At 34.0% G+C, this 72,089-nt stretch overlaps 2 protein-coding genes and 1 long non-coding RNA gene across 3 annotated transcripts; all 3 read right to left on the bottom strand.

Annotated features, from left to right (window-relative positions):
• Positions 1-17,601: 17,601 nt before the first annotated feature.
• Positions 17,602-37,496, bottom strand: LOC108737723. The gene is made up of 3 exons (XR_001937892.1): positions 37,217-37,496; positions 19,689-19,771; positions 17,602-19,514 (listed from the first exon to the last, which is right to left on the bottom strand). It is a non-coding gene; the product is annotated as an uncharacterized LOC108737723 (long non-coding RNA).
• LOC108737719 (CAAX prenyl protease 1 homolog) lies at positions 26,617-31,025 on the bottom strand. Its single transcript, XM_018470792.1, has 2 exons — positions 30,152-31,025; positions 26,617-30,087 (listed from the first exon to the last, which is right to left on the bottom strand). Exons 1-2 carry the CDS (start codon positions 30,224-30,226, stop codon positions 28,840-28,842), a joined length of 1,323 nt encoding a protein of 440 aa, XP_018326294.1. The 5' UTR covers positions 30,227-31,025; the 3' UTR covers positions 26,617-28,839.
• Positions 37,497-60,874: 23,378 nt separating the features above from the next.
• LOC108737729 (DNA-binding protein inhibitor ID-2) lies at positions 60,875-63,027 on the bottom strand. The gene is made up of 2 exons (XM_018470811.2): positions 62,545-63,027; positions 60,875-61,404 (listed from the first exon to the last, which is right to left on the bottom strand). Exons 1-2 carry the CDS (start codon positions 62,908-62,910, stop codon positions 61,354-61,356), a joined length of 417 nt encoding a protein of 138 aa, XP_018326313.1. The 5' UTR covers positions 62,911-63,027; the 3' UTR covers positions 60,875-61,353.
• Between the last annotated feature and the right edge of the window lie 9,062 nt (positions 63,028-72,089).

The following is a 72,089-nucleotide window of genomic DNA, read 5'->3' as shown; positions in this document are numbered from 1 at the left end:
ATATGGCTGCGACCGGGATCAATAAGTCAAGTCCTTGGAGAGTTTTCGCGACACGCATACAGGTATTTCCACAGAGAAAAAAGATGTAACAATATATTCAAAGCAGCGAACAGTAACATAGTGGAACAAGTAGAAGAAAAATCACTCAAGTACAAATCTTGAGTTGGCTAAATTGATAAATTCCGATTTTGAAGTCAATTTACGTATTCGTTGCATTCAACATTGTCCAAATAATTAACTTTTAATAAATCCCTGCACTAAATGGCGAAACGTCGATGTTGGTTTGCCAAATAAACTGTCTTTTGTCCCAACTTATATGTTGTTATCTTAAAATAAGAAGTAAATTAATTCTATTGTTTTATATCACATGGTAAAAATTGTGTTTAAACTATATATAAGAAATTGAAACATTGTATTAGAAAATAATAAACAATTTGCCTTTAAAACTTTAAATAAACTAGAAGAACGGCGTACATGGTCAAAGCTAAAAAGACATTTAATTACGGCATCCTTTCTACATCCTTTAAGTGTTTTTTTGCTCGTCTGTTGCATATAATGGACATATTGTCACAAAGTTCTATTTATACTTTATAAATAAGTCAAAGAAGTATTAAAAAGTTTACATTTTGAAAAGTAGAAATCTTTGTTAACAACTTTTCTATATAGAGTTGTTATAAAAAATATTAGATCGTATTTGAACAGCATAAAAAACAGAACGATGAATCAAAGCAATAAAAATATAAATAAGTTATTACTTTTGGCCAGTAAACCTTTTTTAAATCAATCAGGGTATTGAAAATGCAGAACATATTCCTGAATTATTCAAAGGATATTTCATCCCTTATCGAAGAGAAACCACCGTGAAATTGAGAAACATTTATTCGCAATTGGTTTTTGTTAGTCTCTCTGGACTTGGTTCCTACTACCCCAAATGCTTAGCTTAATACTTTTATAAATTAGCCAATTCCTAAGCATACGCACATAAACATAAACTATTTTTATTATTTCATCTGGTTATTAAAAACAGTTGCTATTAGTTATGGCTGTAACGTCATCAGAATGTATTTGTTAACGGAAATGTCTTGTATACAATTCCTAGGAAATGTATATAATTCCTAAAATCGCCCGGAAATGGGTGAAATGAATTATATTAGACACATTTCCTAGGAAATCTATACATTTCCTAAATAGCAATCGGAAATGTATTACATTCAAGATGTCAATGATGCCAATGTCACAAATATCTCTGATTCTCAGTTTACTAACGTGTTTTCTTCATTTTATTTATTTCAGAGGGCATTAGTTTTATACATTTGCTAGTACAATATCGGAATTTCATACAATTCCTAGGAAATGTACCTATACATTTCCCAGGATATGTGTGTATTAAAAAGTCTTTGAAACAATATTTTATAGCGTTCGTAAATAGCCTCGGAATTGTATACACTTCCTAGTAACTGTCTACAATTCCTAGATATCATACATTTCCTGTAACATATTCAACCAACTACACATTATATTTAGACCCACTGGCCCTTTCATAAATACGTCAAAATTAGTGATTTTTAATTAGATTATGATTAAAGGATAATATCCTGGTTATTCAAAAGGAAGAAGGTCTAAATAACCTTTTATCCATGTGATATTTAACTGCTGTAATCGTCACGTCAGTTTGTTCCACAATGTTTTACTATCAGCTGTATTAGGCTTTAGCTGCTGCCTTTAGTCATTTTGATAATAATCGTCGTTTATTTTTATCGAACAATACATTGCAGCTTACATGTTATAACTAGAAGAAGCTTCAAAACTAGCTTTGTTTTCTGTTATAGTGACTAACTTGATATTACATTCCGTTTTTCCAAGAAAATTTCAAAGGAAACGTGGAAGGCACATTAGGATAGTTTATAGTCGGGGCAAATTTTCTAAAAATAACGTAATTTACTACACATTGCAAAAAAAAAGGTCTTTAAGCACTACCCGTGTTTATAGTTGGGTTAACCTTTGATAGAGTATTTAATTCGCGAAGTGAATGTCAGCTGCGAGCTTTTCATTTCCGTTAGTGTCAGATTTAAAGCCATTATTTTATGGTTTGTCTTTATTACTGTGCTCAGCTGTCTCCGAAATTAACACATCTCCGTGTCCCATAATCGCAATCTGTCACTAAGGAGCAAAAGACTATCATTTATATATATGTTTAACCAGGGTCTGTCTGACTCTGGCCCGGACTCTAATAAAAGCACATCGCGTGTACAATAAAACCATATAAAAACGGATCAATCACCCCCTCGGTCGTTACGCAACCTCCCTCGATCTTTTCCTCACGAGGGAAACTGCTACCCTACACTCCAATGAATACATCTACTCATTACACTTGCCGCGAAGTCACATTTAACACAAACAACCCCCGTCGGTTTTCCGATTGGAGGAAAACTCGTAGAAGAACTTTTCCAAGAACGGATGCAGTTACAGGATGATCCGTGAGTCTAATATTAAAAAATTGGTCTGAGCACAGTTTGGTCGGTGCTAATACGACTAACTTCCCATTAGATAATACAGTTATTGTAAAGTACATTCGTTTCTAAAGTTTGAAAAAAACGCGGCACAATAATAAATAACAAACAATGTTTGAGAGTTCGTCATTTTATAAACCCATAAGAAACAGTATTTCGTCTGAGAAAACCGAATTGATAGAGTACTTGCATCAGTCAGTTGGTAAATACTATTTTTTATTGTTTATCGATTGTTTATAACAATTCATTTTGTTATAAACAAATTTTTATTATAATATGTTATTATAATATGTTATTCCCTGTCTTGAATAATGATATTTCGTTATTATTGATTCCGTAACTTCATTGTTGTGATTAGATTAGAACGTATTTTAATTAAATTGTTTGTAATTAATTCGTTTTTTTTTTTATAAAAAAAAAACGGCTTGACCGATTTCGTTCAAATTTCTTTCAGATCTTCATTATGATAATATCTTTCGAAAAAATTTTGGTTGAGGGCGATATCTCAATCCGTTCTTGAGATATCGAAAACGAAAAAAATGCTGACATACGAACGTACGTACATACGTACGTACGTACGTACGTACGTACGTACGTACATACACACATCATCAAAAAAATTGGCTAGCATGCTACTAATATGTTAAAACGTGGAAATATAATGAAAATTCCGATTTCACTTTTCGACCCAATTACAATAACTTCCTAATGGGAAGTTAAATATTGGAGCAAACAAATGTAATAGCCAAGCCTAACAATAAACAATGTGTAAGTTGAATCTCTACTTCAACTAAAATTCAATCTTGACACTTCATCATAGCGATGAGCAAAATTGTTCTTAGTTGATCGACGTTTTGCCTTTTGTCTTAGAACAAATTAAATTAATAATTTGGAGATTGCCTGGTACATACTACAATTCGACGTATAAAGAAATATGACTCTAATATTTCATGCACAATTATTTATTTCTCAATAATAGTTTCTGGATTTTGTCATAATAACAAATTAGAAGTCTAGCAGTCACAGTATTCAATACCCAGAAATAAAATAGCAAAACTGTCAGTACTATTTCGTGACTTGTCAATATTTTTTGGAAATAGCATGTGTAGCGATGGTATGTATATAAGTACACCAGGATATCATGGAATGTGCCTCAACCCTTTAATTTTTTGTGGCAAAAATTTGAAGCTAGGATTTATATATAAAAGGATTTTGCTACTTCTGGTTTCACCGGAAATAATATCCACTTTGGTCTTTCAAATGTATCAAAAAAATACTTTTCTAATGTCTAAAAATATAAATTTAGAAGCGGCTACTAACGGTATTGTGTTATCATTACCTACAATAATTGACACATGCTTACTGGAATTGGTTTTTTCACACGATTTTTAAAAGCATTGGAATAGATAAAACTATTCCGTGTGAAGAAATACTTCGTTTAAGTGTAATTATACTTATGTGATTTTTTATTGGAGTATTTTTAAGATTGTTTAGCTGCTCGTGCGCTTGTATGTCATTATTTCGTCGGTGGTTTATTGATCGTTGTTACGTAGTCCTTCCCTAATGCATTAAAAACCCACTGGAAACCTTAGAAATACACAACACAAAATTCACAAAATCCTAATCGTTAGAGCGAATATATGCAGATTATAATATCGACAGACGTATTACGTATAGGTACTAGAATAGAAAAGGGCAGCCATATAAAAACATACCTATTAGAAATTTTAAAATTATTAATAACCTAGCAAATTATCGCTTCAGGGTTCCTTTAAATAGATGTCACTTTTGCATTTAAAATTAAAAAGACATATTTTATGTATAGCACTTAATAGCCTATTAACGATTATAAATCATTCGATAATATTTTAATGTTTTAAGTTTCTTAATAGCTATCAGCTATTGTTCCAAACACACAAATCTAATAGGAATTATAATAATAATAATAATAATTAATAACATGCCTACTACATTTTTAAACCTATACGGCATTGTACGTTTTTTTTTTTTATAGATACGATTAAGGTTGGCATACAAACATGCTTAATACAATTATATTTTCCCACTTGGAATAGCATTAAAAATTAATTTTGTTATCAGAATAACAGTTGGCGTTGATCAGAGCACATCTGCGAGTGTTACGTGTTGTATAGTCATCATTGTGTGCGTTTAATTGAACAACAGTATGTAAAGGGCTTACGCGGTAGATGGACTTGTGTCATGTTTACTTACACTATAATACACAAATGCTACCGAATGTTCGCTAATTCTTGTTAAATTGATAATTAATCTAATGATTAATATTTGATCTAATGAGGAAGCCATAGAAAAACTTGGATAAGGGCAGCGGACCCGAGGTGACCTATCGAATGCTAAATAGCAAAAAAAAGACATAAGATGGGAATGACTTTTCAATACAAAATTCTGTAGTTTTTCGCGCTTTTCTGGGCAATTATGGAGTTAAAAGGCAGAATAATTAGAGTTTCATCAATCCAGAAAGTGGAATTCTAATGGTTCTTCATATCTGTGATTTCATCATAAATATTTTTTATTATAGTACGTAGGGTATAGTTACAAAACTAGTCGCAAAAGCACCTCTAACCGTAAGTTCCTCATTTAAACTTAATAAATTGCATTGATTGTATGACAAAACAGTATTGTATAAAAATAAATAAAAGTAAACCAAAAATGTAAGGGAAGAAAAAGTAGAAAGAGCGAATATAAAGGTAGGAGACCAAGATCAGAAGAAGTGACTGATTTTAGGTATCTAGGGAGTCAGATAAGTCAGGACCTGAAGGAGTAGTAGGGATATACATCAGAGGATATCGTAGGGTCGAGTCGCCTTCAATAAAAGGAAGTCACTTCTATGTTCGCAAACGGTTAATTTAGAAATTCGAAAAAGATTGTTAAAGTTGTATGTTTGGAGCGCGGGGCTGTATGGATGCAAAACATGGACAGTGGGCGCGGCGGAAAAGGAAAAACTAGAAGCGTTCAAAATGTGGTGTTACAGGCGAATGATGAGGATATCGTGGATAGAAAAGGTTAGAAATGAAGAGGTATGAGAAAGAGTAAGAGAATAGAGGAATCTATGGAAGTTAATAAGAAATAGACGAGATAGATTGGTAGAACACCTTCTCAGGCATGAAGGTCCAGTCAGAGACATATTAGAGCCAAAAACGGGAGTTAGAAGGAATAGAAGTAGACCTAGATTAGATTACTGTTAGCAGATAGTTAAAGATGTACGATATTCTAGCTTAAGGGAAATGCGAAAATTAGCTCAAAATAGGAAAGATTGGGGGTGCGTGTCCAGTCTTAGGACTGACGACCATATGACGATGATGATCTTCTATATATATGTCGGTGACACCCAAGATATTAAAAAAACATCGTCTCAGTAACGCATCTAACTTCATTCCATTGATTGTTAAAACAACTTCAATTGCAAAGCAAAATTAATCGATAAAGTAGCAAAAAGTTCATAATTATAAAAGTTATTCCCCATGCTACTCATTGTTTAATCTTCATATTCGTGCAACTAAACATATGTCATTAAAAGTGTCATTATTTGTCCGCTTGTGAGAAGACCCGATCCGCATGTGTTTTCATTTATTACGACTCTGCTTTTAATCAAGAATTACAACAATGCTCTCTCTAAGTAGTACAAGGCACAGAAGTGTTATTCATAGCGGTATCATCATCGTAGACGGCGACAAATGTTGCTGCACACGCGACAACGGAAGTGAAATAACTAATTGACAAGGGATGGGTGGATAATGAACTTCTATTGTAAAAATTGTGGCGATTTCTGTCAGCAAATAACTATTTATATATTGTAAGCACTGATGTGTTCGTCTTTAGTGACACATCCTTGTTAATTGTTAAATTATTATCACGATTAATTTTACTGAAATTATTCAGGTCATAAATCAATCAGAAAATAAGAACCGTTTAACCAATGACAACAAGAGTAATTATTTGTTCTTCATTTTTGGAAAAGAAAAAAATCAAATTTGCCTGTGGGGGTCGTAATTAATAAGAAAAAGGAAATATTAAAACGCAGGCTGTATTGAAGCCTGTGGCGGGATCCTAGTAAATCTAAAACAAAAGTTGGCAGCATTGTGAAAGTTTCACATATTGCAGCGTCAACTTCTGTGAGTCAACTTCAGACTTGCGTTGAATATGTTCAAAATCTAGGTGGTTGAAACACGTATCCACGTTTTTTGAAAGTGTTGTGGTAATTGGGGTATGCCCTCTTGGTTTAATTACCCTTTCTGATGTTGGCTGATCGTAAGCTATATAACTTTTCACAATGCTGCCAACCTTCTAGCTTGGAATAATTTGAACTTCACCGCTACACTGAGTTGCTATCCTGGACTTCTTTTTTTACTAATTGCTTTTTCGTTTTTAGTGTTATGAATCTCTGGTAGGTTCGATTATGGTTGGTATTGCTATATTCCATGCCAACCGTACAGAAGGTGACATAAACTAAACTGTTACCAAGTTTTCAACAAAAATATGATTTAAGAATTTCATTTTTTGTTGGCGAGGCTGCCAACTGATTAATATCAAAAATAATTGCAGGTTTTGATTCCATTACTATCTAATATTAATTTAGGGGAATCACTTATCGTTTCTTTATAAAGATGTGACATTTTATTGTATTTTCTTTATTTTAACAGTGCAACACAGAAAAACAATTTCAACTGCATTGCTTTGTGGAAACGAATGAAATTTCGGTAAAAGGATTTCAAGGAAATTGTTTCAATCAATATTCATACATACACATAACATTCGTTTCCTGCATTTAATATGTAAATAGTATTTAATTCGTTAATAGATCGACAGCTGCGTAACCGGTAGCAAGTCGGATAGATAGACAATGTGCGTGGTTCGCGTTTCGGGTCTTCAATCAATTTCCCCCAGAGTTGAGCTGGCTGCGTCCTCGGCGCGGCGGCGGAGAAAATGAAATGCTGTTCTTGTAAAACGCGGCTTCCATTAGCGTGATTAGGTTAGTCGAAGGGCGCAGATGACTCATGGACGACAATCTCGACCAACATCAAAGATACACTTAGTTAGTCGAAGAAAGTGGGGTGCCAAGTGGAGTGCTAGAGTCAATACCTCTGAGGTTCAGCCCCTAAACATTCAGGAAGTAACGGAAACAAGGAAATGGAAAAAGATTGAAAAATTCAGCAAGTTGCTGTGGAGATATAAACCAATATTGGTATTTTCTATTTTCGTTGGTAGAGGCTCCAGGAGATAGCGATCATAAATTAGTAGGTATATAACAGGTCAATTGAAAAGTCACCGGCCTAAAATAGTAAAACACATTTTTTTTGCAAAATTCGTTTTTTTTTATTCAACATAATTCCCTTCAAGGGTGATACACTGATTATAGCGATCCTCCAACTTTTCGATACCATTTTTGTAGTACGATTTGTCCTTTGCTTCAAAATAGGCTTCAGTTTCGGTGATCACCTCTTCATTCGACGAAAATTTTTTCCCAACGAGCATTCTTTTGAGATCTGAGAACAGGAAGTAGTCGCTGGGGGCCAGATCTGGAGAATACGGTGGATGCGGAAGCAATTCGAAGCCCAATTCATGAATTTTTGCCATCGTTTTCACTGACTTGTGAGACGGTGCATTGTCTTGGTGAAGCAGGACTTTCTTTTTCTGCAAATGCGGTCGTTTCTCGGCGATTTCGTCCTTCAAACGGTCCAATAACGCTATGTAATAGTCGCTGTTGATGGTCCTTCCTTTTTCAAGGTAGTCAATGAAAATTATTCCACGCGCATCCCAAAATACAGACGCCATAACCTTGCCAGCCGACTGTTGCGTTTTTGCACGCTTTGGAGCGGGTTCATCGTGTGCAGTCCACTCCGATGACTGTCGATTGGACTTCGGAGTGAAATGATGGAGCCATGTTTCATCCATTGTCACATATCGACGCAAAAACTCGGGTTTATTACGCGTGATCATCTTCAAACACTGCTCTGAATCATCAACTCGTCGTTGTTTTTGGTCAAAAGTGAGCTCGCGCGGCACCCACTTTGCACAGAGCTTTCTCATACCCAAATATTCGTGAATGATGTGATGTATACGTTCCGTTGATATCTGTAGAGTGTCTGCTATTTCATTCAATTTCAATTTACGGTCATTCAAAATCATTTTGTGGATTCTTTTAATGTTTTCGTCCGTAACAGCCTCTTTTGGGCGTCCACTGCGTTCACCGTCTTTGGTGCTCATTTCACCACGTCTAAACTTAGCCTACCAATCCTTGATGGTTGATTTTCCTGGGGCAGTGTCCGGAAATTCGTTATCAAGCCAAGTTTTTGCTTCAACTGTATTTTTTCCCTTCAAAAGGCAATATTTTATCAACACGCGAAATTCCTTTTTATCCATTTTTTTCACAATAACAAAAGTTGCTTCACTAAAAATGTAAAAATCTAAAACATGCAGGACAAGAGGTTAGAGATCGTATGTTTAAGCTAATTAGTCATATTAACGCGACTGGGAAAGTCCAAGAGGATTATAAACGGAACGTGTTAGTAACCATACCTAAAAAGAGAGGCGCGGATAGGTGCGAGATATTTAGAACAATTAGCTTAATTTCCCATGCGTCAAAAATCTTAACTAGAGTTGTACAGAGGAGTATGGAAAAAAGGACGAAAGAACTATTAGGGGAAGATCAATTTGGGTTTAGAAGAAATAGATGCGAAGATTAGCTCAGGATAGGAAAGAGTGGCGGTGCGTGTCCAACCAGTCTTAGGACTGACGACCTTATGGTGATGATGGGGCACTTGTCGTCATTATCTAGTACCCGATCAGCTACTGAAGAACCGATATCCTTATGATTAGAAAAAAATATCGTCGAACATTAGATATTGAATTCCATCATGGTTTTTAAACGCTTTTTGTCCTTATTCAGCAAACTCAGTTTAATGGCAGTGGGTGAGTTGGTCTGGGTTCTATTGGAACGGCTTACGTCTACGGCGTGCTAATGAGGCCCAGTTATATGGAAATTGTTTCTACAGGATACTGAACGCCAAGAACTTTTTGTTTCGTAGATGCTACTGAAAATGGTTTTTACAACAATATCGTACTGACAGACAGCAATTCCAGAAATTGTCAGATTTGCTCTCAAATGTAAATTTAAAAAATCGTATAAATTTAAATTAATTCAATTAAAATATTTAAGGAATGCAACTGTTTCACCTAAAGCGATTTTGTAATAAAAATATGTTTTAACATTTAACAAGCAATAAACTAGATACTCACTCCTAAAGTAAGTGTAAAAAGGAACAACGGGAATTTGTAAACACCGCACACTAACTGTTAGTCGTAAATTGTAAAGGCAATAACTTTAAATGCATTTGCTAATAGTATAATTATAGATTATCTGCATATTCGAGTAATGTATAATATTTAATGGAGGCTAATTTACAATGTTAATTAAATGTTGCCACGTACATAATTATTATATTTAACTATTCTGTTGTTGGGTCTGATCGTGAGGTAAAATATAATAATGAGAAGATGCAATAGAAGGTTGAAAAGTTAAAGTTCAAGATAAACTATAAAACAGTTTAATTGCTTAGTTTTCACTAAACAAAGGTTCAAGTTAATCAGTTTTTATAGTTATAATTTTAAATTATGATTAGGTACTTGAAACATAAAATATCAGAAATTAATAAATGTAGAAATACTAATCAATAAATAATTTAATCAACGAATAATTGAAATTATTATGTAAATAATGCATCAGTGCTACTAACTCCCTTCTATATCCCCACTCCCAAATACTAATGCTAAATATAATTTACTTTTAATGTCGATTAGTGTTTCTGGTACTTCAACATGTCACCTGTTTTATTTTTGGAGTAATAATTATCACATTATAACATGCACAACAACTTTTACAAATTTAGAAACTGTTATCATTAATATGTAATTAAATATCTTTTGTTATAATTCATTAAATAATGGTAGCATCTTCATAATGAATAAGAGATAACATGTTGATCTTTACATTCATGAAAATTATATTATTTTTTTCTAGAAAACCGTACTTCTATAAAAGGAGTATAGTCTATCTAGTAAAAATGTAAATTATTTAAAACTAAATTGCTATATAAATGAGAATTTGGTATTTTTCAATTAATATGATAATTTCTCTACCAAAATAAGTTAGTTACCCAACCTACCAAAAATGTACACTACATAGAGATAAATAACCTGTAAATTGTAAACAACATTGGATTCTTTATTTTATAGTCATAAAGTTAACAAAATTCCTTTTGGGTAATTTAGAATATATTTATTTGATTTTAGTTTAGATAACGTTAATAATTTTGGAAAGAAACATAATCATGAAGAGTATTCTAAGCATTTTTAGTGACCAAGGATCCGTGTGATTGCTAACTCCGACGGTGGTTTAATATGAAATTATTAGGATTGATTTAACTTTCTCATGGATAATTAAAAATTTTTGAGACTTTTTGAATTCACCATGAAAAGGAGCTCACGATCCTTATTATAGAAAATCAACTCCGACCAAAGTTGCTGCAATGGAGTGAGTGGTATTCCTTATGACTTTTTGATCAAAAGTTCGCAAGTCCGCGAGACCAAAGAATAATAAGTTTCTGGCCTACGGATTAAAGCAGATTGTCTCTTCAGGTACTTTCCAAACTTCAAGATCATTTTAAAATCAAGTACTAAAGAGACAATCGATTGCTACCAGTTATTTTTACTATGTATTAGACAGATTAAAAATCGTGCGCTAATACTTTGATACGCAGCTCAAAAAACTTTTTTTTTTTGACTTCGTACCCATGGGAACTTTTGATCAGAAAGTCATAAAGACCATCAAACTCCAATTGCAACCAATTGTTCGGAGTCGATTTTCCATAATAAGGATTCTGCAGGTTCTTGGTTAGAAATTGGCTATTTATACTTAGACTAGTGTAAGCTTACATTATAATACATACATATATTATCTACTTCTATTGCAGTTTTGGATAATTCCGTGTTTTCTTTTGAATAAATTCTGATAAATAACGGAATGAATTAGCCAAAGAAACCTAAAGCATTTGGGACACAAAATCAATTAGGAACAGTTCTTTCATAGTGTAAACAGTAAAGTAGTTCTCACTTTGAATTTGTATATTCATAGCATACAAAGAATTGAGTCGAGTATTATGTTTAGAAAGAAATACATAAAATGATAAGAAGTCAGAATAATCTTTAAAATTCAGTCGACACAGATGTTGTCCAGATTCAAACAATCATCATGTCTTCACTACCAGCAAGCAGGTTGAAATCTTTAAAACCTTCTTAGATTGAGGTATGTCTGAACGGAACATGAGAGAGAAATTTAGAAAATCTATAAATGTGAAAAGTCAACAGTACAAGGTATGGTATTTTTCATTTAAAAAGTTTTTCGTTGTTACATATCTCATATAGCAATTTGAAGATGTAATCAGAAATTAAGTTATACGTGATCGTCGAGGTTCTTTATGAAAGAATTGAAAGGTGTAAAGAATGGGTTCTTGCCTTCATTATTACATAATAATAGTATAAGACACACGTGGTACTCTATTCGTAGGTACTAGAACTTGTGTTGAACGTGCGTACCTATTGGATTTAACTTAATTATAACTTCAACATGTTTTAGATATAAAGACTCTGTTGTAACTATTGCTGTACCATTCAAATGTATCCTATAAGCCAGATGCTAAATCCTACCCACTTGGATAGTTGTAAATAATGTTTACATTTCATCAAAAACTAAAACCTATGGAAGCCATATGGTATCTAGTTATGTTGTTGCTCTCCGAAGGTATGCAACAAAGTGTCTTTTCAAAGTGTTGTTTAATTGGAATTATTTCGACATTAGGAAAATCTAACAGATGACATTCGGCTTTAAGACTGTACGTAATAAGAATGGCAGTTAATCACATGAAACAAAATCAATGTGAATATTCGTTGTATTTTATGATAGGCCGATCCGAGCGATGGGAGTTTCTGTGATTTGTACCACTCTTTAATTATCGCTTGATTGTTATTAACGTTGTAATGGCAAAAGTGACCTGTTTCGCGGAAATAACTGTTCAGATATGTATTTTAATTTTCTCACGATGAGGGAATCAATAATCACCTTTTAATTTATTGAATATGAGTTCAAACATTTGCAATTTGAGCTTTAGGTACTGAACATAAATTAGTCAAACATTAACTACAATATGTTTTCATTAAATTAAGGAAAACAGGTTGTCGTTTTTATCTAAGCCAAGCCTGGGTATGGAAAAATTCAATCTCTTAGTCTTTCCATTGAATATAGAACAAAATCAGAGGTAAGAAGTGTTATTAAACCTTTTTTTTGATTTCCGTATCATAGACAATGATGTCGTTCATATTTTGACTATTTAATGACACTGCTTCCGGAAGAGCGGCAGAGTTTCCTTGTTCAACTTAAGAATAATAGTAATTGAATTTTTTGCTGTAATAAAGGCTTTAAAATATTATTATAGAGATTGCAAGATTTTGATTCACCATCATATCGGACGGAACTTACGTATGGCAATAAAAATCAATGTGGTGGAATTTATACAGAAGTGTTGACACGGGTCGGAATTTACGTTTTCCGATTTTTCCAAATTATCTTTTTTAGGTAACAGTATACCTGAAGAGGGTTCCATGTGCGGGTTTGATGTTCAGTCTTAGTAAAACCACAACCTCCCTTAGAATCGTTTTACCTTTTTCCCTTGGAATTAAAACTTTTAAAATTTTTATTAATTTTGCTTTTTATACCAAATATGTACACATATAAAAATTATTATTCCTTATTCCTTTGTTTCTCTCTAGACAATAGTATAGAACCCCAGCAAAATCTTTCATTTTTGGGAAGGACTACGAACTCGTATTTTGCAATTAAATTGGTTAATTAATGAGCATCAATTTATTGATGCTTTAAAGATTTGCTCATTTTTTTGATTTAGATGATGTTATTTAACACTTCCTTACGTTATTTATTTATTCAAAAACACAATTTACTTCATATTGTGTTTATAACCTTTAAATCAAGTGTTACTTAAAACATAATTTGAAGTATCATTTCTTTTCTTCACCACATTAACTTATAGTGTGCTAGTGTACATTTCCCTGCACCGCGCACGCGCGATTTCACAACAAGCGATTGCATCAAATATCGTCTTACTTTTAGCAGGTTTGAGGTATTCTAACGGGTCGGAGTACGAATTTATCGGTCAATTTTAATTAAGTAAGTGATTATTATTAATTGTCGGTAGTGTCATTAATTTATTTAATACAATGTTGACTGTAATTTTGCTTGAATATCTTGCATCGTTTGTTCGTAATCGTTGTCGAAAAATCCTGCTTGTTAGTCGTGGTTGGAGAAAAGTAACCGGCGAGCCGGCCATGTTGAAATGGAAAAGGTAAGTTGTTGATTCCTTTTTTAGGACTAATTACAGATTACTATAAAAAAAATGTATACATATTCAAAGGACGAATAATTCGATGATGCCCAGCAGTAGTACATTCGATTCGACCTTTCTGATTTACATTATAGGTTTGACAAAAAGACAACAAAGGCAACTAGCTGGAGGTGGTTTGCTTTAATTGAGCATACTAAGGGCAGTGATAGGGATCGAATTTATGGTTCCCATAATAATAATGATAATAGTAGTAGCATTTATTAAACAAAAACTATACAAAAACAGGATATACTATAAACCATAAACGCATATCATAATAATCAAGAAAAAAGTTCTTATTTCTTGAAACTTTTAACTTTCAATTTTGTATTATGAAACAAAATTATACTCTTCACCCCCCATCACGATGATATACTCTTATTTTCTCTTTCTTCCTCTTTCAATCAATGTTTCTCCACATTGCAGTCGTTCTTCATTCTATATCATGCTATCATTGTCATATCACTGTTTCCTTTTAAATACTTTGGTAGTGTATCTCTCTGCCAGTCTTCCCACAATCATCACTTCATCCCTTCCGCATATTTAGACCTTTGTATTCTTCTCAAGTCTTTTCCTTTTGTCACATCATAACACCTTTTCCTTATCATATTACGTATATTCATTCCCTTATTTTTCCTTTCCATCAATTACTCATTTTTATTTCATGCAAAACTTTTCTTTATTCCTCATCTAGGTATTTCTCATCCCAAAGTCACTCTTTTTCTATACCTCTCTTCTTATGTTTTTCTTCCTTCCTGCAAACACTCCAATTTTTCCGTTTAATTGTTCTTCTTCTAGTTTCTTCCACCATTTTTTCACATTTTCTTTCTCTTCTTAGCATATAGTCTGGCGTGTTTCTTTTCAATTTGGACAACCATTTAAGCACTTTTTATAAATATTCTCAATTTTATTATATATTTTCCAACTTTAAATTTCTACCCAATAGAAGATAACGCTTTTCCAATCGTTTCTGCATAACATTTTTCCCAATTATCCATTTTTTTCCCATTATTGCATTTGCCTTTCCAATTTCAAGAACCACTTTAAGCACTTTTTATGAATATTCTCAACTTCATTATATATTCGCCAACCTTAGATTTCCACCCAGTAGAAGAGAATGCTTTTCCAATTGTTTCTGCATAATTTTTTTTCCAATTCTCTATATTTTTCCCATTATTACATTTGCCTTTCCAATTTGAACAACCATTTTAAGTACTTTTTATAATATTTAGCAATTTTATTATATATTTTATTTAAATAAAATACAATTTGTTCAATAANGCACTTTTTATAAATATTCTCAATTTTATTATATATTTTACAACCTTAGATTTCCACCCCACAGAAAATAACGCTTTTCCAATAGTTTCTGCATAATTTTTGTCCAATTAACCATATTTTTCGCATTATTGCATTTGCCTTTGCTTATAGAATAAAACTAGGATAGGTATGTTTAGAAAATAAAGTAAATTTATTATAACCAGTAGATATTCGAACAAAATATGATCAGTTTGGCGTGGCAAGAGTCAAGCAATTCGTTTGAAATAGTAACACTGGTTTATTAATTATAAAATTCACCGATCTTGAAGAAGCGCCGCTAATGTTTTGTCAGATGCAAATATGACCAATAAAATTATACCTGTAGGTTTTAGCTTTTCCAAAGGGTTGCCCAAAGAAATGTGATTATGACACCATAACGCCTTATTATTCTTGGTCTTAATACCTAATACTTCAAGTGTGAATTTGACTTTGCGTTTTTGACAGTGTTAAGAACGAAATTGATTTTTTAGAACATTTTTACGATTTGGTTTTCCATCAAAATATCTGCACGAAAATGTACCTAATAAATATGATTTAGACGTCCTCTCAGTCTTTCTCCGAAAATAGCCGAAGAACAATCATAATAAGAAGTCGACATTTATTCAAATCAAAATCATTTGCACGTGTGGGCTTCGGGCTTTTATTGCTTCTTGGATTTCATGCGTGTGCATGCATTGCTATTGCGTAATCAAGAGAGTTATTTTCTGACGAGGAAAACAACTTTTGCAGGTGTGTGTGAAAGCAGCGACCGATGCTGTTAGAAAAGTAGTAGTGAAATGCATTAGGTCATTATCAGTATTTTCTGACTTAACGGACTTGGCTTTTTTACTGTTTAAAAGACAAGATAGCTATTCAAGGTGATCATTCATTATCATTCGAAAGGCACATTGATGCCCGCACTTACTCCTGTCTAATAATGTTACGTAGGTAGGTACTCGAAGAAACAAAAACGTTAATGTGGTTACGGAAACAAACATTACGCTCATTACTGTCATTCGTTGTATGCCCTTTCTCCTAATGCTATTTCAGTTTTATTTGAGTTTTTTTGTGAATATTATTATGAACGATGTGGGAAAGTTTTGTGATCTCAGCCAGTAAAGCATAATATACTTTTACAAGTCTTTATTGTAATTACAAGTCAACTAAGTGTAATATTTATATGAATAAATATCAAATAGTAACTGCTAGATAAGTCAGGACGAAAGGAGTAGTAAGGATAGAGGAAAGCGTAGGGTCGAGTCGCCTTCAATAAAAAGAAGTAACTTCTATGCCCACCAAAGGTTAATCTAGAAATTCGAAAGATTCTTAAAGGTATTTGGAGTGTGGCGCTGTACAGATGCGTAACATGGACAGTGGGCGCGGCGAAAAAAAAAAAAGATAGAAGCGTTCAAAATGTGGTGTTACAAGTGAATGATGAGGATACCGTGGATAGAGAAGGTTAGAAATGGAGAGGCATTAGAAAGAATAGAAGAACAGAGGACTCTATGGAAGTCAATAAGAAATAGGCGAGATAGGTTGGTAGGACACCTTCTCATGCATGAAGGTCTAGTCAGGGACATGTTAGAGGCAGAAACGGGAGTTAGGAGGGGTAGAGATAGATCTAGCTTAGATTACTGTTCGCAAATAGTTAAGGATGTGGGATGTTCTAGTTTTGAGGAAATGCGAAAATAAACTCAGGAAGGGAAGGAGTGGAGGTGCGTGTCCAACCAGTCTTAGCACTGACGATTGCTAGATTGCAGGACCGACTGGTGCAGCAAAGCATTATCATCATAAGGTCGTCAGTCCTAAGACTGGTTGAACACGCACCTCCACTCTTTCCTATCCTGAGCGAATATTTGCATTTTCCTAAACCTAGAACAACCCACATCCTTAACTATTTGCGAACAGTAATCTAATCTAGGTCTACCTCTACCCCTCCTAACTCCCGTTTCTGTCACTAATATGTCTCTGATTAGACCTTCATGCCTTAGAAAGTGTCCTACTAACCTATCTCGCCTATTTTTTATTGTCTTCCATAGAGTTCTCTGTTTTCCTATTCTTTCTAATACCTCTTTATTTCTAATCTTCTCTATGTACGGTATCCTCATCATTCGCCTGTAACACCACATTTCGAACGCTTCTAACCTCTTTTTTGCCGCCGCGCACACTGTTCATGTTTCGCACCCGCATCTATATCAAACTTTTTTTCTACTTCTTTACACATCCTATCAATCCACTGTTCCTTAGCTGCCTTACACCTCCTAATTATTTCCCACTTTATAGCCTCATATCTTTTTTTGCCTTTCTTCGTCTGTCCTGTTTTTGTATTTCCGCCTTTCTTCTATTAATCCTACAATCTCATTTGTTATCCAGGGTTTCCCACTTTCGTGTATCTACACTACATTCAGCACTGATTTGCTATTGAAGAGTTAACAGTGTTCAATATTATCAACTTTATGTTGTTAACCTTGTTAAAATTAGAAAAGCCCGACTAGGTGTGAATTAAATGCCTGACGATCTCTATTCTTGTTTGCGCCATTTCGTCTCGTTTCGTTTGTTTTAAACAAAAAGACGGCAATCGCACATCGGATCAGTTCCCGTAATCATTAACTTGCTAACGTACACATAATACACGAGTTTCCATTCATACAAACAGGTAGTCAATGAAATAATTGATGTCATGAAGTGATGTACGGCAAGTGGTTCTGGCGGATACCGCTACATGCATCCGGTGGAACGGTTGTGCCGTTGATGGACGAGTAATTCCCTATTCAAATAATGACGATTCATTATGGATTTACGCGTTTACATACCTAAAGAAATCGTTGTCAAAACACTACTATTGCATTATGCACTTTGCCTACATATCAACGGAGTCTTCAGCATGCAATAATAACGTACTAGCTAAGGCATCAGCACGTTTACCTATCTTGATTAAAGGTAGAATTGTAATGGTCCTAACAGGTGAATGTTTCGATAGTAAAATTATTAAAAGATTTCGTTTACGTCATCGATATAGTCTATACAAACCAATCTAAAAAGTAATAGCAATAGCAACAGCACACTGAACCTACTAGTAATACCAGCTAACACGACTGTTCGGTCGTAATGTATTTATACTAGTAAGACCAAGACCGAAAGAACAAGACCAAGACAAAAAACAAGACCGAATATGAAAGACCAAAACTAAAGGCCTCCTCGGACACTCAAAAATAGAGTGTATAAACTCTTAAACTTCACGAATTAAGCTGCAATAGTTTTCTAAACTAATCAAAACTAATTCGTAATTAATTTCCGGAAAGGAGTTTAACAATTTTGACAAAATTGAAAAACCAGGGGCGTGTTGGGACTCATCATGGCCCTATATTTGAAATAGTGACTATACCACTTATGGCTCCAGAGCTATGATACTTAGAATTTAGTCATCTTTTAATGACACCTTATTTGAATATATTTCAGGTAAAAGTTTTGATTTTTTCAACCCTTTAGAATCCGATTTTCTGAAAACCCATTCTTTTATGCTGTCACAATTTTAATTGAAATCGATCCAATTATTTCGGTTGTATATTGAACATCAATCAGTTAGTTAGCCAGGAGTCAGGACAAGTTCCTTATATATATATATATGTAGACATTGCTACCATTGTAATTTGGTATTTCGGTATTCCAAAGGAGCTAAGTAATGAGCAACTACAATTTCTTCAAGAAATATTACAGTATCGACTTACTGGAACTATGCATATGCTTTTGAATGTTTAAAATGTTTATATCGGTAATAAAAAGTCATAAGATTATTTTCATTTTGTGATGTGGTTTCGTAAAAACGAATTCGTTTCAATCCAGTTAATTCCCTTACAATGAGCAGAATGGAAACATGAACTTCACAGTCAGTTAACGCTAGAAAACCTACCTACTTGTTTAATCTCTGAAAGCAATCTAAATTTTTATGGACTTTCTAACTCTATCGCTTTCCTGAGTGCCATAAACTGTAGCATGATACCACGCCATGCCATCACGTTTTATTTGTAAGAGTTGTCTGCCATTCCGAACGTGTGTGGCATCGTTAGTTCATGTTGATTGATATCTTTGTGGTGACTTTTTTTTTTACTATAGAAACTCATCGCGACGCCTTGGTCAGTTGTCGGGACTATTTTATTTTTCACCAGTGAAAGAATTAGCAGTTATATATGTATGGATGGTCGATAATAACGGCTGCCTGTAATAATAAAAAAAATTGAAAACAAGTAAATGAAATTCAAAAATTTTATTTGAAAGGTGATCAGTCTATAATTATGATTATCAATTAGAAAGTTAGAACATGATTTTAAAAGTTAATAAAGGTATATAAAGGTAGTTAAGGTATCTGATGTAAATAAAAAAAATATCAAACCAAAATGTGTTATCAGAACTTTGCGTATGGGAAGAGAATTCTTTAAAATGACCCCATCTTTCGGAAAATTCGTTTTTGTGTTCCTGCAACGTAAAAATAAAAGCCTGGTGCACATTAAAATTATTCCTTTTTTGAATTACAGAATTTTATTGAGAAATGGTTTGTATCTTAATAATATACACGGCAGCCAATATTTTTAAGGGTGGTTTGCCCGGGGCGGCCTTAACTGTAGAGACGGTCCAGCTCCTAAATATAACTACATAGTTAAATTCCAGTTAGAAAAAATTCGGGTTAAGGGCTAAAAAATATTTCTGCTTTATCAGTCAGGTTCATCAGTCCTAAGACTGGTTGGACACGAACCTCCACTTTTTCTTACATTGACGTAATATCCCACTTCTTTAACTATTTGTGAACAGTCATCTAATTTAGGTCGACCTCTACTTCTCTTAAATCCTGTTTCTGTTTCTTATATGTCTCTAACTAGTCCTTCATGCCTGACTAGTGTTGCCCAAATTCAGTCTTGGTCTTGCAGTCTTGGTCTTGTTCTTGCGTTTTTGCAAGACCAAGACCAAGAACAAGACCGCGTATTTTTAGCAAGACCAAGACCAAGACTGACCGTGCAAGACTTGAGCAAGAACAAGACATAGCCTGCAAGACTCTTGCGTCTTGCAGCTAGGACTTAGCGCTATTTCACTGAGTAGTTAGGTGTAACAGTTCGGTGTATAGGTAGGTACGCTTAGGAATTCTATGAGACGCAAAAAACTGTATCAAAGAATATGAAAAACTGGACCTATGCGCATTACGACTAATACCATAAACATAGCGAATAAAAAAATTATTAAAATCAAACTGAGTGCATGCATAGTTATGTTTTAACCATCGGCACTTTGATAATGCGGCATCAAAGGTTTTGTACTTACTTCTCAAAGAAATTTGCCGCTTTTCGGAAGTACATGGTTATGATACACGCGCCGGCGGCTTCTTTTGAAATCTAAAACAATCGTTGCCGCCACGCCGAAATCATAACATTTGACACTATTTGATTGCCGCCATAGGGTGTAGGTATACTCATGCAAAATAATTTCGAATTTTTTTACACGCTTTATATTATTGTTTGATTTGCGGCGGCATCCTTATCATAGAGCCGGCACGTGGCGAGGCGGCGCGGTAGAAAGCAAGGATCATAAATGTTTATTAAGAAACAGTTACTTCCATGGAAAACGACATATAGGTCAGTTGATTTTTCGAATTTCTTATCAAATCTTCAGTTATTTATTAATCTGCTTGATCTTTACTATGGCTATATTCATTCAAGCTCACAATGTTCCAATTCTAATACGTTTTTCTAGGATTTAAAGTAAACTTTAATAAATAGTAATAGACTAATAGGTAATTGCAAGACTTGCAAGACTCTTGCTGCAAGATCAAGACCAAGACCAAGACTGGGAGCGCAAGACCAAGACCAAGACCAAGACTGGGAGCGCAAGACCAAGACCAGGTGTATTGGCGCAAGACCAAGACCAAGACTGGCTAAGTCTCGTCTTGTTCTTGCGTTTGGGCAACACTATGCCTGACAAGATGTCCTACTAACCTATCTCGCCTATTTCTTATTGACTTCCATAGCGCCTTCTGTTCTCCTACTCTTTCTAACACCTCCTCATTTCTAACCTTCTCTATCCATGGTATCCTCATCAGTCGCCTGTAACACCACATTTCGAACTCTTCTTACCTCTTCTTTTCCGCCGCGCCCATCGTCCACGTTTGGCACTCGTACACAGTCATGTTACAAACATATGCATTTAAAAATCTTATTAAATCTAAATTAACCGTTTGTATTATAATCCTAAGTGTCGCAGTGACAATTTACGGCGTAGTTCCGCGTTAAACTTGAGAATTTAATTGTCACTGCGGTTCATTTTCCCAAAGAAAATTATTTGAAATTCTAATAAAAAAAAATTATGATAATCAGTAGCGTTCATTATCTATGTAATGAAAAATCGGTTTGTGTTATGCGGTTGGCCCTTTAAAAAAAAATAAAATTTTGGATATATTTAAGTAATAGGTTTACAACTTAAGGAAATATCAATCGAGAAAAAATATACTTTGTGTGTTCATCACCACTAATTACCTTCTTTTATTATATGGTAAATAACGATGAGCTTACGTACTTGTTACGCCAGGCAAATTGGCGAGAGACGGTACCGTTCACGGAAATTTCATCGGAAATGCGTAGTTTCGTTTCTAAATCCACAGAGTCGTTGTTACCGGAGCGGAAAATTCAATGCAATTCTTAGGTCGTCATGTAAACATTCCCTTGGCAGACCGGAACACGAAATTATACAGGTAACATACACCAATCTATCCATGGATAGGTAGCTACCATTGTACCTCCTACTTACTGTTGTGTACATCGCATCGTTAACTGATGCACTCGAAGATTAAAACATTGCGCACCTGCCATCCAAAGGGAATCTAAATACTCTACATAATAATGTAACAATGATTGCAAACATCGGTATGTTAATTTTTTGCGATGATTCGTTGCGGATTTGACAGACAATTTTAAAATTAACCTTCTTTTCTCATAAAAATAATGGTAGGAGCACTCTTTGTGGTTGTAACAGTGTAAAATTTTTGTAAAATGTATTCTAAATAAGATAAGAAAATAACCTTATTTAACCTAACCCCAACCTAACGTAATCTTAGGTATAGTAAAAAATTAGACTTCGCCAACGAGTCATTATTCGTATTACAAAGTATACCTACAAGCATATACATTATCGCTACTACTTTTTAATTTGTATATCGAAGATGCAATTAATATTGTTAAAGACAGAACAGGGACAAATGATTAGCATACTTAAATTTGCAAATGATAAAGCACTTTTAGTTCTAGAGTAATTACAGTTAGTTTTAGTTAAAATGAAAGCGGAATTGACAGAGGAATATGGTATAAAAATCAATAAAAGTAAATGAGTTATATGTATGAAAGTATGTGAGGGATGTTAGAGCCAAAGCAACTAGGAGAAGTTGTCAATTATCGATATAGAGACAGTCAGATAACTCACAATCAGGACTAAAAAAACCCTAGATCGCAGAGATATAGAGCAAAGGATAGTGCAAGAAAGGGTCGCTTTTAACAAAATGAATCACTTTTGGATTCGAGATTGGCTAATTTGGAAATTCAAAAACGGTATTAAGATTAAGGTAAGACACCTTCTCAGGCATGAAGGGCTAGTTAGAGATATATTAGAAGAAGAAACAAGAGTTAAGTTAAGCAAATAGTGAGAATGCAAAAATTGGCTCAATATAGAAAGAAGTTGTCCAACTAGTCTTCAGGTTGAAGACATTATGATGATGTGTAGTTAGAGAGTATGAGATTTTAACATCATCTAAGATCTGAACAAATTTTATAGTAAGTTGTTCAAATAATACAGTTGGTCACGTTTCTAGTAAGGTCAACGTCAAGTCCACGTTCATGGTCACAAATTGATTTCCCCCTCGAAAGCATACCTCTTGGGAGGTAACGAAAACCAATCAAGACATTTGAGGGTTTTTGCAATAATTTTTATCTACATTTATGACATAGTTAAAAGAAAAATAGAACGCTGTTCTTAGTGGGCTATTCGCCTGTTTCGGAACGTAACATTCCCCCGGCTCCCCCTTATTATGATCGGATTCTAATCTAACTAATTTTACAAATTCCGGATGAGTGTGAAATCTCTTCAGTTTATTAAGGTAGACATAGGCGCAGTAACAATTTTTTTTCCCAGAAGGGATCAAATTTTCAATTCTATTAACAATATATATGTAAATTATTGTAGATTTATCTTGTATTTGTACGAATAATTGATATTCTAGGGTGCTTAGGAGGATTCTAGGGTGAGCCTGAACCACCTGACCCTTCCCTTTGTTATGCCAATGATGGTAGAGTCTTTTTAAATGTACATTATTTTTTGTAAAATGCCCGAATTTAGTAATGAATTTCTCTTTGTACACTTAAATATTCTGATTATTTATTTTGTGAACGAAAACGTCGTTTACGCTGCACTTGTCCCTTGTGTAATGTAATATATTTGCCTTTAATACCAGTGAAGTATCTGAAGCAATCACAAATGCAATTCAATATTTACGCCATATGACCTTTCGTGCAAGGGAGGCTAAATTCTGTTTAGCCTGATCAAATATTAATCAGTTGTCATTCAAGCTAGGAAGCTCGGCGTGAAATGTTAGCTTACGTATTCGAAAAATTTCCGCGACCCTTCCGATGATAAATGTTCAATAAGATCGGTGATTGAAAACCAAACAGTTTCTTATTCATGGCACCTTGCATTATTTATTTAGAGGAATGGATTGACTTATACTTATATTCATAGATTAATCTTTGTCTGCGTGAAACTATTTGTAATTGTTTATAATAAATACAAGTGTCAAATTAGGAAAGAAAGTAAATGGTTTTGATATATTTTTCGAATCTGGCTCCAGGAAAGCCCGAACACATTGTGCACAATCTAAAATCCAAGAAATAAAGTAAGTATGAATGAATATGATATTGAGATTAATATATTTTGAAATCTTGGTTATATTATTTTGGAAATTGACTTTGGGGTTTCGAAATTGTGATGTATTTAGGCAATTTTGAGGTTATATCGCGCTCAGCGTCACAAACAACATTGAAAATGATACCTCTAGCCTTATTTTTTTGATCCATGTAGACAAGTGTTGTTTGATTTATCGAAATNAATATTAATCAGTTGTCATTCAAGCTAGGAAGCTCGGCGTGAAATGTTAGCTTACGTATCCGAAAAATTTCCGCGACCCTTCCGATGATAAATGTTCAATAAGATCGGTGATTGAAAACCAAACAGTTTCTTATTCATGGCACCTTGCATTATTTATTTAAAGGAATGGATTTAGTTATACTTATATTCATAGCATAATCTAACACTTGACTTTGCCTGCGTGAAACTATTTCTAGTTGTTTATAATAAATACAAGTGCCAAATTAGGAAAGAAAGTAAATATTTTCTAATCTGGCCACAGGAAAACTCGAATACATTGTGCAAACTGTAAAAACCAAGAAATCTAGTTAACATGAATCAGATATTGAGATTCATATATTTTGAAATCTTGATTGCATTGTTTTGGAAATTGACTTTGGGGTTTCGAAATTGTGATGTATTTAGGCAATTTTGAGGTTATATCGCGCTCAGCGTCACAAACAACATTGAAAATGATACCTCTAGCCTTATTTTTTTGATCCATGTAGACAAGTGTAATTAGATTTATCGAAATGTGTACATATTTTCAAATTAAATGACATCTTAGACAGAGGATGAGCAAGCGGAGTATGATGACATAGACACAGCAGCAATTACTGGTTCACAACAAGCGTCGTAATAAATCTGCAAGTCTATTAAATTAAATTGTAATAAATAGTTGCAGTTTATATTCTACTTATCTTTTTGTCAGTCGAAGCGACTATTAAGTACATACGTATTAACTAAGTAACAGAATTAGGTATCTATCACATGCTACAAATATGTATTATGATCTTAAACCAATGAGTTAGAATAAGATCCTGAATTATGAGGTATCTTTCAAACGATTGAAATTTAGTTACAAAAAAAGTTGTTTACTTTTTCCTACCACAAGTTGTAACTGATTATGAATGGATTTTAGAGTAACCACGAGTAACTGCAACCTTTTAGACTTGATCTGTCTATGTCTGACTGATCGCTGATTACTTCTAATCCCGTATCACAAAGTTAGAATTTTGTCAACTCTCGTTGTGGAAGAGGGGTGAACAGGAGGATGTTAAAATTAATTGTAACCTATACCAATTTGAAGAGTGGGATGTTGGTGGCCTTCAAATGTCGAAAGAGTTAAAAATCCCTCGACGTGAGGTCCGGACCATTCGAAAGGTAGTCGGCAAAGTCCCATTTGAATTTTTTTAACCACAAACCGCTTCCTCGGGTCCTTTCAATTGCATATTTGAATATATCGACTTTACCTAGCTAAAATTGCATTACGACAAAACGCAAATGCTTTTTGATGCCTTAAGTGCCTACTTCCATGTAGGTATGAGTGAAAATAGGTATCACATGTTACATGAACTACACATACGATATATTGGGACAGTCCCATGCGTCGTGTCCGTGTAATAAAATTTTATTTTTGGTAATGAGTGTGTAGTAGGAAAAAGCAAAACGCAAAAAATGTCCGGCCAGGTGTGACAGCTGTGCAGCGGTTATTTCTAGGGCTCCGTTGACAAACATTGAGGCACATGGCGAGAGTTTGTCAGGCGCACATGGCGGCGCACGTGTGAGCGCCGCGACGCCGTCGACGGCCGTCGCTGCCGCCACATATCACCGCCACTGTACCGCGTACTGGGCCCCAAAATACGCCCCACAGACGACGCGGCTATAACTTGTATCAGCGACCGCATAGCGCCCGCCCGGGAAGGCTATTATGACCCTTTCGATCCAGGGTCGGACCAGCTAACAGTCTCTACAAAAATTGTACTAAATTAGGCATAAATTTTGTCTTAGACATTTTAAAAAATGACTTGGCAAATTATAAATGGTGCTTGGACATATTCCAAAATGCCTATAGGTACTTACAACAATTCATAGACTTTCCATTATTTTAGAAATTTAGTTAAATAAAACTATTTTGGGTATATGCCCAGGTGATGGGTTTGTCAACTGGAGGAGGTAGAACGGGTAGGGATGACCTTATAAGGCACTATCATCATCATCATAAGGTCGTCAATCCTAAGACTGGTTGAACTCGCACCTCCACTGTTTCCTATCCTGAGCTAATCTTCGCATTTCCTTAAACTAGAACAACCCATATCCTTAACTATTTGCGAACAGTAATCTAATCTAGGTCTACCTCTACCCCTCCTAGCTTCCGTTTCTGCCTCTAATATGACTAGACCTTCATGCCTTCCTACTAACCCATCTCGCCTATTTCTTATTGACTTCCACTAAACATGCATAAAATTTTGGTCCAACGAACGACATGACCTAGAGATTCAGACCATTGCTTAGCATTCTGTGGTGTCCATGGATCACTTGAACAAATATTAGGGTAGTAATATTCCACAGATAATTATTCACTTTCTTCTGTCTTCATTCACAATTCCTAAAAGGTAGTTCAAGTGGATCTTCCGTCGTACTCTCCAACATGTTCTGGATATACTGCCCGGCCACCAGCATTAGCAGCTGGTTCAAATGAAACACCCAAAGGTTTTTTATATCTGCCCCGGGGAGGTAATTACTATTTTCGTTTCAAAACAATTAAGCAAGCCAGTAGTGTTAAATTATTTCCAATTTGCCAATACAAATTGACGGTGAATTGATGCTGTTCTGATTCGAGTGGAAGACAAAAGGATCTCTGAAGAAACTCGCCACTCGTTCTAGTGAAACGTTAGGAAGCAACTCTAACACATGACGGTCCTTGGGCCCCGAATCAGAGCAGTATCAGTTCACCTCCTGGACATGAAAGTCTTTACCAAATTAACCGTTTAAATTGCTACGAGTCGATCTTTTTTTGGGGTTAGGTTGGGTTAAGAGTGTGGTGTAAATATAGAAATATAACAGTGATGTGTCGCTGTTTTATGATTTGAAATTAAATTAAAGCAATTTTATCAACGTATAATTAAGAAAGGGGTTTTTTTTGTTAATTAAGTAGCAAGAACTACCAATCAAATTAATATTTGGAAAGTTATTATGAATAAGAATTGGTTGAAATATTCGGAAATCCGTCTCTGTTTTTTCTGAACCGCATGGACAACAGTTGTTACCGGCATCATTGAGAACAGTTATCTCGACGAAAATATTTCCTATATTTTTGAGATGTTGTGACTATTTTTCTTGTATTTTCACAACATGTTCAGAAGGCCATTATGAGCGGTGATGTGTTGTTGGCTGGCGCTGTTTGTAATTGCGGGTGTTATAAATATTACTTAGGTGCAGCGAAAGAAACTTCTGCTCTAAATAACTTTCTAAGAAATAGTTCTCGTTTACGTATTAGACAAAAAAAAATGAATAGGATGTCTTTGTCCTGTGACAACGACTTTTCATTTCTTCTTTTTTATTAAGTACTCACCAGAAAGACTACGACAGTCTGTTAGGTTTTGTTGCTTAATGAGCTAAAGGCCTGACCGTCTCAATGGCAAATGAAAGAAATTATACACACAGTTAGGAAAAAATGCACATAATAGGTTTGGAGTATTTTTATTAAAATTTTAACAAAATTCTCACTTATCCTACCAGGTAAATACGATATATTATTTTTAATACCAGACATGGAAAAAGCGTCCAACTCTACGTGGAGATCTTTTTTAAATGCCCTTTAGAGATTTTTTTAGAACAAAATAAATACTAAATAATATTGAATACTCGGCAAGTAATACGTTTTAATGGAAAATAATTTGGTAATAAGTGTTAAGGACACTTATTTGATATGTTGGGTCGTCTTGCAAATAACTTTTAATCAAGTTATCCTTCAGCGAAACTCATTATTTCCTGATTATTCGACATTATTTGGTATTTTGTCCCTGAAGTAATCTCTAGAGGTAATAAAAAAAGAAAGAGTCTCAAGTTGATGCCTCCTTGAATGTAAAATTTTGCGCTTTTTCTGAATCCAGGATCAGAAATTAGAATTTTTAAATTAAAAAATCCATTAGACTTGCAAATGACCTTAAACGTTACGATCAAGGTCACATTGTATGTAACTATCAGATGTTTTTGATTGATAACTATGACGAGATGTGTATTTTGATCTTGTAAATGACTGAAGGTCCTTTAGCCTTTCCGGGTATACGTCACTTCTACCCGATTTTTGCAAATTTTTATATAAGTGTGGTGTATGAATTTCTAAGTGTTCTCATTTTGTAGCTCATCTTTATTTAAATGTGTATTACAGTATTTTTGTTAAGTAATTATTAATTTACCATATTGTTATTAAATTAGGCGAGGATTGAATCCTTTTTTTAATTATGTGAATTAATATCATTTGCTTGATAAAGATTCATTTAGATTTCCCCAAAACACTCCATTAGTTATTTTCCAATTTTTTTAATTCAACTACCCTTATTTATACCTATTTTTTAGCATTGTTCCATATATTTTATTAATTTATATTATAATTTTTTACGATCTTCATGTGAATTTTTCAGCATATTAAGGATATTTCTAAAGAATCCTTTTTTAGTTGGCGTGTTATCCTCTTCAATCAAGTTCTTGTAACGTTCAATTATAGTTGGCTCATTATGATACCATTTATGGTAGGAATTGTTACAAACGAATTGTTCATAATTCGTCTGATTCATTCGGGCCAAAGTTTTTAGAAATTTCTTCTCGCATTTCGTTTGCTTAGTAAAATTATCGGCATCTAGCGTTTGATTTCTGTACATAAATCGCCAGATATAAGTCAACAGGACATTCAAAGGAAGTAAAATGTACCAGACCATCAAATTCAATCCGAGACAGAAAGGTTTGTGATGTTTAGAAAATCCAAATGTTACATACAACAAAGTGTTATCAAACAAGTTCGAAAACGTAGTTAATACCAATGTTAAATACATTTCTTTAAAAAAAATTTGAACAATGTTATGTTCACACATCCACCAGCCGAGTTGTTGCGCTAAAATACTCAATAATTCGTCATCTGTCAGCTTGAAAATGGCCCTTTCGTGTATATAAACTTGTTCGTATCCTAAAAATCCTGAAATACGTGCAATTGTACTCCATTCCTTTCTACTGTAAATAATGTGCAAATCGTTAGTAGGAAAATTAACTTTGCTGGCCAAATAACCAAAACCCTGCTTCAATTTTGGATCTGTTAAGAGAGTCTTTTTGAGAAATAGAATGTCATATGCGGTATCCATAAGGAGTAATATTAAACAGCCCATAATCCAGAGGACGAACAAAAAATATTGATCAGTTGATGATACGACAAGAAAAGTAGTAATATATATCAATCCGTGGAGTGTTTGATAATTGAGTAGATCTTCTATGTAAGTTTTCGTAAAATTGAAAAAAAATTGTTGTCCTGGCTGATCATGTTTTTCCTTTAGGTAAACCGTGTCAAATAAGGTTAAAGGATAATTTATGAAGGCAGTTCCAACGTTCACTATCAATAACCAAAGTAGACTTAAAAAGAGGTCTCCTCCAACAGGCACATAGTCATCAAGAAAGTACCACAACTTTGCGTAAAACCCATTTCTGATAATGACCGTTGTTATTAAAGCGTTCCCTATTATTTTGGGAAACGTTATCTGCAACTTATCTTTGTGATAATGTCTTCCTTTTTCAAACTTATCTGATGAGAGACATCGTATTATAAATTCTGAAATATCTATATCCTTGTGAAACACGACAAGATAGTACTAAAACATAGTAAAATATTTTAAATGTTAATCAGTTTACAGTATAAAATATTGCTGTAGGTACTTGTCTTAAATTTAAGTAGCATTCCCATATGCAAATGCCCCAAACGATTCCAAGAACGTAAGATTGTAAATACATTACGGAATTTTGACATTTAAACGTCACATAGTCACCTTATTACCTACTGTTTATGTGACATCATCAGTCCTACATCATTATTTTCCCAAAACGCATCATTCCATTCCGGGTAAAAATTGTACCTTCTCCTTATTAGAAAAGGATTTTACTATCATTTTAGTTTTCACCCTTATCATTTTCATTTTTCATTTCCCTGGTGTGAACCTAAGAATGTTTGGAACAGTCTTGACATTTTGCTGAGTGAACTTCAGAGATTGTGTGATATTTTTGATAAACCAATAATTTGAGGAAGAATGACAAAGTGGAAATTCCTCAACCAATACCGAAGGAACAGTCGTAAAACCCCTGGGAAACCTTCCTCTTATTATTAGTATATTTACTGAAATAACATTATTGTAGATCCTGTACTGTTTGATTTGATTCATATAATAAAAAATTTAGTGAATTGTAGTCCTTGCTGTATGAACCTAAAGCGAAATTTAATGCATTTTCGTGTTATTCTAATAAGAATCAAAAGATTGAAATCGCATCAATCTATCTGTTTGGACAAACTTTTCAACTGTTTGAATTGCTTATCTATGATTTAGGCATTTAGGTATATTTGTACACTCAGTTTTATTTCACGCAGTTGAGGAAAACTGTCCCATTATTATTGTGTGCTCAGTTTCATTTAAAATGAGCTTTACCATACACTTCGTTCATCTTCAAACTCTGTAGTGCCTCGGCCCCCGGCGGGGGTGTGACAACAGTAACAATTTTTCCCTCATTAATTTGAGGTAGCGTGTAGTGGTTAAAAAAATTCAAAAAAAATAATTTTCAGATTAATATTTCATATCAAATTTTAGTTATTTATATTCCCGACTAAATCCCTTTCGTAAGGGTTACCATTGTAATTAATACTCATATTAGGTGTTTTTATTTTACAATTTTTAACAAAGTTCACTGTCATCAAGGAGCTTCGTGAAAATGAAGAAAAAATGCATTATTTACTAGTGTTTTATATTTTTGATATATGCATACTATAAAGTAGGTAGGCATTATACATAATTATTGTTGACGATAGCTTTTTATTTTAGTAAAAATGTGTTCTTTTTTTTTCTGGTGTCCTTGTAAACACTTGTCTCGGAAACGGTGACCAAATGTTACTTTTATTGTTGTATTGTTGCGCAGATTGCGCTTTGTATGTTTTCCACGACCTTCCGTGAACACCCGAGAACACACAAAGCCAACTTTGATATTGTACAGAAATGAGCATTTTGGTGAATTGAGCCATGTGCCAGCATTACCAAGGAGCAGTCTTCTTTTACAACGGGGCAATATGGTAGACAGATTGTGGGAATTGAAAATAACTCAGGCTAAAATAGGCCGGAATCATCGCCATCGGTATAGTATCGGTAACAACATACTGCGTACAGATTTTCAGATGCAACGTTTGGGGATGTTTTATGTCGACAGTAACAACGTAGTTTCTGCATGTGAGAATCGAATTTTACAGAACACACTCCGAATATCAATAGACCAAGACGTTGTGCCAAATGTTTTCTGCTTTCGGCTTCGTGATTAACATACGAGTAACCTGCAACGGATCACATAATCCCCCTATAAACCAAACGTCGAACCGACAAAAGATCTTTAAATACTTAAATGAAAAGTTTAATCTCTACAAGACTTTTGATCGTCGAATTTGTAGCAAATTCAAGCCGATACGGAAGGTATTAAAATGAAGCAAACTGTCTGCCTCTTCTCAATATGTATTCAGCTTTCTATGCAATCGGTAGACGGTATAATGCCACAACGAGGTAAAACATAGTTTATTATATCGCCGGAAACTGTCTGCCGATAATTGAGCGCCGGATTCGTTTCCTTTTTACTTTCGTTATTTATTTCTATGCGAGATTCACAACAATAAAAATTCGAAATCCATAAATATAAAAGTATAGGTATATTCTAAGCTTCCAAAGGAAGACGGTGTTGTTTTCGTCTGGTCTATGTCGTGGTATATGAAAAATTTGGTTATGGCGGTCGCAACGTCTCCGTTTAGACGCCATCTTAAAAAAGGGTGTAATTTGTTTTTTTTTTTTTTTCCACCCTAATAAAAAGGAAGCGATATTGACAAAACAATATTATATAAATATAAATAAAAGTTAAACAAAAATGCTAGCACATAAGGGAAGGAAAAGTAGGGAAAGGGCGAATTTAAAGATAATTAACGAAAAATTAGAGGAAGTGGCGGATTTTCGGTATATAAGGAGTCAAATAACTCAGTATGGAAGAAGCAGTAGAGATATAAAACAGATAGCGCAGGGTAGAGTCGTTTTCAATAAAAAGAAGTCACTTCTGTGCTCGCGAACGATTAATTTAGAAATTCGAAAAGATTGTTAAAGGTGTATGTTTAAAGCGCGGCGCTTTACGGGTGCGAAACGTGGACGGTGGGCGCGGCAGAAAAGAAAAGGTTAGAAGCGTTCGAAATGTGGGGTTACCGGCGAATGATGAGGATACCGTGGATAGAGAAGGTTATAAATGAAAAGGTGTTAGAAGGAATAGGAGAACAAGGGACTCTAACAAACTTAATTAGAAATAGGCGAGATAAGTTGGTAGGATACCTTCTTAGGCATGAAGGGCTACTTAGAGACAAATTAGAACCAAAAACAGGAGTTAAGAGGAGTAGAGGGAGAGAGTAGACCTAGATTAGATTACTGTTCACAAATAGTTAAGGATGTGGGATGTTCTAATTTTAAGGAAATGCGAAGATTAGCAAAAAGTGAAATGTGTCCAACCGAATGATGATAAAAAAATAATTTATTTCACCTGTGAAACGAAGGAAATTGTCGTTAATATTTAATATATTTCCCACTGTGATTAAACAACTTTGAACCGGCAGAGGCTGCTAATCTCACATATGTATAAGTGAGTACAGAATACCAAGTCACCACGCAATTCAATATCTGGGGCAAACTGATAATGATAAAATCATTGTCGCCACCGTGTACTCATACATAAATTCATACATATTTATTTATACGCAACTACTACTACTACTACCACCATTACATACAAACAAATGTATGATAGATACATGCAGAACGGTAAGTACCGTTTCACACGCCCGGTTGACAGCTAGGTGCAAGTGTACTCGAATGTACTTACGATAGTCGTACATATAACAATCGTGTCCGCCTATTTAGCTGATTAGTTGGTGAGAACTTTGACGGAGACCATTGAACCACACACGAGGAAGTGGTGAAATGATATCGTGGAAAAGGCCAAAGTAATCTTCACGTTCCGTTAGGTTCCGCTTTCGCTTCCGTAAAATGCTTCGTGTTATAAAGTACTATTTAAGCGGTTTTGTTATGCGGGTAATGCACCGTTCGATTTTCTGGGCTTTTTCTTTATTTTTGCACGAACCAGGTCTGTGAGCCGCAGGATGCAGGCGATACGTCGATACTTTAAATGTACTACCTCTTCTAAAAATTATCTCGTCAATTTGCAGGACTGATTGGCGGCATAATAATAATAATAAATTATCTGTGGGAATTGACGTATCTTCTTTCTTGTTTCCACTTGGAACTGTAGTCATTTGCTGCGTTTTGGACATGCCGTGGTTAAGTTAGGAAATGCTTCGTGAGTACTGCAGACAAAGTGAAAAGAGATAACCGAAAAATAGTAAACGGTGCAGCGATTAGAGGTTGCTTAGGTACGCAAAAGATCAGAGTCAACTTTATAACTGCCTGGTTGGAACCACATCTTTAAACAAGCGTCTTTCCTTAACAAATTCCTGAGAATGTTGAACTTTCGATGCTGACAATTTCTGCCTGTCTGCATGTCTTTATGTTACACATCAATTGGTGTAATGTTATTCCTTATTCTTTATGTGACCGCTGCAATTCCTACCTGACATCTCTCTTCTATGTTTACGATATTCCTTATAACGTCTGTTGTGAGTAAAGTAGCAACCGCTTTGGTCTAGTTAGCAAATTAAAAGAAGAAAGTAAATGCGACATTTTTATTGCAGACTGTGCCAATGTTGAATGTCCCAACTACATCTAATAATTTAATTAAGCAATTTTTCAATCTTCTACAGACTAACTCAAACTCAAACAAACCATGGCTCGGGGGCCTGATGAAAAGCTCATCATTTACGTCACCTTTAGACTGGAGCTGTGGTTCTAAAAGTATGTCGTGATAGTATTTCGTCAGAGATTCATCCTAAAGTATTAGCAATTTTCCAATTATCTTCTCATTGTTCTATCAAAATGAATCGATAATCAGTTATTTGGTCATTTTACCAAAGTGAAATGTCCAAATGTTCTAGGGGTATCTTAGTAGGGTCTAAAGTTTTCTGAGTGCAATATTGAGCAAACAATATAATAGCGTTTTTATAAAAGGTATTATTTTTATCTTTAAAGTATAGGAAATCTAAATGCTACACCCCGAGCAAAGCTATTCAGCGTCTATTATCATCAAAATATGTATACTTTTGTATGATGGAAATCATTATTTAAGTATGTTTAAAAGTGTATACTTATAAAACTTTATGTTTAAATAGTAATTAAGTACCTTTAATTGCTTACCTGTTCGTTCTTCATCAATTACACTTATTACAAAATTATCGATTAATAAACAAGTAATCATTTTTTATTTTATATTGCAATGACGTCGGTGTGTTCATTAAACAGTAATTGGAAAATTAACCCAATCAATTTCAGGTTGATCCGAAGTTGACTGGTTAATCAATAGCTGTAGTATGCCGTCAATGAAGTAGGCACTTATAAATAATAATCACCCTCCTCTATATTAATCGAAAATATATAAAATTATGGCTGTAAAGATATGCTATCAAATCGTTATCAACTCCTGATGCCGGTTTTCTGATTTTAGTGATGCTATTGAATCATTTCGGTGAAAAATTTTAGGAAAAATTGAAGGATCAAAGGCAGTTTCTCGCGGATCTTTTGATTTTCTGTCTTCTTGAAAATGCAAACTACATATTCTTAATAGTTTCGGTGGTTATCAGCGTTTACCTATCCATCATCATAAGGTCGTTAATCCTAAGACTGATTGGACACGCACTTCCTGAGCTAATCTTCGCATTTCCCTAAATTAGAACAACCCACATCCTTAACTATTTGCGAACAGTAATCTAATTTAGGGCTATCTCTACCCCTTCTAACTCCCGTTTCTGCCTCTAATATGTCTCTGACTAGACCTTCATGTCTGAGAAGGTGTGCTACTAACTTATCTCGCCTGGTTCTTATTGATTTTCGTTGAGTCCTCCTATTCTTTCTAATACCTTTTCATTTCTAACCTTCTCTATCCACGGTATCCTCATCATTCCAGTCCATGTTTCGCACCCGTAAAGCGCAGCGCTCCCGTACATACACCTTTAACAGCTTTTGTTTATTGAAGGCGACACGACCTTGCGCTATCTTCTGATTTATATCCTTACTACTCCTTCCGTCCTGACTTATCTGACTTCCCAGATATCTAAAATCAGCCACTTCTTCTAATTTTTCGTCTCCTATTTTTATATTCGCTCTTTCCCTACTTTTTCCTACCCATTAAAATAAAAAACCCTGCTTGGGCACACTATTATATCCATTCCTTTCCCCGTTTCTCTATTTCATTCATCCCTGATAGACAGTTGAAAAATGAACAATAAAAATCAGCATTGGATTAAAATTTGCGAATTTTGAAGTGTTGTATTATTTTGTGTACTATCTGTAGTTCCCTGATGTCTATAATATCATCAAATGACCACTAGGTATATCAAATTATAATGTAGCAAGAAAAGCTGAGAGTTTGAAACGTAAAATAAAAGTTGGTACCCAGCGTGGGCATCTCTCGATTAAAATAATTTTTAGATTGTTATTTCGGTGCTAAGTTTATAAGTTGTTTTTCGTAACAGGTGTAAACAATTTACTATTTTCGTACCTTGGATAACTGTGTCTTGTACATCGGGAAATGATAAATGTAGAAAAGTAATAAATTTATGTCGAAACATTCAGAAAAACCACATAAAAATTGGTTCCAGCTGTGCGTGCGTTAACACTAAGAGTTAAAAATACATAAATTTTTCGAAATCTCCCACCTGAGCTATAATGTTCTCCACAAAATGTGTTAAGGCGATAAAAATAGGTAGCTTAATAGGCAATAAAATACTTTTATTTCAGCGTGCTCTTGAAGGTATTTTACTGTTTTTAAATTACTTACAATCGTTAGGCCATTTATCTCAGAGTGAATCAAAGATTCTATGAAATTTCTTTCGTACCAAATTTGGTGAATTTTAGGTCAAGAGTAAACAAGAACATGTAATAATATTTAATTATTCTATTAATTTAGAGGTTTAAGTACAAGTCGTTATCATTATATATATATTGTAAAATTTTAAGTAATTTATTATCAAAAATACGCTGGAACCACTAAATACTCCAGTGGATCAAATGGTAACTTCAACTTCGCCACTCCCAAAGCTTCTTCTAATTATGATCATGGTCTCTTACCAAATTTGAGCAAAATATCTTTTAATGGCGAAACGTGTGTTAGAGGTATCTCAAAATCTCATGGACCACGAAATGCGCCAGGGTCGGACATTTATAACATTTATATTGAAGAAACTGACGAACAATGTTTTTGTTTTTAAAAGGTGCAAATGTAGAAATCAATGATCGGGCAGAGTTTTGTCACTGCTCAACCCAAAATTATGGCCCATGACATTCTAAATTACCTCTAATAATTTTTCTTACCTTTTCGTTATTATATTTTGAATTTGGATTTATGTGCTTTTTTACAGACGACATTTAAACTTTACTAACATAACTTTCAAATTTAGACATTTTTCATTTAATTTTATTCCCAACAATAATATTCGTCACGGTTCCGTTACCGAGTCGAACTTATGTAGCGTTTGTTGTTACGAAATTAAGTTGAAATGTTAGCGATAGTGATATATGTCCCTATACGTACCATGGTGATATCAAAAAGATTACTTACATGTTACGTTGTTGGGTCCAGTCGCAGGTGAGGTTTTGTGGTACCGCAGTGTCGTGAGATCTATGAAAATTTACCTTTCTTGTACACTGGACTGCAAGAAAAGGTTAATAAAGTTCGCGTGTAACAGTGTAATACTGATTCGGAATGAAATTCAAAATGCACCAGCGATTTCCATTTCGTATAACGTACAAGTAAACAAACATTAACTGTTTGGATCCGATACGTTATTGATTTCTCAGTAGATATTATTGATTGAATTAGTGATTTTGGTTAATAAACAATGTTTATCAATTTATTGCTTTATTTACCCTTTACAATTTGTGGCTTTTTATATCATTAAAAGGAAGTAATATTATCACTCATAATAAAGATAATGAAGATTAATCAAGTCGTCAAGTTATGTAGGTACATATTTGCTAACATTCACTAGAGTATGATCAAAATCGTCATGAAAAGAATAAATAAGGGACATTCACTGATCAGCTTGGTGGTTGTTGATATATACCAGTTAAGATACGCTGTGCTTCGGTTATTAACTTTAAAATACTTACCAAGATAGGTAACAAAATGACGATAACAAAATACGATATTTTTATTTTACCTAGAATGTGGTTATTGTATCGATAAGATTATGAATGGTCTTGTCTTACTAAAGAAATTATGACCCTATATTAGGTGTGTTATGAAAATTATTGTAGAAAAATGATGTAATGATGATATTGCGCTTTCACAAAATTGAAACTAATGTTGAATTCTTTGAACAGAAAATTTGTACAGAGGACCAATGATATGTGAAATCAACTTAATTTCTTCCCACTACAGATTACCTCAAGTTAATGAAGAAAATTTTGTTGCTGTTGTCACAAATTCGTCGGGAATTGAACCCGAGCTTCTGGATTTACACAGCAGTACTCTTACCACTAAGGTACAAGAGAAAATAGCAATAAAAACGACGAAAACAGATTTGGATTTATATAAGTATTAATATTAATACATATAGAATATAAACATTCGTTTCAACAACTCTGTAAATACGTATCTACGGGGTTCGATTTCCGGCGAGGGTGTGAGAGCGGCAACAAATTTTTTTCCATGAACTTGAAGTAATCTGGAGTGGGAACAACTTAAGTCGATTTTACATAAATGTTTCATAATTATTAAAATAATTATTTTACTATTGTTTACCAGGATAACAAATTGTATGGAGTGTTCGGAAGTACAGCCTTATAGGTAAAAAAAACGGAGTTAACCATTCATACACCACCGGTGATCGGTCGGGGATTTAATTTCTAATCGGCTACGTACGTATTGAAACAAAGCCACCGGCACCGGCTTGATAAGCAGACCGATGACCGTCTGTTGGTCGTCGAAATTTTATTGTGACCGGCAACCGATCGATAGAATACCCGGACCGGTAGGTGTGTTAAATAATAATTTCTTCGGGTTTTTTTGCCGCTCGGCGAATTAGCTGTCCGTGTGCTAGGGTCCTTAAATTTATCCTTATTTTTGTAACATTATTATCTGATTCAATTTTCTTCAGATTCCTTTACTGGGGGCAGAGAATAGGGGACTTTTAGAAACATGTACCTATTTTGCAATTTCTTTATCGTTACTGACACTGTTTGCGAGTGCATTTCAGTCGCGGCGCCGTCATCACCAGTGCACAAAAGAAATGTTTGTGAAATAGTGCTAGTTTCGAAAACAATGCTCGTGCCAAACGTGACGTCCTAGTGCAGGTGGCCGAAGAGAAACTAGGTCGTTGTCGAAGCGCTAATAATTATTGCCGTTGTAGAAGAGATACTCCACTCACTCGCGCCTGTCATCGCTATCGCCCGTAAAATAGCAACAATGTACCTTACACCTTCTTCCGCAGTTTCTCTTTCTTTTTTAGTTTGCTTGCCAGTTTCTAAATTAAAAACTTGAGCCGTCCAAATATTTTCCTACAACGGTTTGAGACCATAAATCAAACTTTCAGTTCAAAAAACCAATCAAGTAGATAATGTATTAGATTCCATACTGCGCTGTCTGAAATCTAATAATACTGCTAATTTTCCAAAAACTGTAAAATTTATAGTGTTCCCGACAGTTTTCTTACAAAATTTGGGGCTATATCAATGAATCTCGGTTTTTTTCATAATACTAGTTGCTAGTAGTATATAATATGCGAAACATCGACAGTGGGCGCGGCGGAAAAGAAAAGGTTAGAAGCCTTCGAAATGTGGTGTTATAGGCGAATGATGAGGATAACATGGGTACAAAAGGTTAGAAATGAAGAGGTATTGGAAAGAATAGGAGAACAGAGGACTCTATGGAAGTCAATAAAAAATAGGCGAGATAGGTTGGTAGGACACCTTCTCAGGCATGAAGGTCTAGTCAGAGACATATTAGAGGCAGAAACAGGAGTTAGGAGGGGTAGAGGTAGACCTAGATTAGATTACTGTTCGCAAATAGTTAAGGATGTGGGTTGTTCTAGTTTTAGGGAAATGCGAAGTTTAGCTCAGGATAGGAAAGAGTGGAGGTACGTGTCCAACCAGTCTTAGGACTGACGACCTTATAATGATGATGATGATGAATACTAGTTGCTGTACTTCAAGAACTGAAGGAACAGTTTTTTTTTTAACTACATTTATGGAAATTTCTTTGAAGATGCTCTATGCTCTATGTAAAATTAAAAACTAAAATACATATTTTTAAATTTACAATAATAATGTACCTACTAATCATCCCTTTCGCTGTACATCGTTACTTAAACGAGTTGCACAATTTGACTTTCCATGAAACATGAAACATCTATTCCTAAATGTTACCATTTTACCTTGTTGTATACTTCAACTCCTATTAGCCTCGAAATTCTGAAGAATAGAAAGGTCGACTTGGATGCTTGTGCATGTAAGAATAATATAGTTAAGCAGGATGATTTTCTATAGTAAATTATTGGTTTCGTTTGCAAAAATCTACACATAATATTCCAATACTTATTCTGATGGCGTTTATTTATGAAACAATTACATATTCTGTATTCATTGAAGTAGGTGCACGTCATACATATATGATAATATGTTAATGAGTTAATGTTCTAGTGTTATGTAATATGTTTCTAATGGAAATAAGGGTAGCTGAAATAGCTGATGATAACATTTATAATTCAAACCATAACCTAACCGAAGCAATAGTACAAACTGCATATAGTTAGGACGTTCAAAATTGGCATAGTCCACAATAAAACTGTCGCATTTACTTTCTTCTTTCAACTTACTAGTTAGACTAGAGCGGTTGCTGATAGAACGCCTACTTTTACTTATGACAGACGTTACAAGGATTTTCGTAAACAGAAAAGAGATGTCAGATAGAAATTGCAGCGGACACTAATAAAAAAAAAGGAATAACATTACACCAGATAATTTATTGCAGACTTTGCCAATTTTAATCGTTCCAACTATATGTATTACAACTCAAAATAGTGGCGATAAAGTAGAACATTTTTTGAAAAGATATATCATGAAAACTTTTACGAATCATTTTCTAAAAACATATTGCAATCATTTTATTTCTAGAAATATACATCTATTATCGTTGTATAAATATAAATAAATTAGGCATTGGAATACACATATCATCGAAATTTTAGGAATTTATTGAAATGCGTTTACATGAATACACACATGCACAAATCAAAGTCCGTAGATACTTAAATAATTGTCATATTTGCTGTGATATCTATTTATCAAACAGGTACAATATGTATTCGTATTACGTACGAAAAAAAAAAACACCTGAAACCTCTTAACGAAACATTCTCATTATCATATTATCAATGGTACTAACCTCAATAGACTAATGACTACATAAGTACCTACCGCACAGGTGTTGTTAATTGTTTTGTACGTAATATTTGGTACTCTTAACAGAATTAAATATCATATCATCAAAAACAAATGATTACAGAGGCATATTTCGATGACTCGCAACTTTTATAAAAGTATGTGAAAGTACCAAAATAAGCAACATTTATACATCTACATTACGCTATTGAATATTTGCAATTGCTCTTACAATAGAAAAAAAAAAGCGCACTAGAACAATTAAAGAGACCTATGATTTGTACCTACTCTGTTAGAGGGACGGTTTTGGTTGAATCGACGGTCGACTGCCGGAGCGGTACTTAAAGGTTGTCGCACACTGATCCGTCCCGTCGTGTCAAAATACGGACGGGATTACAATGTAAATGAAGGACAATCGCTCTTTAGTCTAGCATGCCACAGCTTAGGCGAAACGGAAATTTGTAATATTTCAGAGTCAGAGCAGAGAATGTTCACCCTCTTTTTCATTAATGGGGTGGACCTACCTGCTCCGCTTTCTGTTTTTATTTTCTTCATCAGCCAATAATGCAGCCATTACTATTACTACTTCTACAAGAGAACTGCTGCTTTCAAACTTCGTGAAACTGTCAGTGCTATGTGTAAACTAAACTAAAATAAAAACGCTTTTCACGGTACAGGACGACTAGCCAGTTTCATTTTTATCGGAAAAGCGGGTGGTGAACTATCCTTTGCCGTCATCGGGTCGTCTTGTAACGGACAATTGAGCGACAACCTTAAATATTTGCCATGGATTGGAGGAGAAGCGACTAAAGTCGTATTTACCGTTCGAAGCATCGCCGTTTTCTAAACCACCTAGTCAAAGGGAGAATCTAAGGTGCTCCAAGGTTTAATTTTCTGATTAGTCATTCTTCGGGTATGAAATTATTAGAGCTTCATGTTTTTGTAACTGAAGTTTATTGCAGTGATGATTCTACTATTCAGGTGAAGACGAAGAAGTTAGGTTAGGTAAACTTTAGGTCCCTTTTCAATTTTCCGATTATTCCTTTATCCATTATTAATTTCTAATTGAGTATGGGTGTACCATAATTTGCCACGCCTATAATATGTACTTATTCTAATATAATATGACGATTTAATCTTTATTATCAGGTTGTTTACGCCTATTTTATTGCACTTACGATTAATTGTTGTTTCAAGCATACTCATATTTGTTAAGATTTTTAATTTGTTTAGCGTTATTTAGTAATCTTTCAATGGTATAAAGTAAATACAGACAGTGATAAAAAAGCAGAGGATTAATTTTCCTTATCTGCCTGAAGAAAATACGCATTAATATTCTCATAAAAACCCAAACAAGAAAATTCTTTAATAAGTCCAGAAGATGTATAATTTGGAACAAAATGAAAACTAAATTATGAGTAGAAAATTGCTTCAAAATTAATTTAACTTTTTCAGCCGTTTTGATTATAGCAGAAGGTAAAAGTTCAGTAGTGTTGTCCTGTCTATATCCTTTTGTAAACGGTTCGTTATTACTCACAGTAAAGAAAGATGCCACCTGCAACCTCAGTCAAAACCTGTGGTTTTAAGCTATATGTATAACTGTTTGCTTAACATGCAATGAATTGCAATTAGGTTGTATGAATCAACAATCACTAAAATTCAGATTTATTGTCCTGAAATACATTTTAAACTAATGACGAAAAATGTACACAGCTTTACCTTGCGTTGAATTCAGTTTTGAAAATTTGGGTAAAACATTCGAAATGTTTATTTATTGGTTTTCTTTTCTTTCAATCTCCTAAAACAATTTTTATTGGAAATTTAAATTATAAATCAATAACCACTGCTTATCCAAGCCTCTTTTTCGTAACTGTTCAAACTAAAGAATTTTGTGGATTTTTATCATGAAGAAAACTCTTTGAAAATGTGTTTAATTTCCGGTCTCCCTATGCATCCTATATGATGTTAAAATATTTTCAGATGTATTTACGTTTCAAATAGCTTGTTTAGTATTACAATAATTTTGTTATGTTGCTTTGAAGCATTGTTAGTATTTGATGTTTTAATTTTTTGCAGGTAAGATGACAATGACATTTAAAGGATAATTTGAACATTAATTGCTGTTAAGCAATTAAAAATGTTTCGGGACGAAGCTGCTTTTGAAGAAATAGGTAACGTAATATGTTCTTTTACAAATCAGTAAGTTTTTATCAATATTAAGGTAATTACTAACTTCTCTGAAGCTTAACAAAACGTTACAATTTCAACTTCAGGTAATATATTTAAATTTCTAATTTTTAAGGTTTTTCTTTTGGTATTATGATGTAGGTACCTTCGAGAATATACGGTACCTACTTTAGGTATCATTAAAGTTTAGTATTTGGGTAATGCGTAACAGTGAAAAATGTTATTCGATATCCCACTTAATGGATAAAAGTACGTATAATTTGAGCAGTCAGTTTTAAATACGAACCTATAACCTACCTATTAAATTTACAAATGAGTGAAATTTGTGTTTTGTAATTCTGCTGCTATAAATTCAAAAACTGTTAGTTTTAAAAGCGGCTAACGCAACTATTCACCGTACTACAATCCGCCTAAACGTTAGTACGCCGCCATTGAAAATAGCACGCCTAGATATAAATATTGAAAGTTATGAAGAAAACTTTTAAAAAGTATACGTAGAAACTACTTTTCCGAAGGCTCGGAAAGTCTTCAGTTCAAGATGCTCTCGGGGAAAGCTGAATTTTAGTATATAGGCCTGGGCCCCGAAGGATAGCCTTTTCAATGGGGATGGGAGTGACGAGTGCAAACAAAAAAATATTTTGAGAAAAATTACGTTTTTTAGAAGGAGGCGAGTCGTCAGTCCTGAAACTGGTTGGACACGTACCTCCACTCTTTCCTATCCTAAGTTAAACTTCGCATTTCCCTAAAACTAGAACAATCCACTTCCTTAACTATTTGCGAAGAGTAATCTAATCTATTAGGTCTACCTCTACCCCTCCTAACTACTGTTTCTGCCTCTAATATGTCTCTGACTAGACCTTCATGCCTAAGAAGGTGTCCTACCAACCTATCTCGCCTATTTTTTATTGACTTCCATAGAGTCCTCTGTTCTCCTATTGTTTCCAATACATCTTCATTTCAAACCTTTTCTACCCATGATATCCTCATCATCCGCCTATGACACCACATTTCGAACGCTTCTAACCTTTTCTTTTTCGCCGCGCCCACTGTCCATGTTTCGCACCCGTACAATGTCGTGCTCCAAACATACACCTTTAACAACCTTTTTCGAATTTCTAAATTAACCGTTCGCGAGCATAGAAGTGACTTGTTTTTATTAAAGGCGACACGACCCTGCGCTATCTTCTGATTTATATCCCTACTACTCCTTCCATCCTGACTTATCTGACTTCCCAGATATCTAAAATCAGCCACTTCTTCTAATTTTTCGTCTCCTATCTTTATATTCGCTCTTTCCCTACTTTTTCTTCCCTTGCATACCAGTATTTTAGTAGTACTTTTATTTATTTTCATACAGTACTGATCTGTCAGTAGCGCTTCCATTTTATTCTAGGTCCTCCTTGCTAGATGCTAATACTGCTACATCATCTGCAAGTCTAAGCATACTAATCTTTTGCCCTTGCACATCTATCCCTACAGTTGTACTGTCTTTAATGATGTAACATATTATATTTGTCGTCGTACTGACTGAAATCAAACTACCTACACTCAATTCCAAATCATATGATCGTCCACTCATGACTTTTAGTAGTTGTTACGATTTCGCAAAACCTCTACGTTTTTACTTGACGTCTTTAAGATTCAAAAGTTTACTGTTGGCAAATATTTACTTTTACGGCTGATTTCAATTATTATAAAAGTGGAAAGAAAAAGAAAAAACGCACACCAGCACATGGACGATACGGTGCACGCAATGGTTTAAGAATCGAGGTCGCGAAAGCATTAATAAGTGTATACTCCGCTGATTTACTTAAGGTTGTGTAAATTACTGATAAGAAGTACAAACGTACTCGGTGTATGAGCAGGTGCAAAAACTTTTCGTACCGTGAAATTGTTTCATCATTCGCGATCTTGCCACTTGTGCAAATATTTGAGAACTTTACTTGTAAGGTGTTTCGGACTAATAGGAAAAGCAATTTAATTGCGTCATATTTTAAAGTTACCCTCGCACAGGTGTGCCAGCCATCTGATTTAGTGGCTTACACAAAAACAAAGTTAATTTATACCTTATATGGCTAAAAATTTACTTTATTTTTTATCTACAACACTAAACTCACACCAGCACCTAATACGTATAGTAGGAGTATTGGATAAACCTTCTTATTATGCTTCAGCCACTTGGTACTGTAGTCATGCGTTTTGAACGTGCCCTTGCTAAGTTAGGAAATGCTTCATGAGTGATACAGATAAAGAGAAAAGAGATAACCAAATAATAGTAAGTGGTGCAGCGGTTAAGGGTTGCTGCGGTACGCATAAGATCAGGGTCGACTTTATAACTGCCTGGTTGGAATTATATTTTTAAACAAGCGCCTTTGATTTCCTAAATTCCTAAATGCTCAAATTCTGCTAGTCTGTATCTTTTTCTGTTACACATTAAACGGTGTAAAGTTATTCCCTTTTCTTTATTAGTGTCCGCTGCAATTCTTACCTGACATCTCTTTTCTATGTTTACGATATTCCCTACGTCAGTTGTGAATAAATGTAGGCGTCCTGTCAGCAATCGCTCTGGTCTAATTAGTAAATTGAAAAAAAGTAAATGCGACAGTTTTATTGCGGACTATACCAATTTTGACAGTCCCAACTATACCAGGCAAACCTCTACGGTTCATGTCGTCGTTCTGATGGGCTTTCCATTAAATACCAGCCTCACCAACGTTCCAACCACATCAAATTCGATCTGAACCAATGAAATTTAATTTTCAATAAGAAAATTGAGTTGAAATTGTTGCCTATAATGTTTATAAACACTAAAATAAGTTATCATCAATCAAAACCTGATATACCAGCAAGTGACAGAAACACAAAAATTGAAATAGTTCGTTCATACTGATGAGCAGAAGAACTATATCGAAATAGCAAATAATTTACTATAATAATCAATAAATAATACAAATTAGAACAAACGACCTATCCCAATACAATTTTAATTACGTTTCCTATTATATTTATTAAATTATTATTGGTATAGTTCTGTTTTTTCTTTTTTCTCTGGTACATTATGCGATACCTAGCCGGATCCTAAATAAGTGCAGATCCGCAGAGTACCAAATCCGAACCGGGTACCTGGCGGATCTGGATACTGGNCCAGTCTCTGAACGAGAGACTCGAATCTCTCAATAAGTGGTGTCTCGATAGACATGGTTAAAAGTTCAACATATTTCAGAGATCCCAGTCTTTCTACGAGAGACTAGAGTCTCTCAATTTTTCAGTTTTATTCATTCAGTCTCACTATGAGAGACTCGAATCTCTGAATTAACAATTTTATCGTTCGAGTCTCTCCTATAGAGACTGTGAGAGATCCATAAAAACACCTAGGCAATAACTGAGAGACTCTAAAAGACTGTGAGAGACGCTGAAAGACTCTGAGAGATTGGAGAGAGATTGAAAATTTTTGTCTAGGGTAATGTTATATGTATTGGTAGTTTCCCGCGTTTTTGTGTTGTGTAAGTCTGACAAGAGAGGATTTTTTGTTTCACCAATATAATTCATAAAGTTTCGAATTCTTTACCTTATTCTAAAATACTAAAACAGTGTGGCATATAAGGCAGTTATAATTACAAAATTAATTAACATATTACTAAAAGCTGCTTAGGAAACACGTTAAAAAACAATGTTGATAATAAACAATGCAATAAAAAATTTAACACAAAATATGACGTGTATATCAAATCATTATGTATATTTTTATTTACGTAATCGGAAAATTTTTTAATTTGATATGAAAATGTTTAGTGTCGGCATGCTGAACATAAAACGAATTAACTTTTTTTGTTGGACTATTTACATTAAAAATTAAACTGGCCTTGCGAACACCTGCATTGCATTAAAAATCTTATCGCAGACATAAAAATACCACTCTTACTTATTTCACCTAAACCGCAAAATATGGTTTATATGGTTCAATACATGCAAATAAAATTTAATTTTTACGAGTAAAATAGAGTTTGATGAATGTTCATGATTGAATTTGTTTAACTAAACTGTGAAATTATCAAAAATAATAAAGTTAAACTAGAGAATTCATAACAATCAGGTATTTTTGAATGTAATTGTAGTTCTTGTAATAAATTACGTAGTATGTAGGATAGGCAAGCAAGGCTTTTAGTGTTAGAATAAATGAACATAAAAAGATTAAAAATTAAATGCTTCTGAATCTTTAAAAATAAATAAAATACGAAACTATAACGACGACCCAGTAGATTTAAGTCGTTTCCTGTTATTAAACTTATTCAGATTTCACCCCCCCCCCGTTTAGGTGTAACCATTTTGTATATTATCTGTAAGCTACAATTTCTGTGAAACATTTCGTGTAATACACTCAGAAACTTAAAAAAGCGTACCGAAGCAATTGTAATTTCCACTAAAAATTACGTGAAAGTTTTGGTATTTAAATAAATTCAATTTGTTTACTATTTTTGGTGAATGTTAATTTCTTAACTGCTTAAAAACTATACAAAAATGCTCTGAAAGTACCTGAAAGGCGGGGGAAAAGAAGGAATGAGGTTTCTTTAGATTAGTCTAAACGCCTTTTGTATCACAAAAGATTTATGGCATTATTGTAAACGAAAAGCCGTTACCGTAATAAATTGCTACAGCATTTCACCAAATAGTCTTAGTAAACAGAAAAATAAACATGAGTTGATAAACCTAAACTATCATAAACGGCAGAACAGACCTTTACCTATTTTTTTTTTACTTTAAATTATCTGAAAATGTTCTTGACATTTGAGTAACTTACCAGCAGGTTTTATATCATTTACTGTCTTCCTCGGGAATCCGACACTGGGTGGGTGTCTTTTGAAGATTTCCCCTCTTCCACGAAAACATAAAAAAAATATCATTTACTTGCTGTAAGTGACCATAAAATAAAAAAATTCAATTTAAAACCAACGACTTCTTCTAGTTATCATCTTTTCTTTCCTTTGCCTTTATTTTTATTTACTTTCATATCATACACCTTCATTATTATTATATATCAATATTTTTCCACCGTGCAACCCTAATCTTCGATATATGGATTAAAAAGTATCCATTCTGCTTCAATACATTCATAAGTATGTATTACCAGTTCATGTGCCCTTAAATAGGAATGTACTAGGTACCTACCGTTATTTTATTATTATCAATATTATTGTTATGATTGTTATTATTTTTTTTTACCTGAATTTACTAAGAAAAATCAGTAATGATGGATTTAATACAATGAATGATAAGATAAATTAAATAATGACGAAAATGCTATTCATTCAATTTTCAGTAATGTACCACATGATCGGAGTGTTCACACCTCAATTTTACAAATACCACACTGGAGTAACCAGTAAGGTTTATCAGTAAGGTACAAATGTTATAAAAGTAATTTACGCAGTTAATATAAAAATACCTATGAATGTATATACCTACATATATTTGTTTGTCGGTGGACGCGCATATTTACTAATCGATAGGGTTTAATTTACTTGATAATGTAGGTATTGTATATTATTATCGATCATTTTAAATGAAAGAAAATTGCTAAATTGGTACATTATCCGGTAAATTAACATATATATAAACAGACCATTTAAAGTTCTACATTTTTTTTATATAAAGCATTCGTATAGGTATCTAAAAAAAATTTTCTCGACCATCTTTTTGTCAACTTATATTGCAAAAGGACACGGAAAACCCTTTTAATTTGACAGGATAAACATAGTGTAACCCGTCCTAAACCCCTAAAGATTCATTCTAAATATTAGTGAAAGCATTTTTTAAGTCCGATGTATATTTTAGAACTTTACCTCGTATATCGAAATTTACAAACCTTAACTCTTTATAGATAATATTAGAATAGTAGAATGTACATACGCTTTTTATTTTTGGTGGCTTAGGTTAGATTAGGTTAGGCTTCTATCTTTTTTGCTGTGTCTTCATATTGATTACTCACTAGACCGAGCATCCGACGTAGTTTTTCTGATATTTTGCCATGTTTTCTCCAATGTAATAGCTTTCTTGCCTTCAGTGGTAAAACTTATTGAGGTAGGATAAAATATGTGAGGATAATATGCGCATAAAGTAGGAAAACAGAAAAAGCGAACACCCAAAAGTGGTATAGGCTGTTGCGGTAATAAAAAATGTCTGACTATAATTTTTTTTGAAAGTTCGAGCACCGGTGCTAAATGTCTATGTAAATCCAGTCTTGACTATGTAAATTCAGTTTTGAGTTTGGTTGATCTGTAATGAATTTTCCTGCGACCCTCCAAATATACGTATTTTTTGCGAACTCCGACTCCGCTTCAAGAGTCCAGGGGCTTATTTTTTTATTTGGTTTGCTAAATGCCGTAACACGCAGTTACATCTATATGGCTTTGTCTAACAAGTCAATATCCTTATTTAAAAAGGACCTCGTTAAAATTCCTGAACGTATAATAGATGGCGTTTACTCTGTAGTTATTTATTTAAAAATAAACTCAACTGATCATGAATTCACGAGTACCCAAGGCAAGGGCGAAGTTTCGCCATTTTTTGCTTTACATCAATAATATTTAAAACGCCACCGATTTATGCACATCAAATATACTCCTTTTTGGTTTTTAGCGGTACTAGCGGTTGGTAATAGATGGAAGTGTATTTTTTTCTAACGATAAGTACGTATTATGTTCTGGTTTAGGTGTACAGGTTTTAAACACGTTCAAAATACATGTTTTATACGATTATCCTTGATTTTGTAAATGGAGCAATTAATATTCTTGATAAGAAAAAACACACCTGCAGTAAATAATACGTTCGACCTTGTTACTACAAGGGTATTAAACACCTGCTTCATTTTTACTCCAAGATTGAAATTATCAGACTCATTTAAACAACCTAATCGTACTACAATAACCGGATTGGAAAAACAAAGGAAGTTACTGATTTGAGTCGGTCGTAAACTAGTAAATAAGACGTAGTAGAAATACACACTTACGTCGATCGTACCTTTAAATAAATTTCACATGCAGTTTTCGACAACCTGTTGCCAAAATAAAACAAACAGGTACAAACATGGGATCTTATTTTCTGTTGAATTTACCAGTGATTAATATAAACATGTTGAATATTGGGATCCGTCAAATGGGCATACACCATCTGGTGGCAAAATTTATAACTCGAATGAGGGAAAAATTTACATAGGAACTGTGCACGCAAATTGTAAAATTGTTTATTAAAATAATAAAACACGTTAAAAAAGTAAAAATTTTTTTGATGATGGAGTCGACGAAGTTTTCTTCTAAAGTTAAATCAAATAAAAAGTTAATATGTTCAGTGAAAAGCTGCAATAGCACTTCAGACATAGATCTTCACTCTTCACCTACATTAACTACTTTCCAATAAAAACTAACCGTTTTATATATGTAAAAAATATATTCGGAAAATTAGAGAAAAAAGTAAACTAATAGAAGCTTGGATGAAAGCAGTAGGTATCAAAGAAGTGAATTCCGGAATAAAAATTTGTTCACGTCATTTTAATGCACATGATTATATTTCAGCAAGTATTTACCATCAGCCATAACCTTAATATTTAAAACTAGAATCATACTAAAATTATAAAGTGAGAAATTATTTATTCCTGTGTAATTGATTTAACACAATTCTAATGATACGATATAAGTATTTTGAGGTTAAGAACCTACCTGCTGCAATACAACAAAGTTGCAATAATGTGTTTGCAACGTTCTCTTAAATCGGCTTTGCACGTGCAAGTCATTGATATGATATTGCTTAAATCACCCAGAATCACCTCACCAATTATATAACGTGAATCACTTTTTAAATCCGAAGTTTGTAAAAAGTAGGCAGTAAACTTGACGGAATTTGAAGGCTAGCTTCCGGATTTGTTATTTCCGAATTTTATAATGTGATTGGCATTAAAAACACGCTCACCTTCAACGAAATTTCCTTTCCGAGGCTTTGTGTCAGCCCAATCACATATTGTGTCAATACTTATCATTTTATCGTAATTTAAAAACTTGGAAATTGCACGGTACACTATAGGAACTACGATAAATTTTCCCTAATCGGCGCCATGTTTTTAGGCTCCTCCCATTTGACGGATCCTAATACTCTATAGGAGATTTTTAAAATAATTTCACGAAAATACCTCACGGAATAGAAATACATTTTTTCCTTTGCCTCTTCATTATGATTATTTATTAATTGCAATTACAATTGATTCTTCATATTAATTCTTACGTTCAATTATCCGCAAACAAAACAGAGCCCTAAACACGGAGGGCTAAAGTGGATGAAATCTTCCATGCCAAAGTATGTGTATGTTAATATTATTTTGAACAGCCCACACAATGTATGTAATTGTATGTTTTGCGAGGGTAAAATTTTTGCTATTTTGTACCCACTTTACAAACTCGGGAATATGGCATACGTTGATTGGATCTCATTATTTTGGAATAAGTTTTAATCAAAATTTATGCGCTTTCGAAGGAGAAATAAACAGATGATCTTGAATTTGACCATGAATTCGACCTTGAGAGATCATTTGCTGGTCAAGCATTTTTTTAAAAGGGAATGCATATTTTTGAGCCTAACATTGAAACATTGAAAAACTTTGTGGTCGGAAGAGTAACCAGTAAGGTTTATCAGTAAGGTACAAATGTTATAAAAGTAATTTACGCAGTTAATATAAAAATACCTATGAATGTATATACCTACATATATTTGTTTGTCGGTGGACGCGCATATTTACTAATCGATAGGGTTTAATTTACTTGATAATGTAGGTATTGTATATTATTATCGATCATTTTAAATGAAAGAAAATTGCTAAATTGGTACATTATCCGGTAAATTAACATATATATAAACAGACCATTTAAAGTTCTACATTTTTTTTATATAAAGCATTCGTATAGGTATCTAAAAAAAATTTTCTCGACCATCTTTTTGTCAACTTATATTGCAAAAGGACACGGAAAACCCTTTTAATTTGACAGGATAAACATAGTGTAACCCGTCCTAAACCCCTAAAGATTCATTCTAAATATTAGTGAAAGCATTTTTTAAGTCCGATGTATATTTTAGAACTTTACCTCGTATATCGAAATTTACAAACCTTAACTCTTTATAGATAATATTAGAATAGTAGAATGTACATACGCTTTTTATTTTTGGTGGCTTAGGTTAGATTAGGTTAGGCTTCTATCTTTTTTGCTGTGTCTTCATATTGATTACTCACTAGACCGAGCATCCGACGTAGTTTTTCTGATATTTTGCCATGTTTTCTCCAATGTAATAGCTTTCTTGCCTTCAGTGGTAAAACTTATTGAGGTAGGATAAAATATGTGAGGATAATATGCGCATAAAGTAGGAAAACAGAAAAAGCGAACACCCAAAAGTGGTATAGGCTGTTGCGGTAATAAAAAATGTCTGACTATAATTTTTTTTGAAAGTTCGAGCACCGGTGCTAAATGTCTATGTAAATCCAGTCTTGACTATGTAAATTCAGTTTTGAGTTTGGTTGATCTGTAATGAATTTTCCTGCGACCCTCCAAATATACGTATTTTTTGCGAACTCCGACTCCGCTTCAAGAGTCCAGGGGCTTATTTTTTTATTTGGTTTGCTAAATGCCGTAACACGCAGTTACATCTATATGGCTTTGTCTAACAAGTCAATATCCTTATTTAAAAAGGACCTCGTTAAAATTCCTGAACGTATAATAGATGGCGTTTACTCTGTAGTTATTTATTTAAAAATAAACTCAACTGATCATGAATTCACGAGTACCCAAGGCAAGGGCGAAGTTTCGCCATTTTTTGCTTTACATCAATAATATTTAAAACGCCACCGATTTATGCACATCAAATATACTCCTTTTTGGTTTTTAGCGGTACTAGCGGTTGGTAATAGATGGAAGTGTATTTTTTTCTAACGATAAGTACGTATTATGTTCTGGTTTAGGTGTACAGGTTTTAAACACGTTCAAAATACATGTTTTATACGATTATCCTTGATTTTGTAAATGGAGCAATTAATATTCTTGATAAGAAAAAACACACCTGCAGTAAATAATACGTTCGACCTTGTTACTACAAGGGTATTAAACACCTGCTTCATTTTTACTCCAAGATTGAAATTATCAGACTCATTTAAACAACCTAATCGTACTACAATAACCGGATTGGAAAAACAAAGGAAGTTACTGATTTGAGTCGGTCGTAAACTAGTAAATAAGACGTAGTAGAAATACACACTTACGTCGATCGTACCTTTAAATAAATTTCACATGCAGTTTTCGACAACCTGTTGCCAAAATAAAACAAACAGGTACAAACATGGGATCTTATTTTCTGTTGAATTTACCAGTGATTAATATAAACATGTTGAATATTGGGATCCGTCAAATGGGCATACACCATCTGGTGGCAAAATTTATAACTCGAATGAGGGAAAAATTTACATAGGAACTGTGCACGCAAATTGTAAAATTGTTTATTAAAATAATAAAACACGTTAAAAAAGTAAAAATTTTTTTGATGATGGAGTCGACGAAGTTTTCTTCTAAAGTTAAATCAAATAAAAAGTTAATATGTTCAGTGAAAAGCTGCAATAGCACTTCAGACATAGATCTTCACTCTTCACCTACATTAACTACTTTCCAATAAAAACTAACCGTTTTATATATGTAAAAAATATATTCGGAAAATTAGAGAAAAAAGTAAACTAATAGAAGCTTGGATGAAAGCAGTAGGTATCAAAGAAGTGAATTCCGGAATAAAAATTTGTTCACGTCATTTTAATGCACATGATTATATTTCAGCAAGTATTTACCATCAGCCATAACCTTAATATTTAAAACTAGAATCATACTAAAATTATAAAGTGAGAAATTATTTATTCCTGTGTAATTGATTTAACACAATTCTAATGATACGATATAAGTATTTTGAGGTTAAGAACCTACCTGCTGCAATACAACAAAGTTGCAATAATGTGTTTGCAACGTTCTCTTAAATCGGCTTTGCACGTGCAAGTCATTGATATGATATTGCTTAAATCACCCAGAATCACCTCACCAATTATATAACGTGAATCACTTTTTAAATCCGAAGTTTGTAAAAAGTAGGCAGTAAACTTGACGGAATTTGAAGGCTAGCTTCCGGATTTGTTATTTCCGAATTTTATAATGTGATTGGCATTAAAAACACGCTCACCTTCAACGAAATTTCCTTTCCGAGGCTTTGTGTCAGCCCAATCACATATTGTGTCAATACTTATCATTTTATCGTAATTTAAAAACTTGGAAATTGCACGGTACACTATAGGAACTACGATAAATTTTCCCTAATCGGCGCCATGTTTTTAGGCTCCTCCCATTTGACGGATCCTAATACTCTATAGGAGATTTTTAAAATAATTTCACGAAAATACCTCACGGAATAGAAATACATTTTTTCCTTTGCCTCTTCATTATGATTATTTATTAATTGCAATTACAATTGATTCTTCATATTAATTCTTACGTTCAATTATCCGCAAACAAAACAGAGCCCTAAACACGGAGGGCTAAAGTGGATGAAATCTTCCATGCCAAAGTATGTGTATGTTAATATTATTTTGAACAGCCCACACAATGTATGTAATTGTATGTTTTGCGAGGGTAAAATTTTTGCTATTTTGTACCCACTTTACAAACTCGGGAATATGGCATACGTTGATTGGATCTCATTATTTTGGAATAAGTTTTAATCAAAATTTATGCGCTTTCGAAGGAGAAATAAACAGATGATCTTGAATTTGACCATGAATTCGACCTTGAGAGATCATTTGCTGGTCAAGCATTTTTTTAAAAGGGAATGCATATTTTTGAGCCTAACATTGAAACATTGAAAAATTTTGTGGTCGGAAATATCCTTGAAATTGATTTGCTCTTAATTTTTCACTCCTTATTTTTGATTAATATATTGATTGGATCTAATTATTCCGGTAGATATTTTCAATAAAAGTAGTTTAAAAATGTTTTCAAAGGGGTAATTAATAGGCGACCTTGAGTGCATCCTTGAACTTGAGCATCAAAGTCGTTTGAAAGTAAAGTGATTTTTAATTGAACAAAACTTTTTTGGTATCAATAAAATAAGGAAAGCGAGATATTTTGTAATCCGAAATGCCCTTGAAATTAATAAATTTCTTAATTTTTCAATCGGTGTTTATGTTCATCTTATATATCTGATTTCAAAATTTCCAGCTCTTTCTGCAAGGGTTAAAAATATATATTTATTCCCATTCAAAGAGAATGACTTGACATTGTAATAATCTTAAATGTCATGGTCAAGGTCATATTCTAGGTAATTCATTGATTTTCCCTACTAAAGCGTACAATTTTTGTGTAAAACTTTTTCCAAAATAATGAGATCCAATCAAACTATTTCATTGTCTTGTATATGTTCATATCAACCTACAGAAGTTTAATATGCAACGACCTGACATAAAAACCGGATCTTACTGAACCTTCTAGAAATATGGAGGTGCCGAAGGGAATATCCTCCCTTTTGAGTACCTTTAGGATTAAGGTAAAAGATAGAGACAATGCAAATATTAACTAGCGGGGCTCATAAAAGATTAAATGTTGTGACTTAGAAATATGTATGGTATAAGGTATACCATTCGTTTATTTGTTTCCAACTAGATTTTAAAAATTTGGAACTAGTTGCAAAAGTAGTTAAAAAGCATCAACACACAGTAAAGTAGAATTTTTATTGCCTCTATCATTTTTATTTTTGATTTCAGCTGGTGGATTTTGTAAAAGCCTAGATATTGTTTTATCCATTTAATACTTAAATTCTCTTAATTGATTTAAGGTTACATAATCCCTTATTAGAAGGATTTAGGTATCTGCAATTTTCCTGAAAATTGACAGTTTCACAAATTACATTTAAACAATCCTTTTTAGCATTAAAACTTCACAACTAATAGCTACTAGTAAAGATAAATTATCAATAAATGTAGTTATTGTCTTATCGATTAATTTTACTATACCGTAAGTGGTTTGATGTGGAAAAAGGGGGCGTGGAAATTCTTTTAGTGCAGTTGCATTGGACGCCGTCTATTAAAATAAATGTATTTAAGGATATTTTTTATTAACTCGTTATCTCAAAATGTTATCTAGCAAAATAAACCCGCCCTAAGTACTTTTTCACTGTTTGGTTTACACCTGTTTGTACTTATAAGTGTACAAATGTCGATTAAGTGTTTGCGTTGTACTCGCAGTACAGTAGACTGTTTACTGTACTTAAATTATCATTAAACGCTAAGTGCAAGTGACCTTACGTATGCAACGTAACTTTTTTTAAAAATCAATATGTTCGTTCTTGCGAAGATAAGAAAATTAAATATTTAAGTATGTACACGGTTTATGATCCAACAGCATTGTCCAATTCACTTCCAAATTAAACCGGTCAAGTTTTACAATTGGTATCACTCTTATGTCAATGGTAATGAGTTTTTCGTATTAAATAAAACGGAAGCGATATTGACAAAACAGTACAGTATGAAAATAAATAAAAGTAAAACAAAATACTGGTATGCAAAGGAAGAAAAAGTAGGGAAAAAGCGACTATAAAGATAGGAGACGAAAAATTAGAAGAAGTGGCTGATTTTAGGTATCTAGGAAGGCAGATAAGACAGGACGAAAGGAGTATTATGGATATAAAACAGAGGATAGCGCAGGTCCGAGTTGCCTTCAATAAAAAGAAGTCACTTCTATGCTCGCGAACGGTTAATTTAGAAATTCGAAAAAGGTTGTTAAAGGTGTATGTTTGGAGCACGACCCTGTACAGGTGCGAAACATGGACAGTGGGCGCGGCGGGATAGAAAAGGTTAGAATCGTTCGAAATGTGGTGTTATAGGCGAATGATGAGGATACCGTGGATAGAGAAGGTTCGAATTGAAGAGGCATTAGAAAGAATAGGAGAATAGAGGACACTATGGAAGTCAACAAGAAATAGGCGAGATAGGTTGGTAGGACACTTTCTCAGGCATGAAGGTCTAGTCAAAGACATATTAGAGGCAGAAACGGGAGTTAGGAGGGGTAGAGGTAGACCTAAATTAGATTATTTTTCGCAAATAGTTAAGGATATGGGTTGTATTAGTTTTTAGCAAATGCGAAGATTAGTTCGTGGTAGGAAAGAGTGGAGGTGCGTGTCCAACCAGTTTTAGGACTGACGACCGTATGAAGATGATGGTATTAATATGTTTTCTCCGGCTATTTACAGATATTAGGAAGTTCCTGGTGTAGGTAGGCCTTATACCTTATTTATTGTCTTTCAACCCTCTAATTGCATAATAAGGGTATGAAAATACATAAATAGTAAGAATAATAAAATTAGTTTGGTAATTAACAACAATCATTATAGGTATTAGGTAAGGATAAAGCTAAACTAATCCTTTTCGGAAAATAACAGGTATATATAATCTAAAATATGATTCTGGTCTATGTTACGTAGCTCTATGTGGTAGTATACGAGAAAGTGCCCAAAAAAGAGATACTACCAGAAGGTATTTTCATCATTAATACCCATTCTGTATGAGGATAGTTCTAGACATTCGACAACGATAGAAATATTCAATAACATTCTGGTCTATTCTAAACTAATCCACACATCACCAAACTAGAGAATTTGGGACATTATAGGAGACTTCAAACACTGTTTAGAAATATGAAAATGCCCTAGGTGCCCAGGTCGACCACTTTTAACCACCAAATCTCTCACATTTTCGTAGTTACAAACACCTGTAGTCTGTGTTAGGTAGTTGTTATTGCAAAGTGAAATTTCAATTAAATATATTGATTAATAAATAATATAACGACAATAAGTGAATTGAGTTGTCATACGCATGGAAAATATACTGAGCGAGAGTGCATACATATAAAGTGCAGTCAGTTAACATATCTTTTTATTACCTACGTACACTTCCTACCGTACTTGAGATAATTACGATATGTTGAAATTTGTAAAGTGTTTGTGAACTAACTGCAATAAAAGTATCACTGGAAACACGTTGGAAAACAATTAAATTATACGTATTATATTTATTATTGATTTTTAAGATAAATTGCATAGGTACGATTATAAGGTTTTGCCCGTAACTTCGTGCTCGTTGATCACTGAAATACATACAGGTCTACTACAACTATTTAATTCGTAAAGGTATCATCCGATCGAGTGACCCGATTAAGATGAAATAAAAATAAATATTATCATTATTGACTACGTTTTTCTAAAAACTCAATTCGAATTAGGTCAGTAGTTTTCACGTGATACGTGGACAAACAGACAACTCGACAAGAATTACAGAGATGACTTTAATACATTACATCATTAATCCTTCCTCTCGTAATTTAAAATTTGCGGTTTTATTGATACACATATTTTGATATTAAAGAGTAACCATTATTTAATCGTCATCAGCAGGTAGTTATAGAGCTGGGACTGCAACGTAGATAAGTAAATATTAGGAAGGGAGTCAGACAGGGATGCGCACTAAAGACAGTACAACTGTAGGGATAGATATAGAGGGGCAAAAGATTTTCACATGATATAGCAGTATTAGCATCTAGCAAGGAGGAATTACAGATAGCTTTAAATAAAATGGTTGCGGTATTGACAAAACAGTACTGCATGAAAATAAATAAAAGTAAAACAAAAATAGTGGTATGCAAGGGAAGAAACAGTAGGGAAAGAGCGAATATAAAGATAGGAGACGAAAAATTAGAAGATGAGGCTGATTTTAGGTATCTAGGAAGTGAGATAAGTCAGGACGGAAAGAGTAGTAGGGATATAAAGCAGATCATAGAGCAGGGTCGTGTCGCCTTCAATAAAAAGAAGTTCTTCTATGCTCGCGAAAGGTTAATTTAGAAATTCGAAAAAGGTTGTTAAAGGTGTCAAACATGGACAGTGAGCGCGGCGGAAAAGAAAAGGTTAAAAGCGTTTTACAGGAATAGGAGAACTCAGGACTCTATGAAAGTCAAAAAGAAATAGACAAGATAGGTTGGTAGGACAGCTTCTCATGCATGAAGGTCTAGTCAGAGACGTATTAGAGGCAGAAACAGGAATTAAGAGGGGTAGAGGTAGACCTAGATTAGATTACTGTTCGCAAATAATTAAGGATGCGGGTTGTTCTAGTTTTAGGGAAATGTGGAGATTAGGTTTTTTTTCATGCTTTGCTAGGTAACGCCCAAATGTGCTCCTTTTTTAACTTCATTCATGTTCAGCTACATTAACCGATCCTAACTAGCTATTATGAATAAAATCTAGACCAATTTATCAAATGTCTACACAATTTAGTCAGTTTATATAATGTTGAGTCCTTAAGTAGGTGTAAACTTTATTCACTCACTCATGAGCCGTAAGACCAGTTGTTCCGCACCCTCTAACAATTAAAATATAGATATCTCCTAAGTTTAGTTAGTGCCTTTAGCTTCTTGCATTCGTTTTTATTTCGATAAATTCTCACATTATTATGATAAAAACAAACGTCAGTCTTAATAGATTACTTTTCACGATTGATTTGTTGTTTTGCTAGCATCTACAATAAATAAAAACAAATACGTTATTGATAAATATTTTGTTGATTTAATTTATGCACGGAAATACCATTAACGCATTTCATTTTTCGATATGCCATAAATTAAGTGTAAGTCTAGGATGTTTAGCTAACTATAAACACAATATAATGAGACACCGGATGTATTCAGGTATCTTGTTTGTGAAAAATAAAAAAAATAGATAGAAAGTAACAATTTTCGAAACTGGTAGATTCCTACAAGTCAAAATTTATTTTCGTCATTGACCAATTCATTTGAAATATAAGAGAAAGTATGTAGGTTTTTCAGTGTTTTCGTGTCATTATTTTAAATTTCATGCACCGTCAGTTCAAACATTAAATCAACATAAATACACATTATGTCAATTATTATTAATGATCACATAATGTACTTATTAACTTCGTTTTGTATGCAATATGGAAGATTATTATTATTTAAGATGCCATAACGACTTAATTAGATTACGTCTGATAACAAAGACATAGTCCACATAATCATAGACAAAAGTGTCGTTTTTATAAAAACATTGACTATGCTAATTTAATAAGAAATGCACACTTATGAAACGTTCTTGATTGACGCAAAAAGTATGCCATTTGTGCCACAGGAAACTACTATTAACTCCATGTATTAATTGAATCTTCCAACTATTACCGATGAGTGTTATATGAAATCTGTAGGTACTTACTATTTAAATCTTCAAGCATCACACTTCACTGACCGTAGGGCTTCAATTTTATTTATTTTACGCACTTATTGTAATTAAATCATTGTTTTATTAAAACCAGTGTTGAATTAATAAATCACATTTTATTTCTGAACTTAATGTTATGTGCAATAAAATTCAACAAATTGCTCCTCAAAAAGGTAACTATGTACAAAGGCGATGGAAAAGCAGAAATAAATTTACAAATTTTTTGACAATTGATAAATCATGCTTTGTACATTTTGCAAAAAAATGAAAAATTCGAAAAAGCGCCTCGCGGCGAGAAATAAAAATAAAGCAGACATTCTTGGAAAGTATCTTACAAAAGTTTTTTATTTGTACATAATAGTAGTTTATCTATAACTAATCGTAAGAAAATCACAGAGTAAAAAATCATTCATAAAAAACATCATCCCATAAATTTGTGACGTAATATACAATTTTCTCTACAGCGCCACAACGTAAATTAAACCTTCAAACACCCTGTAAATCATACAAACAATAAAATAAACCTATTAACAATTGCAACTGAAACAGGTACATCACTAGATCCAGAACACTCCCTCTTCTCGTTTCCGATCCATTTTTTCCTTCCCTCTTGAAAATAAACCCATTTTTATAATTCGAGTTATGCTCGCCCTTCATAAATACGAATATTCTCAGTCGAAGTCTACATTCTAAATGAGGTGAAATATTACAGTTCAATAGATTAACTGCTCGTCCCTGTCGATTGTTGGCGACCAACCGGAATGGACACTACCATTAAAACATGGAAGTTTGCGAAATTTAACAGGTAACTGACATCGTCTCTGAAGTTGATGATATTTTATCTTGCGTCTGTAACAAGAACAAATACATTTTTTACAAACGACATTTTCGAAAGCAAAAGTTCAATACAATTTATCATCCATCTGTCGATTTAACAATAGGCTGGACTGTAACCCGCGTAAAATGAGATTGGCTTCTCGATGCAGCTGTGGGAAGATATTATGATTCGATATAATCCAAGACACGATTGTGAAAGCTGACTTTTACCGCAACATGCACCGCGAGAATTAGATAATGAGTTAAGAAATAGTGCCGCAGCTGGGCAGGTGCATTGTTTGGCTTCCATGTCGAAAGTTTCATCATACCACGGCACGGAAGAAAAAGCAGCTACTCTGAATCCATCGATCCGTACCCACACCAATTGGATGATGTATTATGAGTAACCCAACTGAAGCGATCTTTAGATGTAATGTAACACGTATTTTAGTCGATAACCAACGAAACAAGCCAACGTAACAAACTTATTTAATAAATTCACACGGAAACACATGGCTAAACGTCATTTATTATGAGGGTGCAACTGTTCAATTGGATTACGACCACATGCACACAATAATACAACGCAGCTGTCTGTCGTTAATGAATAGGTGCATTTGTTATATCTCATATTCGCCTTGAAGACCAAAAATTTCTCAAGAAACTTTTTGGGCACTGCATTGTTCGCATAATACAAGTCAACAAACATAAAGAAACGTATGGATGGTATAAACGTATAAAGAACCAATAGTAAGGAATTTATGTACAATCACGATTGTACCAGATGTCGGTGCACGTGTTCGCGCAGATGTGCAGGACCGTTACAATTGGTACGGTCATGTACATGTCCTGCATACACAGCAGTTAAATGCGTTATACCAAGCCTAAACCCAGCTGACGCAAAATGGGTTTGGAAATATTAACTGACACTATTGCAAATGTTCGATTGATATTACGATTTTTAATAGATTTTGGGGCTCGGCCAAAACCACACGTGCATTCGGGACATTTTGAACCTAATAAACACTTGGGTCGCAATAACAATTCATGACTAATAATCCACAGCTGCATGAACGAAACCAACAAATGTTTAAACGACCAATTATACCAAATTGACGGTCGCTAGAGCTTCCTTAACTCTGAGGTATGACAATAAAATAAAAATTAACCTACCGTTGAATGTAACACAGATGATTCACTCGATAGGATAGTATTAGGACTCGCCCGAACTCCTAAGGGCTGTCGAGGATTGGTGGTTCCTTGGGACTTTTTCTGACTGAGAACGGTAGCAGCATCAAAAGTGTTGACGGCAGGATGAGTTTCAAGGGCGCTTTGGAGATCGCAAATGTAATCAATCACGTATTGAATGACTTCCAACTTTGACAACTTTCGGTTTTTTGGCATGAAAGGAACTAAATCTTTCAGTTTGCTGAGGTACATCTGGATCTCCTCGTTTTCAATGTCCTTCTTCGTTTTGGTCACTTTCCCATTCACAACACTGGGAATGTTGTTTTCGGCGCACACACTAACTGATTTCATGTTTACTAATTTGTTTAGAGGACTTGGAAAAATACTCACAAATCTCGCACTCGTACTCGATTAACTAGCGGATGCAGATATACGACAAAAACTCCGAATCAAAACAGTCAGGAGCTGCGGACGACGCAGCTTTAAGTAGACATTTCAAGGGAGGGGAGACCAATGAAAATGGGCGCCACTTATGTAGGCGGAGTTCACCAATAGTGATTCTAAAAGAGTCGGCTCAGGTAAATTGGAGGCGCCGGAATTTCCTCGGGCGTACCGGCTGCCAATCAAGGGGGCGCCGGTTGAGCTTTGCGCCGAGGATTCAGGATGCGTTTTTCCAGGACGAAGCGCGTAACATGGGGGAAATCTCACGATAAATTAGTTACACCTGTTGTTACGAGTCATTGTAAGCCTGCCAAAAGTTTAGATGTTCAGGAACATGTGCTCTAAGAAGAAGAGCAGCGGGTGGAGACTGTTATTGATGAAAACATGCAACAACCTATTTTTGTTACTAAAATAAAATTATGAATAATTGGGCAGTCACCAGCAGCAATGGTATTTACACAAATAGACACTTGCACGCATCCGTATAAATTAGGATGCTTTATTTTCTGTGTAAAATCACAGTTTGCGCGACAAAAGTGACTGAAACTGTCTAGACAAATACAGAGTGTTATTTTGATAGGTACGTGTGTACATGAGACGACTGTTTTAAATCACTCCCAAGACGAATAAAAGTACACTAATTTACGAATAAACATTAAGATATATACACAAAGTCATCAGAAACAACACACATTGACAATACAAAAATGGTATTTTCGGAAACCCTCTCTTCCGGAATATAATCATTCAACAGATGCAATTTTAATGGGGCATAATAATGCATAAGAAAGGGTGCATTTAGACACCTCATCTAAATAACTAAAGAAAAAAGGAGAGTATAACCTAGTATCCAAAACAGCAGTCCCCAAAATTTTTTGGTTTTATTTTCTTATTGTGCTTTTAAAAGTGAAGAGGTATTAAAAAGAATAGAACAGAGGATTCTATGGAAGTCAAAAAAAATAATAAACGAGATAGGTTGGTAGGACACCTTCTCAAGCATGAAGGTCTAGTCAGAAACATATTAGAGGCAGAAACGGGAGTTAGGAAGGGTAAAGGTAAACCTAGATTAGATTACTGTTCGCAAAGAGTTAAGGATGTGGGTTGTTCTCGTTGTAAGGAAATGCGAAGATTAGCTCAGGATAGGAAAGAGTCGAGGTGCGTGACCAATCAGTCTTAGGACTGACGACCTTAATATGATGTACGTTTAAGTTAGTGATTACCTACTCATGAGTATATTGAGCAAATAAACCCACTACCTAATCGTTAGTTAATCAAGAAAATGAGGAAAATTACAAACTGTTGCAGCGTGCCTAGACTTTACTAATACTTAGACAGTATTTGAACCCAATAAACTAGGTGCTACCAAATGAATAACTACGCATTTCCTGTTGTTGTTTATTCACATTTAAAAAAATAGTGCATCTGAACAAACAATAATACCTTCATAATTAGTACATTTGAAATTCGTTAAGTTCACAAATTGAAACTAAGTGCACGTGTGATGTGTGGATATAATTTTTGCCAAGTTAGCAATCAACAGGTGTGCGACCTTAAAATGCTTTTAAACAATGGTATTTGTGTACGTAGTGACACTCACCCATGTATGGTAATCTAATAGGCACATTAATTAATCTATCATAAAGCTTACTTATACATTTTATAGTAAAACTGTTTAAAAATAGCAATCATTACCCAATCAGTTGGTGTATGTATTAGGTAAAAAGTAGGTAAGTACGTTAAGGAAAATTAGGAAAATCGCAATTTATCAAAATGGATCTATCTATATATAAGCAGTAAGTAGAGAACAATAACTTTGTCGTGTAGTATTAAAAGTAAGGAAAGTTGGAACAAATAAACATACGAGGGGTGTTTAATAAGTAATTCAATTTGATATTAAAGAAAACAGTCATACATTTTATTTTTCAGTCCCGTCAAATTTCCAGGCACTTGCTCCTATGCCAGCCCCAATAATTCTTACTTAGGTAGCATTAGCGGGCATGGAATTTGAATGTACCGGTGCGTTGCATCTTCTCAGTTTCTACTCTTGGAGGTGGAATGGAACCTCCCTTGACATATATTCTATTAAATAACACCTTTTTTTACTAATTTTCTCAATAGTTTCTCTGCTAATCAAAAGTACTCCCCGATCCTAGTAGCCATCAACTTTTCATTGGAACAAACACATTTCACCATCTTTAGAGTCAGTTCGTCATGCCCGATTCATAAACTGTCTTTCGTTTAATAGCGTTTCTTCAACAACGCCAAAGTTCCACTGAATTCTTCTCAATTGCTTTGGCATGAGTATTAAATGCGACATTCACATTTTGCGTAAACATTATTCAACTGCAGTTCATTATGCAAAACGAAGTGAACCCGAAATGAATCAGGATGTGGTATATCATCGTTGGATCTGCCCCGCTTAAAATTAAATTGATAGTTTTGCCCAAAGATTTAAAAGAAACTCAAATTGTAAATATGTTGTGAACATTTACATTGAATTGCGAACAATGTTGTGGTTGTGTTCAAAGACAGAAACTACATCCTCATATAGGGATCGTATAACGTATATATTTGGACAAGAGTCCCCTGCACTGCTTGAACTTTTTCATCAGCGTATACCATATCTGATATGTTTTTTCAAAATTATTATTATTAAGGGCATTTTCTTATCAACATTATATACCTATTTCCTATAAAATCGGAGATGATTCTATAGTGGCATTGCTTTAATTGAAGGAGATCACTGTTTATTGCTAAATTGGATTATTCATTCGAATTTTTTCAAAACATGTGATCGGTTTCACAATAGGTCAAGGAGCTTCAATGATCCTGTATTTTTTGAATACATACCTAAGTTATATATATATACAATGACATTAACTTTTGTTGTCTACATTTTAATACGACGAGTTCACGTGTACTTACAATTAGAGATAATACAAACTTGGGTACTGGGTAGGCAGTAACGATAATCTTTCTGTAGAGTCGATAAAGACCAGACTAAACATCAGGTAGAATTATTGCACTCATTTATAATCAAACATGAAGGAGGGTCGTTGACGTTTGCATTTGTTCATTATCGGAAATATGTACTTCTATATTTTCACGATCAGTTACAAGGTTTTATGGGATCAATTAAGTTACCATGTCTCATCATCATCATAAGGTCATCAGTCCTAAGACTGGTTGGACACTCACCTCCACCCTTTCCTATCCTGAGCTAATCTTTGCATTTTCCTAAGACTAGAACATCCCACATCATTAACTATTGTTGAACAGTAATATAATGTAGGTCTACCTCTACTTCTCTTGGTGTCTTACCAACTTATCTCGCCTATTTCTTATTGACTTCCATAGAGTCTTCTGATCTCCTACTCTTTCTAATACCTCTTCATTTCTAACCTTCTCTATCCACTCTATCCACGGTATCAAGTAACTTCTTTTTATTGAAAGCGACTCGACCCTGCTCTATTGTCTGCTTTATATCGTTCTACTCCTTTCGTCCTGACTTATCTGACTTCCTAGATACCTAAAATCAGCCACTTCTTCTATCTTTATATTCGCTCATTTCCTACTTTTTCTTCCCTTGAATACCAGTATTTTTGTTATTTTACTTTTATTTATTTTCGTATAATACTGTTTTGTCAATACCACTTCCATTTTATTTAAAATTTCTAACTCCTCCTTGCTAGATGCTTATACTGCTATATCATCTGCAAATCTAAGCATACTAATCTTTTGCCCCTATATATCTATTCCATTTTCAATTCTTAATTACTTGTTGAAATTTTACAGTATCACTTATTAAGTACATTGTGTATATATGTATACCAATAAACCAAATTGGAGCTGTCAGATTAGTTAGTAAATATGAAAATATTTGTCAATCCACAGCTGGCTCTGAGATATCGAGTTACGAGGGTGGATTGATAAGTTTCCGGCCTGACCAAGAAAAACAAGGTTTTTAAAATTTTTTTTTTTTTATTTCTCAACATAATCTCCTCCAAGGCTGATACATTTCTCATAGCGGTGTTCCAGTCTATTAATGCCATCTCTATAGACTGATTCGTCAAGCTCCTCAAAATAACCATTTACAGCTTCGATTACTTCTTCATTGTCCGCAAATCTCTTACCGCCAAGCCATTTTTTGAGATTAGGGAACAGAAAATAGTCACTCGGGGCTAGGTCTGGAGAGTAAGGAGGGTGCGGCATCAATTCAAACTTTAGATCGTTGATTTTAGCCGTCGCAACGATTGACGTGTGCGCTGGTGCGTTATCGTGATGAAACAAGATTTTTTTCTTCGCCAGATGAGGTCGTTTAATTTTCACCTCGTGGCTCAAACGTTGCAATAAGTCTGCGTAGTATTGACCAGTGATAGTATTACCCTTTGCAAGGTAATCAATGTATATAATACCTCTTGCATCCCAAAAAACAGTAGCCATAACCTTGTTCGCCGAAAAAATTGTTTTTGCCTTCTTTGGAGTTGGTTCCCCTGGTCCAATCCACTGTTTAGACTGTTCTTTGGTTTCAGGAGTGTAGTGGTGGACCCACGTTTCGTCAACGGTTACGAATCGACGCAAAAATTCGCTTGGATTACGCTTATACAATGACAAATTTGCGGTAGAAATGTTTTTTCGAATCAATTTTTGGTCGACTGTTAGCAAACGCGGCACCCATCTTGCACAGAGCTTTTCCATATGCAAATGTTGGTGCAAAATATGTTGCACACGTTCATATGACATCTTACAGGTCTCAGCTATCTCACGCACTTTCAATCTGCGGTCTCCCAGCACTATTTGATGAATTTTTTCGATCATATCTGGAGTTGTGACCTCAACGGGGCGTCCTGAGCGAGGCCCATCAGAGGTGCTCACACGACCCTTTTTAAACTCGGAAACCCACTGCTTAACGGTTGAATATGACGGGGAGGATGTCCCCAGTGTTGAGTCCATCTCTTTTTTAATTTCCTTCGGCGTTAACCCCTTCAAATAAAAGTATTTGATGACAGCACGATTTTCCTGCTTTTCCATTTTTACGAAAACCACAGAGGCGTCTTGTTCAGCGTGCTGTCAAACCTACACTAGCAAGGAGATCGGGCTGAAACTATAGCTACAAGCTATCCAAGGATGGTACTATAGAATGTCACCTCAAGGTAGGCCTAGTGGCGTCATCTCTTGGTTAGGCCGGAAACTTATCAATCCACCCTCGTATGTACATATGTAATAAGTAATAACATTGACGTCAACATGCCCCTAAACAATAATAGCAATAATTTTATTATTCTCCAACAAGGTTTAGGAAATAAATATTTAATGTTCATGTTAGAAGTAAGGTATAGATCTGAGTCAGCGTAATCTGGACAACAACCTTTTAGAGAATTTTAATGAGACAGTTTAAGTAACCCACAGTCAGGTATAATGCCTACTCGAAAAGAAAATGTGCTTGTTATCTACTAATGCCTGTAGTAGTATGCGTTTGTATGTATGTTTCTTTATTACAATACAGTCATCATAAAGTCATTAAAGACTAGACATCCAAATTGACTTACCTTTTAAATTACAGGTATATTGGAAGAATAAAACGAATTTTAGTACCTACCTAAATATTATTGGAACTATTGCACTTAACAGTACTGACGGATTGTTACTTAATAACCTGTTATATTTTAACTATAGGGTTGTTCGGAAAGTCATTTCGTTTTTTTTTGTGGAAATGAAAGACAATTTTCGTATAATAAACAAATGCTTTANTGCTATATGAGCTCTCAAAGCATATAAAAATTATACGGCTTAAATGTGAAGTTGGGTGCAAAAGGATACAATTAAATCCTCTGTCGGGAAAAAACGAAGTGACTTTCCGAACAACGCTGTATTATTTAGAAGTAGCAATAAGTAACAATCAATTAGAGATTGAGGAATATAATAGGTTCGGTAATCAGTTATCATTCACGATAATCTTGATAAAATTCATTGTCTTTTGTATATCTGGACGTAATCGTCATCCTATAATATCTATCTATAAGTGAAGGCATAGTAACATACACATTATCAGAAAAAATTGGTAAGGTTTCTACGTTTGCATGCTTTCTTCTTCTGTTAACAGTAATTTTATAGTAAGTACAATATTTTACTATTTCGCAGTGGAGTAAAAAATTGTTACCGTTAGTTTCCTTTAAACAATTCACGTTTATGGCAGAAGTCATTCATACAATTTAGAGTTTTTCCATAAAACTTGACAGGTGTAACACATTTGATTATATTATATTATACTAATCTAGTTTTTATAACAATCTTGACTGGCTGAACAAGTTCTCCTAGCATTTTTTTTTTAAATGTCTACGAATGTCAATGAAACCTAGACACAAATGCACTGAAGCTCGCAACTGATCAAACTCTATGGTTCGTATATTTTGCAATTTACTTCGACAAACTAAATTAAACAAAAATTTGATAACCTAAAAAATTAAGCTAGAAAGAATGAATGAAGATCTGAACTAATTAGTGTTAAAACGTGAAAACCAAATGGACGTTTCGGCCTAAATTGTGGGTTATCTCAATATTAAGTTATTGCTTTACTTCAAAATTTACTTGAAGAAAACCGAAATTGAGGGCGAAACGTCGGTTTGATTATACGTTCCTTATCTGATTAAAAAACTTACTTATTGCCTAAAAATAGCAATATTTATAAGTAGAAGCAATGTTTTCGAAACAAAAATTAAAAAGTGTGACGATAAAACAGAAATTTTCCTTAACATAAATTCCAACAGAACTGGTTGCATTTAGGAGGTTTGAGTAGGGATTCCTGCCTGTTAATATAGTATATATTTAAGGGACTATCCTTTCTATTCTAAAAAGGATTATTTTCTGTTTTTATTTTAATTTTCGGTCAGTCGTTTGCTTCTTTAGATTTTTGATTTATTTTTCACTCTCACACCTAGACGTTCTTTTATCTGTTGATAGTCTATGTACTGTCTGCTTAGGTACAGAAATGTACAAGTTGTGCTCACTTTGAGCTTTCAAAGAAATTTTGAAAAAGCATCATCATATTCACACTTTTTCACCGACTGCTGTATAATTATTTTTACACTAATTCCTATGCGTGTTTATACGTGCAAATATGTATGTTTACGGTAAATTTTTTTGCAACGGCGGACATTTATTCAGTCTAATAACATATGAGAAGGAAAATAATTGAAGAAATAAAGCACGTATCCCATTTACATAATTACAGACTTGAAGTTACGGTATTATGTGCCTAACATACATACATACATACATACATGTATGTATTTAAACGCATTTGTCTGAGTATGCGTTATGGTATATACGCGTTATTTGCTATGGTAATGAATGAAACTGAATGTGAATGCAGCTGAGGGGTCGAAGGTCGAGGTGCTTGCTGGTCAAAGATATGCATGGCGCCAATTGTCGACGAGAAACGACGATAAGGACGCGACACCAGTTGAGCGGTAAGAGGGAGCAAGGTTACGGTGAAACTTGACCCCGTGGATATCGAATGATACAAAAAAGTAATATCCACCTATAATATACATATGTAAAAATACAATTATTGCCTTGATCAGTTTTTTATCATTATCGAAGAAAATATCATCTTAAAAAAGACAGGTCCTTACCATTAACAAAACTTTATTTAATTAAATTTAGTTTCAGGTAGTTCAGGACGGAAAAAGTTTAGGTAAAGATCTAGACGATAGCCCCCACCCCCGAAGGGGGTAGGGTTAGGGGTATCGAAAGAGGGTGGTCACTGGAACAAAACCCGATAACCTAACCTAACCTACCCTATTGATAAAGATATTTAAATAATGTTTTATATAACTTTCTCAATATTTTTATGTATTTTTCCATTAGTTTTACCTTTGAATATTGTTTACGAATGACTATCTAAATATTTACATGCCTAGTGTTGCAACTCCAATTTGTAGTGGAATTGTTTAAAGCAAAAACCAAGTGGCAAAACTACTAACAGTTTAATTCTTGTTAAAAGGTGTACAAAAAGAACTTACATGGGTCGAGTTGAGTATTAGTTACATACTAGTCAAAAAACTAACTAACTGTCATTCTTTCGAAAATGTCTTTTATAATAAAGATTGGTTTTATAAAAATATTGGTAATGCATCGATTAAAATAAATGGTTTAGGAGAACTGTTTCATATAACAGTATGGTTTCGCTATGCAAAACGTTATTGGTCATACATTGATTAATATGAATGTTGCATAGACAATTAATGAGATAAATGATATTACAAACGCAATACAGGCTAAAAGTTAATACACATACAGAGCGTTGAAAATACATATAAGCAGGGTGGAACCTAATACTAGAAATGTATAAAAATTGACATATTTGCTAACTTTGAACCCCCAAAACTTTTTATGGGGGTGAGACCGCCACGAACTTTTTATGGTATAGTGGTGCAGGAGACCTCCTCTTTCGATCCCCCCAATCCCTACACCCTTCGGGGGTGGGGGCCATCATCTAGACCTTTACCAAAGTTTAAAAACAGCACTTTTACATTAATTGTTTTGTTACACTGTGTTTTTGTCCGAAGATATATAATCAAATGTTATGGATTCATATTCAGGTTCGAGTCCAAAAACTTTCAAATAAAATAAACCCAATTTTGTGTATAAGACACCAAATTTATTCGGGAAATGTTTAACGTAACGTATTAATTGTTATTATAAATATTCAATACGTTGAAATGTTTACACTGTTATTTTATATCATAACAATTAACTCTGACATAATCCTCTGATTTGTTCGAATTTATTAGGTAATATTTACTCAACTCTTCAAAAGACCATCATGGGAAACTGAATAATATTTATGGAAATCTTATGATGATTAATTACCAGTTAGTAATTGACTCATTAATTACAAAGGCATGCAGTCTGTAAGAGAAAACCTAATGAAAACGTACAAAGCAATTACTCACATAGCTCACATTAGTGAAATAACAGGTATGTGAGTGAAGATGTACGGAAAAATTTTTACAAACTGACAAGGTAACGAGTCGTAGAAAGTAAAATGGTAATGAATAATACAATTCCCTTTCATTTTCATATTG

Source organism: Agrilus planipennis, unplaced genomic scaffold (assembly GCF_000699045.2).
Source record: "Agrilus planipennis isolate EAB-ADULT unplaced genomic scaffold, Apla_2.0 scaffold144, whole genome shotgun sequence".
Lineage (NCBI taxonomy): Eukaryota > Metazoa > Arthropoda > Insecta > Coleoptera > Buprestidae > Agrilus > Agrilus planipennis.
Note: the sequence above shows the minus strand (reverse complement) of the source record. Positions and strands in the feature narration are given on the sequence as shown.

Bases quoted from the DNA above. Each gene is read 5' to 3' on its own strand.
- LOC108737729 (XM_018470811.2), bottom strand. From the start codon at position 62,910: ATGAAATCAGTTAGTGTGTGCGCCGAAAACAACATTCCCAGTGTTGTG. The intron at 61,405-62,544 runs GTAGGTTAATTT...TTCTTGTTACAG, and splicing joins CATCTGTGTTACATTCAACG to ACGCAAGATAAAATATCATC.
- LOC108737719 (XM_018470792.1), bottom strand. From the start codon at position 30,226: ATGTATTTACAATCTTACGTTCTTGGAATCGTTTGGGGCATTTGCATA. The intron at 30,088-30,151 runs GTACCTACAGCA...ACTATGTTTTAG, and splicing joins GCTACTTAAATTTAAGACAA to TACTATCTTGTCGTGTTTCA.